The sequence below is a fragment of the Rhipicephalus sanguineus genome, chromosome 8 (assembly GCF_013339695.2).
Source record: "Rhipicephalus sanguineus isolate Rsan-2018 chromosome 8, BIME_Rsan_1.4, whole genome shotgun sequence".
In the NCBI taxonomy this organism is placed as follows: Eukaryota; Metazoa; Arthropoda; class Arachnida; order Ixodida; family Ixodidae; genus Rhipicephalus; species Rhipicephalus sanguineus.
Genome location: NC_051183.1, coordinates 51962981 through 52034092, shown reverse-complemented (window position 1 = coordinate 52034092; position 71112 = coordinate 51962981). Strand labels below are relative to the sequence as shown.

Here is a 71112-nt window from a genome sequence, read left to right as displayed (position 1 = left end):
CTGCCTCCGTGATCAGCTTAATTGTTGACCAAGCGAAGATCTCATATGACGACGTCACGTTGTTTGACGTCACGATGATATCACAAAATTTTATGATCTGTGACGTCATATGATGTCATCACGTAATTATTTTTTGCATCACTCGCGTTGACGCCGCCGACGGTCAACTTTCACGTTTGATGAGGCATCTATAAGGCTTTTGCCTTAATACACTATGCGGCTGTCCTTCCATAAAATTTCAGCATTCGCTGGTGTTCAGGATAGGTGGCATGAAGTCATTAGGTGGGATAATTGGTCTCCTAATACACCTTCAAACTACACTAGAATATGCAGCCGTCGTTTAAGACCTGAAGATTTCATAGAATATAAGAAGCGGCGGCTTAAGAAGGATGCAATAGCGTCACTCTTTGCAGACTACCATTCACGTTTGCAGCCCAAGGTAACAACTGAACCAATCATGGCAAGTATCCCTAAACGTGACCGTGTTGTGTCCGAACAGGCAATGAATGCATGTGGTACCAGTAGCAACGCTGCCTCGCGATCGCCGCCATGTGCATGTAGCGCTGACGTTAAGTCCCGAAGCTGAAGAATCGGAACCCATGCACACCACATGCGCTACCGGCGAAACAACCGACAACCATTATGTACAGTGTCACAATAAATGAGTACACGAGGCTGAGCAGGCTGCTCCATGCGACAAAAGCGTCCAGGTCGACAGCCATTCGGCCTCTACTTTGCTCACTACCGAACGGGCCAAATGGAAGAGAAAAGAAAGAGAGCTGAGGAGCCTGATACTGAGGCTACAACAATCCGTCGACAAATACAAAGACAAGCTCAACCAAGTGACAACAGGCCGCGTCATTTATCACGCCTCGCACATTGGCTCAAGTTGAGAGTCGGCGCTACGACTTTATACTTGAACGACAGCGTCTGTTCACACACATCGGTCAGTGTTGCAGGAAGCGCGAGGCATATGTAGCTGTTTTTGTTTGTTTTTCGCACCACCAAGATTTAACTGGTTTAAACTCGGAAATGGTGGAATCACTTGGCATAGTTCTTTTTCTGGCACCAGCTGTTGCTTTCTCCCGGTGGCAACAAACGTAATTCGCAAAAGTTTTACGAAGGGAACAGTCAATCATCTATATCCCAGGAAGCAGTCTAGTGACATTGCAAGCTATTTAGCGCATCAACTCCAGGTTTGAGAGTATTACTCCAGCCTAAGCTTTCACCTCCAGCCCAAGCTTTCAGTAGTAGCTCTTGGAAGATGTTGATTTCGAAAATCGACTTTCAGGCAGTCAAAAACGAACTCTCAGTCAAGTCAACGTAACGGTGACAAAACAATTTTCCGCGCATCACTGGCATGCGCTCTCTGGTGTCGGGTTGCAGACGACGCGGGAGCGTCTCAATCAAATAGCCGCGAAAGTCACGTGCCTTAGAAATTAGCTGGTTGCCCAGAACGACAAGTGTTTCATGATTCCAGTTTACAAGTTTTCATTATACTTTAAACAACGCGAATACAGCCGAAAATTAAACCATACAGCAGCTTCGAATGCAGTCACGGCATTCATTTCCGCGAGCGACGACGCGACGGCGGGTCTACTACGGTGGCGGCGCCCGACGGCTAAAAGCCACACTAACGCCGACGGTCGGTTGCCATTGCGCTCCGCTCCTTCGCCCATGCACAGAAAAATAGAGGAGGCGTTGGTCGAGCAAGTGCTGGTGCGCGGTATATGTCGCAGCTCGCTGCATAAGGAGGTGCGCCCCGTTTCGCCACCACGAACGGCTAACATTTACCCTCCTATCGTAGGGCGTGTAAAAAAATTCACTGACAATTACGATACTGCCTAATGCAAATTCTGAGTGCAGCTACATGTCGGGGCAGCGCCAACTGTGTTTAAAGTTTAAGCTGTCGTCAGTTGTAGCAATGTAACATTCGTTACATATTGCCTCTTAAACTGCCAGCGCTCGAGTACTATCCACACCACTCTGCGCACTGCACACGTCGCGAAACAAGCTAAACGCCGACAGCCCCATTACGGCAAGTGAATGCAGATGCAGTGAACGTCGCAGCCCCGCAGGCGCACGAGTTCCAACTGAGGGGCCAGCGTTCGCTCTCTTTCGTTCTCATTCGCTACATCGATTACGCCGACGACAATGGCGACGTCACTCAACGCAGGAACGGGCGCCTATGAGCTGCGTGTGTCGCCACGCCTTCCACTGATGTGCACACGGCGTTGAACCAACGGCAGCGGCCAGTATGGCATCAAGGGGCAATTCATGACATTGCTAAGAAAACTGATTTGTCGAGAACGGAAATTTTAAATATCATTCTGAACAAAACTTATTTTTAGAAGTTGGAATTTAAACATTTTAAATTAAATGACGGGAGCAATGACTCTTGCGGCAGCCATTGAAAATAAAGTAGAGACAAATATCTCTGCCCTAATTCTGCCCGACTATCAACAGGCCTGTAGAATATTTGTAGATTGTACACTATCAGAAATGATCTTCCAAAATTTTCGGTGACAAGCTCATACACAGCCACGTCTGAGTTTGGTGTGGAGGCTACGCGGATATCTCAGGCAGGGAGCGGGCACACAGTTGCGCCATGTATGCCTTAGCGAAATGAAATAATGGGTTATGCAGCAAAGCGCACAGGAAAGATTTGCTCCTCGCGGTAGAGCGCAACCAACCATAGGGCTGCGCTCTGCGCCCAAGCGCCTACTATTACCTATTTCGCCGATGTTCCCCGTTGCAATGCTGATCGACTTTCTTGGCGATGCTCGCGCGATAGTATTGAGAAATTCAAAGGGCGTATAATATAAAAGCGCTTGTTCGAGGCATCTTTGTCGCACACAGCAATAATCGTCAATAATAATGCGTGTTGCGTTTCATTTCTCCCCGCGCCCACGGTACTTCCTTGTTACAAGTAGTGTGCGTGATATTAGAGTGCATTTGTGAAAAGGAAGTGCCAGCGCAGAGTTTTGTGGAAAGCACACGTGAGCAACCAGATGATGATTGTCAGTGTATGACAGAGAGACGCCGAAAATGCCCCATTTTTTACAGGTTATGTCTCACGAACACCCAAACGCCTCTCCTCTCTACAGGAAAATGTGCGCTAACTCCTGAGCCCTGTGGGAGTTAGCGATTTCCCTGCGGCGTTGCCTGCGCCTGCTGTTTGGAAGTCATAGATGAAGTGCGCAGTACCAGCGTGATAAAGCATCCTTAAGAGAGAACAAGTGCTAAGGTTTAAAGAGCGTAAACGAACGTAAACCGCATCACCACCTTTATTCTGGGAGGAAAATTGCTCCTATAGGGTATAGAGTAGAGTTCTATTTTTTTTTAAAGTTAGATTCAAATATACATTAAGGGGCGTCGTATCGTACTGTTGTTTTCAGTGCCACAAAATCAAATATACTTCAATATCTTCGCTGTGCAGCTGTTATTTCTTTGATGACAGCGTGTAATCGAACCTATGTGGACGAATTATCCCTGAGAAAATGATGACCGAATAGGTCCAGCTTTGCAAATTTGAAGTTTCTTTTAAATAATTTTAAGTGCCTTTCAATAACCTTCATGCTGGTATAGAATGCTTCGTCTAATTATTTTAGAGATACTTTCATTGCCTAAAGGAAGAGCTGGCAGATATAGCGATTATTTTCATCAGTGTACAAACACATTTATTATGCTTAACGGTGAGCACCGTACCGCAATGCACATACGCCTGCTGTCGGTGATGTCAACTATAATGTGGACAACCTCCCTAGAGTAAAACACCACACAAACCACGTGATATCTTCAGGAAAGCAGTAGCGGCAACAAAGTCGCATGCAAACGGGCTAATGTTCCTCGTTTTCAGGACGAGGTATATCATAGTTTAATTCGTGTTGTTGGAAATACTTCACCCTTAGGTTTCTAGGAAGTGATTAGTACAAAGCTAAGAGAACCATAATATGGTCACGGGGTCGTGACTCGACGAAGGCATACGCTATATGTCGTTTTGCCTGCGTTTATATGACCATCAAGGCGCGCGAAGAACAAGAGGAAGAAGGCTTCTCTTTCGCGTGAGCGTGCGCTGAGTCAGGCTAGCAGGAACAATGAGAACTAGCTGCTACTACGGCGATGGACAAGCCTTGAGCATAAGAAGCAAGCTCCTAAAAAGAGAAAGACGGAGAAACAAACACACATAGAGAGATATAGATGGAAAGACACAGACAAAAAGGAAGAACAGAAGCAGAGCGAGTCTAGCAATTTATAGCATACTACAGCAAGAGCTGGGAAACACAAGTGGGAGGGTAAAAGATTAGCCAAGACAGGACCGGCTAGGTGCTCACAAGCTCTCCTGTATCCTAGCCTTGCGCGACAAAGTGCAAGAGGTGCTATTAACACGATAGCGTTAAGGAGCTCGTTGCACAGAAATTCCGGCGTCGGTGTTGGCGTCGTTGATTGTGAGCGAAAAATCATCTTGTCCGTGACCGAAAAATCAGAAAAGATGCAAATATAATAAATAAAAATCTTTGGAACGAGTGAACATCGAACCCAGGCAGCCTGCACGGCAAGCAGGTGTTCTACCACAGAGCACGCTATTGTTTGAAACTGCTTCCGAAAAAAAACAATATATGAATGTCATGTGGTGCAAGGAGTCTCCATCACGCATGTAATGTTGCGTGGCAGAAGCGTAGAATCGCGCCAGGTGTCAAAACATGTCACTTGCGCAACGAGTGGGTGTTTTAAAGGCCCAGCCATTACGAAGCACTAAGACATATTTAGTCATCAAGTGCAAATGGATCAACAACGTGAGCAGCTGCATAGGTTCGCGTGTTGACTTACGGACGCGTGCTGAGACCTTCGCTGATACGCAAAAGGAAGAATTTTGGCGTAGTGGGTACTTAAAAATATTACTTGCAGTATGTATTCTAGGTTAATTTGAAACGGCGAATGTTACTCGCACAGTCATTCGTTTCCTTACGGCATGGTTAAGGCATGTACCGAGAACCGAAGCTAGGCTAGCAGTTGAGAAGGTGACGCGCACGGGGGCCAATCACACCGATGTAAGTTCAGCTGCCGTGGAGAGTACTTTCGCGTTCTACTTTTGAAGCCTATGCACAAGCCTCTGTCATGTTTTTTATGATAGCAATAGAGGAAGACTTTCCCCACTTTCGAAAATTCGGTACTCAGCAAATGTTTTGCTGATCCTAAAAGATGTGCACTCTAGCCTGATATTTCAAAACATTAGTGCTGGCACGGAATCAATCCAAGAATTTGTCGAAGATGTTTCCGAGAGTGAACTTTTGAGGAGATGTATATGCCTTTAATAGAATCATAATTAAATGGAAATAAAATGTGACTTATATGTTGGGATATTAGTGTTCGATTTGCACACATTCAAGGGGAATACACATTGTTCTATAGTATCATCAGCTGAAAGCTCTAAATATTCCAGTTTTCAAAAAAAAGGCATCCACCATAGTTCATTTAGGGGCTATGTTACGGAGCTGCTTAGCTGAACAGCATGTGTTGCAATACTCTCCACGGCAGCTGCATTTACATTGCATGTATTCATCAAGTCGTTCATGTTCATCAATTTAACATGAAGAGAAAAAGCCCGTGGTTCAGTTGATAGCCGTCCTCTACCACGGCATACTTCATGATCATACGCTAGTTTTCGAAGATTCGATCGAGCCACACTCATCGTGCGTATGAGTGCTGCATCGTACATTGGTTTTTATATTTTTGAAAAACATGATTTAAGATTTCCACATTGATGCTCAAGAAAGTGCAACAACGCCCTCGACGCCATTGACAAACTTGTCTTCAATGTGACGTTCGAATTTTCAGGGCACGCTGTTCTATTCACAATATATATATATATATATATATATATATATAGTGATGACGAAGAACGCACCGGGCATTGGGCACTCGGGGAGCTAGGGCTAAGAAGCAAGAAAATAAGAGAACGAAGTCAGGTTAGAACAGCTTGCCCGATGGAAGGGCATCGTCTCTGTCTGATACACTACAATGGCGCACTCTACGACAACTGAACTTTAAGGCTGAAGCCACCTGTACGTGTTCATAGGCCGTCGGCCTTACGGGTATCTCCATCTAAGGAACGCCGCCTACGCTTGCTCGATCATGGACAGCAGGACCCTGCTACTGACGGAAGCACCTGTGCCACCATTCTAGGACGGCTTTCAAGCCTCCTCAGTAGACCAAGGGCAGCCATACCCCGACCTCGCCACGACGGTGCACAACGGTTGCCCGGGAACGCCTTTAACGTTTCCCGTTGCGACATCCTCCCGCCCAGGACTCACTCAACATCTGAGCCTCCAAGGGATGCCGTCTAGGCTTCCTTGGCAGTGGATCTCGCCGACGTGAGTGCTGCTATCACCGCATACTCCCCGGACATGAATCCTGGCTATGCTTGTGCCTCACCGGACCTTGTCATAGAGCTCATGCGTACCATCACGTAGATGCAACAACTCGACCGCTTGGCGTCGTTGAGCTCTTGTATCCGGCCTGCCGCCCTACCACCTCTGGCTCTTTCGGAACTTCCAGAATTCTCTGGTTTGCAGGATGATGCCGAAGTTTGGGTACAGACGCTCGGCTCTCGTCACGCCTGGCCTGACGATCATAAACGGCTTCTTGCCATAGACCGTCTCCGAGGTCCAGCCAAGGCATGGCAGAGCTACGACGGCCTCAAGCCACAGTCATGGCCGGAATCATAGGCGTGAGCAGGGTGCCCCTTCAGGGGAGGCGAAAGTTCATCACGGAACCCCCTCCCTATTATATCAAAGTATGGGGCAGACTTTGCGTCCCCCTCTTCTTAGTTCACTAGGGGGGCGGCCGCCCCCCTGAACCCCGTCTGCGCACGCCTATGGACTTACCTACAGATATCAGGAATGAGAGGCTTCGTGAGCCGTTGATGCAGCATCCTCGGTTTTCAGCGCAGGCCGGGGAGGCACAAGGAGGCGGCCATTCTATGCTGAGCGAACTCTCTGTAAATGAACCCCAAATAAAAGAACACATTATTCTCACAAACGTGCTTCCCATACCGCATGCGTTTCTTCCCTACGACATCGCTTCCGACTCCAGAAGGGTGCTTAGTGAGGTCAACGAAGCCATGACGACGAGCATAGCTGAAGTCGTTGTTAGCCGAGAAATGGCCACGCAGACCAAGTATCTTTCATCTGACACCGCTTCTGACCCCTGTTGGCATGAAATCCTCCGCTTGAATGCACGGATAATCTACTCAGCACCCACTGCTTGCCGAAATCCGTGGCGCACTGGCACGGTGGCAGCGGAGCTGCCAGAAAACAAGTCCCGTGGCGCGCCGGCACTGGCTGTGGGTCTCGGTTAGCTGATAAGCAGCATACTACCACACCAGCACACTGTGACCAATCGTGATCCGCACGACCGATTTGTTTTCGTACGTCGTCTACAGTCACCTGCCTTGCTCCTACGTGCATTCTACGTGCTACAGTCGTCAGCGAGACCTACGACTAGGATGGCATAGACAATGACGCCCGCCAGAGTCCCCATCGGCAGCTTTCTATGCCGGATGGCAGAGTGCCCGATAACTACGACCACAACGACAAGGTTGATTTGGCCCGCCAGAGTACGCTGAGACTTCTCAAGCCAAGTCGCAACGTGACCAGGATCGACCACCACGATGCAGCCTACATGCTTTCGTTCCTAGGAATAGCCTCTCGTTCCTGATATATATATATATATATATATATATATATATATATATATATATATATATATATATATATATATATATATGTGGATAACGAGAACTTCTGGCTACCGTAATAAAAAATTGTGAAAGACTTCGTACTATAATATAGGAAACAAATATTTATTTTACCCTGACAGTTTCGGCTGGAGGACCAGCCTTCTTCAAAGGATGTAAGTGAAATGAAACGGCCATTGCCGAACCCGCTGCACAAGAGCCGCCCACCCAGTTTGGGGGCCAGACAATACTTTCAAAAAAAGAGAGAGAGAGAGGAAATAGAAAAAGGAAGCGAGAACTCACGAAGGAAGCAACAGTGACAAAACGAAGGAGGGAAAGAACAGCGGCAAAAGTGGCGGTGGGCTATGCCCGTCTTATCTTCGTACGGTAGATAAGAAGCGGCGAGAGCAAGGGGAAAAGACACATGTCGCTTCTACACATCACACACGCGGCGTACAAGTTCAGATGGCTCGGCGGTTAGCTCGCGGCGCCGGGCCGTGTACACACATAAGACCCGCTCCAGCTGTGGGAAGACTCTGGCCACAATACAAGACTAAATGTGCGCCCCCCCCTTCCTTTTCGAAAAAATACATGTGGTTAGATTTAGGTGCACGTTAAAGAACCCCAGGTGGTCGAAATTTCCGGAGCCCTCCACTACGGCGTCTCTCATAATCATATCGTGGTTTTGGGACGTTAAACCCCAGATATTATTATGATACATGTGGTGCCGTCTGGGTCTGTTTTCACGCGCTCGATCGTTTCCTTAGCGTCCCGCGCGTCTGGACTAACGTGTGTGTAAATAAATACATTAATTAAATCATTCTCTTTCTGAGCGCTACGATTGGTCACGGAGGCACGTCAATCGCCCAGGGTTCTCGTTGATTCTGTGGGAGAGTGCTGTGGGAGAGATTCTGTGGGAGTGTCGGAGGCGAACAGGGCGTCGTCCGTCGATCAACTGACAAGCACTCAAGCGCGTCGGCTTTTATACAGGCGCTATCAAACTTTCCAGCGATATCGCTGGTGGCGGCGTTATCTCTCGACAAAGCTGGAACATTCTCGTGCGGCGCGCAATCTTAACAGACTGTTCCAAAACAATCGCGAAGCTTCCTACACATCACGGCGAGGCCTGCGCAGCGCGTTGCCCACAGTCTTTGTGGGTGAAGCTTACACTCATGAAATATAAGACTTGCGGCAATATATATATATATATGTGTGTATATATGTTTCCTTTCCCTCGACGCCCCAAATACATTAGGAATTATCTTGTTCGTTCGGCAACTGATAAGCCACCAATAATTGGATGTCAGCCATGCGGCAAGGCTCGCTGCAAGGTGTGCAAACACATACGGGAAATCAACGTTGCTGAAAGCACGCATTCCAATTTCAAATACTCTCTTCACTCAAACCTTAACTCTGACAGCTCTGATGTAGTATACCTTCTCGAGTGCGGAGTATGCAGTATTCAATACATAGGTCAGACAGACACGGCCTTCCGCACCCGCTTTAATAACCATCGTTCCCATGTTAATTCGCTTCCGCATCTTCCTCTGTCTCAGCACGTAAACTCCGACAACCATCCATTTGATTTAATCAATGTTACACTCTTATAAAGCGTGTTTCTCCGGTACAAGGGAGCGTGAACAGCGCGAAGTAGATATGATTTATAAATTTAATACATTGAAGGCTGGACTAAATATCAATCCAGGCATACTGTCTTCAATTCGCGGTCTAGAAGATTCCCGCCGAAAATCTGAAGGGTATTTTCCATTTTTTTTTCGGAAGTATTGGATTGAGCCACAGGCCGGAGATCGTGCCTGCCTGTTTTTCATTGAATGTGCCATCCATCTACACTTTTCCTGGACTTGTGCTAACTCTTTGAGTTGACCTTTTTTAAAACGCTTATCACTTCTGGTGAAGCTTAATCCCCTCACCAGGCTTCACGAGCAGCTGTGGATGAGCGGAACCGAAAACGTGAGGCGTTCACTTATTTTGTCCAAGCTTCAGGAACAGGTGAGGAGGGGAGAGTCGGAGAAGTGGAGCTCGACAGTGGACGACAGGAATCCGACAGGATTCCTGTCGACAGGATACTTCATGTATCCACCGGTACGATCTATGTACATCTACATATTTGTCTTTTGTTGTCCTTTTTATTTTTTATTTTATTATTATTTTCTTCTTTTTTTTCTTTTCTCTCTCTCGGCTCGGAGGACGACGATATAAAAAGCGCATCAAAGCCTCCGTCTTGAGGAAGATCGGTCTCCGATCGAAACGTCGATAAATAAACATTTTTTTAGAAGACTGAACCCTCTTCCTATATATATATATATATTGTAGCGAAGCGTTCGAACTTCGTAATGGGTCGTCCTCTCGAGCACCTTCTAGTGGGTCGCCCTCTTCGGCTCGAAGAGAACGCAGCTCGCGCTGAGAGTCGGCCCCGCCTTGACTGTCGCTGTATCGTCGAGTATCGTCGCCGCTAATAAACCTCTTTATAATTTATAGGCGTAGGTGACGTTATAGGCGTAGGTGACGAAGGGAAGAATGGCATCCCAATTGGTGTGATCGGCGGCGACGTACATTGACAGCATGTCGCCGAGCGTGCGGTTAAAGCGTTCGGTTAGGCCATTCGTCTGCGGGTGGTAAGCAGTAGTTTTGCGGTGAACAGCATGGCACTCTTTGAGAATGGCTTCCACGACTTCCGACAAGAAGACACGGCCTCGATCGCTGAGAAGCTCTTGGGGTGGTCCGTGACGCAGTATGAATCGGTGTAGTAGGAAGGAGGCAACATCGCGCGCTGTAGCCGCTGGGAGGGCGGCGGTTTCGGCGTATCGCGTTAGATGGTCAACAGCGACGATGGCCCAGCGGTTACCAGCCGAAGTCAGAGGAAGTGGTCCGTACAAATCGATGCCCACGCGCCCAAACGGACGGTTAGGGCACGGTAATGGTTGTAGACCTGGTGGCGACACGTGCGTTGCAGGTTTTCGGCGTTGGCAATCGAGGCAGGAGCGAACGAACTTCTGCACGTAGCGGTACATCCCTCGCCAGAAGTATCGTTGTCGAATGCGGTGGTAAGTTTTGGATACCCCAGAGTGCGCGCATTGCGGGTCAGAGTGGAAGGCCTCGCATATTTCAGAACGCAGAGTGCGGGGTATCACTAGTAGCCACTGGCGGCCGTCGGCGTCGTAATTGCGTCGGTGCAGCAGGTCGCCGCGCACGGCGAAATGGTGGGCTTGACGACGCAACGCGCGAGTGGATGGTGTTGCGGACGGATCAGTGAGCAAGTCGATCAGCGAGGTGATCCATTTATCCTTGCGCTGTTCGGTAGCGATGGTGTGAACGTCGATTGAAGCAACAGCTATGTGAGATACTGAGCAAGGGGCATTGTCGTCAGGCAAGGGAGAGCGCGAGAGGGCGTCGGCGTCAGCATGCTGGCGTCCGTTGCGGTACAGCACTCGGATGTCGTAGTCTTGCAGGCGAAGTGCCCAGCGGGCGAGACGGCCTGAGGGATCCTTCAGTGACGACAGCCAGCATAGTGCATGATAGTCGGTGACGACATCAAATGGGTGGCCATACAAGTAAGGTCGAAACTTTGTAAGGGCCCAGATGATCGCCAGGCACTCTTTTTCCGTGACCGTGTAATTGGCCTCGGCTCTGGTAAGCGTACGGCTTGCGTATGCCACGACATATTCGGGGAACCCTGGCTTGCGCTGCGCAAGCACAGCGCCGAGGCCTACACCGCTGGCATCCGTGTGTACCTCCGTCGGGGCCATAGGATCGTAGTGGCGTAGTATGGGAGGAGACGTCAACAAACGACGGAGCTTTGCGAACGTGTCGTCACACTCGGACGACCACGACTTTAGGGGTCCGTTACCTCCAAGGAGCTTCGTCAGCGGTGATATGATGGTGGCAAAGTTTCGTAGGAATATATATATATATATATATATATATATATATATATATATATATATACGCGATAAGGCTCGCATGCTCGATCCCGCATATATAAATGCCAACACGTCTTACTGCTGAGCAGTATATCGACGGCCGACGCTGTGTTCGCCGCTATCAGTGTGCAGTGCTTATTGCTGTAGTTTGACTTTCTTTTTCCCAACGACAAGTTCGGCCAAATAAACAGTTTCATCTTGACCACGCCGACTGCGGCCTTCGTCGACGTCACGACCACGTGACTTCTGGTGAAGGTGCTGTTCCTTCATGTTCCGGACGTCCCCGTCAAGCCGTGAACCCAGCCCAATTCGTGCGAAGACACCGACACCATCACGGAAAGTCCAGCCAGCCGCAGACTATAAGGACTAGCCCCCCAGTATGGACTCCTACCGGACAAGCCAAGATCCATGGCAATGAAGACAACGGGCACGATGACAGCCGCAGTGTCCCCTGCAGCTGTCGTGATGCAGCCGCCCAGAGAGACGCCGATATTCCATGCACCACCAAGTCAAGAACCCGAAACCTGGCTCGAGACGTTGGAAAGGGTCTCAACATTCAACAACTAAGACTCCGAGGACAAGCTGCGCCACGTCTACATTTACCTGGAAGACGCAGCAATGACCTCGTTCGAAAATTGGGGGTCCACTCTTCGAACATGGGACGTCTTTCGCAGCGCTTTCCTGGAGACGTTCGCAAGCGTCGTCCGAAAGGAAAGGGCCGCGGCCTTGCTGGAGACACGGGTCCAACTCCCAAATGAAAGCGTGGCCATCTTTTCAGAGGAAATGACCTGACTATTTCGCCACGCTGACCCTGCCATGCCCGAGGACAAGAAAGTCCGCTACATCATGCGAGGAGTAAAGCAAGAGCTCTTCGCTGGGCTCATGCGGGACCCACCCTCGACAGTCCAAGAATTCGTCTGAGAATCGACGACTATTGAGAAGACGCTGGAAATGCGCACCCGCCAGTGTAATCGCTGATCGATTCAAGACAGCCAAGCTGTTCATGCCTTCGGCTCAAACGACCTGTGCGAAAGGATCCGAACGATCGTGCAGGAGGAAGTGGGCAAGCTCTTACCCTCACTACAGCCTCATGTGGACTCCATTGCAGACGCCGTTCGAGCAGAATTTCGGCAGTCACTTGGGGTTCCTGAACCATCACAGCCTCAGCCGAAAGCCTTGAGCTACGCTGCTGCAGCCCGACACACTGCCCCCGCCCCCCTTCACTCCCACGTCATCATGCCGCGCAGCCTCAATACCGTCGCCAGGCGCCACCACCATCACCGACACTATACCGCCCGCCAGTCGGCCCACGCTACACGCCGAGAAAAAGCAACGTTGGCGCGCCCTAGAAAAAGCGCCCGCTCTGCTACCACTGCTGGGAAGCCAGCCACATCTACCACCGTTGCCAGTACCGACAGATGGGGCTGCGTTGTTTCGCTGTCAACGCGCCGTGTCCACAGCTGGGCGAACGGCCTCACGACATCGCTGACTACCTCTCAGGAGCGCAGTGTACACCCCGAAGACCTTCCCGATTGCCGTCGCCAGCCCATGTCATCTCAGCGCCGCCAAAACACCGGTCCTACTCGGGGCCGTTCCGCTAGCCCAAATTGGAAAACTAAGGGCAGCAACTGATGGAGGTGCGGTCGCTGTACGACGAAATACCGAAGATACTCCGCCGCTGCCGACGACGCCGCCACAGAACACGCCGCAAGCCGAACGAGGACCTTACGTCGAAACTTCGTGGCCCAAAGAAGACCTGAGGAGGCAATGCGTAAGCAGCGGGACAAACCGTCGTAGCCGTGATCCAACGTCGCGACAAAACCGCAGCGCAAGACGACGAACCAGCGACCTCGACGTTCTTATGGACGGCCACAGTGTTACAGCTGTCGTCGACACCGAAGCCGACTATTCTGTCATCAGTGGACCGTTCGCTACGAAGATGAAGAAAGTTAGGACAGCCTGGGAAGGCCCCGAAATTCGGACTGCTGGAGGACACGTAGTGATGCCGGCGCGAACGCACACAGCGAGAGTCACCATTAGCAACGAGATTTATCCTGTAAGCTTCGTAGTGATACAGATTTGTTCGAGAGAATTCATCCTTGGTGTGGATTTCGTAAGCTTAATGGTGAAATCAGTGACCTGAAACCCGAGTCGATACCACTATCCACAGAAAAAGCATTACCACCACACACGCTCCAGAAAAGCACGCCTTGAATGTGCTGGGAGACTATGTCCCCCTCCCCTCTCGCACCAGCGTCACCGTCGGCACTCCAAACCAGGAAACATGGAGGGCGTCGTTGAAGGAGACCAGCACTTGTTGATCAACCGCGAGATTTGCATCGCAAGTGGAATAGCCGTGTGAGGAGCACGCACAAGCACTGTGACAGCAATGGTGATTCCGAGCACTTCATCAACACACAAAAACACGTTTTTGTTGCTTTAAAGGCGACTGCACAGGCAAAACAATTGGACGTTTCGACGAGCGCAGCAGCGCTGTTTCTGCGCCATGCGGCAAACGTCGAAAGCTTGCACCGAGTCGTGTAGGACGGCCACCAGTCCATTCTGGTTAAGCTCCATTAAGTCGTTCAATGCGGAACAGAGATAAACGGAGTTCGGTGGTGGCCGTGTGACAGGGGTATTAAAGAGTGTCTTGAAATTAGTTTGACGCGGACGTTGACAATTCTAGGCCCTTACTCAAATCAAGCATTAAACTATCGCGCACTATCAAATGCGAAGCATTTCTTAGCGATCCTAAATCACCTTGAGCGTTTCTATCTATCTATCTATCTATCTATCTATCTATCTATCTATCTATCTATCTATCTATCTATCTATCTATCTATCTATCTATCTATCTATCTATCTATCTATCTATCTATCTATCTATCTATCTATCTATCTATCTATCTATCTATCTATCCGCCAACGTCTGGGTGCTCTCGTGATCGCTTCCTTAACTTCGTGTAAACAAAAATTGGCATTGGAGGGTAAGATGATTTCACGCATATTACTGTCTGGACATGGCATGAATAACGTGAAACTAATGTCGCGTACGTCGTCAAACAATTTCCTCTAGACACGTGGGGCGCATACCCGTTTACCACGGACCACGGTATGTGCGTATGCGCTACAGGTGATTGGCAGTTTGTATCTGCCCAGCAACGGCGAGAAAAGACATTGGCAATTTAAGTGCGAGATCGTTAAGGAAAGCCGCCATGGTCAGCGCTGACTTGGCGAATGCAAAGAATAATAATTCGGCAGATCCCACGTACCGTGGGAGTCGATGTTATGCGAAGCCTGCGGCGGATTGGTGACTGTGGCGTAACCTTTTTTTACTCAGCGACAGGATACAAAATGACGCTAAAGATTTGTATAAATTATATACGCACACTTATATATGTCGAAGAGCAGCATATGTGTTATATAACCAGTTGTTCACGGTTGGGTAACGCTGCCAATGGCAATGTGGGTATTACCAACAGCAGAAGCGGTAAGCTAATATGTAGTGCTTATACGTGTCCCGAGAACGCACGCACGTTTCACGAACCCGTGTGCATGTGTGCAAGAAGTTCTTGACAGTTCTTGAACAAGGGCATCATCACCGTGATCAGAGAGCACCGGCAGCTGGTCACGATTTTTTATAGGATCCGGTCGTGATCGTGGTGACGAGGGGTCCATGTATAGTGAAGTATGTGGTATGGTGGAGCTGTTGGAATTCGTGGATGCCTCGGTCATTTCGCCGACAAATTGTCTGCCGACAGAGCCGGCGACATGTCGGAACCTGAAGCCACCCTTCGCATTGGTGACGTATAGGCCGTCGAGGCTGGTAGGTCTGGATAGTGCTACGTAGACCAATATCAGTGGATGGTGTTTGTCGTATTTGTAGACTACCTGGGCGTATGTGGCATATGTAGCCTAGTCTACAAAGCGGCAGTCAATCAATATGGCATCATCGTCGGTCAGCATGAGGCCATCGCCCAGCCTCGTAAGAAATGAAGAGGAACTACGTCGTTCTGGTGGACGAAGTGCACTTTACGGTGAGGTGATGTGGATATCATATGTAACATTCGTTAATGTATTCCTCCGGGGTCGAGCAATGCTTCAATATAGCTTGCTGAATCATAGGAATGCAGAGCCACACCAGTTCTCTAAACTGATTATAGAAAACAACCTATGGAAGCGTAATGCCGGTGCAACGTCACTTGTGGTTGTGGTGCTGGCTATCTAACTTTTAACAAAGCAATAAGCACTACATATGTACTCCTGCAATACAAGCGTCGTGCCAGGTTGGCGTCTTTGGTTCCAGTGTTCGCTCCTCTTTTATAGCAGTCTAATAAACGTAACATTTGTATCGTTATGATTCAGCTAGCTATATTCAAGTGGTGGCCGGCCCCGGAGGAATCCGCTAACGATAGATGCGTACGATATTGACGTCATCGCATCGTAAAATACACTTAATGCAATAATGAGGATTTGTGTGCTCTAACGTGAGTGCTGACGTTACGTGAGACCATAAATTACATTTGAAACAACAGTGTTGTCGACGTGTCTGGTAAGCACACGATCTGCACACAAATACTGGACTTGCAAAATCACGTCGATCCACATCGTAACGCTTAGCTCAAAGACAAGAAGTGCAGCGTATATCTACTCGCTGCCTCCTTCGCAAAAAATCGATCCCCACAAGGTGTGGGATCTGACGAATTTTTTACAGAGTGATTAATATGAAGTCTTTTGTTTTGTGAAAAGTACGAGCAAGGAAAATGTTTTTCAGTGCACTTATAACTCCCAACTTTATAGTATTTATTATTATGCTGCTAACGAGCAAAATATTTCTCCTTTCCGACAAATGGATAAAGTTAACATGACTAGTGCTCTTTTTGGAACGATATTTACGATAGCATAAATAAAACGTGACTTTGGAGTAATTATGAGAACCATAAGTTCCCTCGGAATTATAAGTTGGCATAGTACGCTGGCTGTCACTTCCCTTCAATCAATATCTCAACGAAGAAACAGACCTACAAAAATATAAGTATTTTCAGAATGCAACTGTTTTGATGTGCTTAATAACAAAGTCGAAAAAATTGCGAATTTTTGTATCCCAGCGAGAAAGATAAACAGGGCCTGCTTTCCGCCCGACCTCCGCGAATCCCGCCACCATACCCAAACATGAGATATCTATAGTTGGCGCCACCATACCCGCCTACATGTTATAAGGGTTTGCCTTAATAAACGTATTGCAGACCACGCACCTTAGAATTCAGTGCATCGGTGAAAATAGTTCACTTAAATTGAGAGTTTTGAAACCGCACTTGTGTTCCAAGCATGGATTTTATTGATGAATCAATTGAAGAATAGTAATTTTAAATTGTCTGCTGCCTATGCTTTTTGCAAATTCTGAAAGCGCAATTTTCCTACGGCGTTAATACAAAGAGAGACATCTGTTGCTGCTTCGAACAAGGGAATCCAGTGTTGTTGAACCTAGTAGTGGCATTATTGCATTTGACAAGACTGGTAAGTAAACTATAAACTGGACATGTAAACTTGTCCTCAGCAACGTGTGAATGATAGGCTTGCTGAAGTGCTCTGAAAAGGGCACTATATTGGCGATGGCCATGCAAACGAAAGAAATATTTATAAATTCATGTTAGTGGAGGGCCAAAAGCACGTTTTATGTAATAAGTGGCAGAATAGGTTCAGATATGCGCTGACATTTGCAGATAGCGCTCGCAAAAAGGCTAGCAAATCCCGTGAGCATTCCGGAAGCAATAAACGGAAGTAGCCTCTAATAGGGGCTCCTAAGGTATGTGGCCAGAAGGAACGAGGGTCCCGAATGAATGAGTGTGGGGGATGCGAGCGCCCCGCTGCTACCTACCCTTCCCCCGGTATTAAAGTATCTGCTGACAATAGTGGTCGTGAAATCTGTTTTTATTTTATGAAGTACGTACGTGAAATTGTAGAATGGCTGCAAATCGTCGCGTAATCAAGCTCCAACCGATATATTCGTGCAGACTCATTGTAGCACGAAGGCTTACTACAGGTGTTTTTCGTCGGTAAAAATTGACGCAGAGTGATATGATGGCAACTTTCGCAAAAAGTTGACCAAAGGAATGCGCATTAACTACGTCTTTTTTATCCGCAATATAAATTGTATTGAAAACAATGAATTTACGTAATCTCCGCAGAAATATCTTTCAAGGAAACCAAGAGCGATGAACGGCGTCGTGTATAGGTTAATGTAAGGATAACGTACGCAGCATTTAAATAAAGTTATTAATAGCAACGCATCTTAACACCAACTGTTATAGCGCAAAAGGCCAGAACTCTTGCACGTTATAGCTGGCTATCAGTCCAGACTCATGCTTCATAATCTCACTTCATAATGTCACAGCATACCAAGAAAGTGAACAGGGCAACAACCCTCTTTGTGACGTCACTGAGCAGACATTGTTCACGTGCGAAGCACTATGATCCAAACTACGTTTACACATACCTTATAAATCTTAGCAGTTCTACAAGTACTCCTGTAGGAATGAAGGATTTTATATTATTTTTGTTGCTCGCTTCCATATATTCCTTCTTTCATTCAAAACTGCTTTATTAGTCGTTTGATATTCTTGGTGCTAACCATGAATGTATGTTCAAGACTTCGAGCTATTAGATTGCGTCAACTTCATCCGCACTCAGAATGAGCAATCACGGTCGCTAACAATCGAATCAAAAGCACATTTCAAGTGACCGAAATTGGTTCCGCCTTGTGAAATGATGTGCTCATCTCTAGAAATATCATTAAAAGTTGTTATCTCTCTCTCAATTCCTTCGGATACATTTATTCGTTTACACGGTCTTACAAAATATAACTCATTAACTGGCATTTATCGTCCATAAATATGCATATACCGACGTCGAAAATGAATCGGGTAGTCACGTGCCAGGAACGCTGAAAAATAATGTATTTATCTCTAATATCAGCAATTCCTAGCTGGATGGAGTCATGAAATCTTTGAAATGATCTTTTTCCTTCATCCTAGACTATCTCTAGTCAGGATTTCATCGACAATCGTCGTCAATTTTTCCGTATTTTGTTACTGATTGTATAAAATTAAGTCGGGTATAGCCATGTACATAAGGTTTTCATGCTCCTTTCACGCAATGCATTTTTGAGTATGTAAGGTACTTTACATGAATTAAAAAACCGTGTTTTATTTTTTCGCCACCATACTAAGGGGTACCTCTTTATATGTTGCCTTGTAGTTCTGTAAATGCGGCCTATGCATTTCACAGACAGCTAGAATATATAATGAACATTTGGAAATCCGAGAAGAAATAAGAAATTGCGCCATTTTTTCACTCCTTCTGTATTTTTGTATTTATAGCTGTTTAGCAATCACAAACACTTCCGCGGAAAAGATAGATAGATAGATAGATAGATAGATAGATAGATAGATAGATAGATAGATAGATAGATAGATAGATAGATAGATAGATAGATAGATAGATAGATAGATAGATAGATAGATAGATAGATAGATAGAAACGGTTAAAGTGCCTTCGGTTCGCTTCGCATTAATAACGCGATTTCACTCTCATGTACATCATGCAATCCTTTCGAACAGTCACGTACGTCACATACGCGCATACGCGACCCATGGTGTGCGGGTATGCGTCATACGTGATTCACATTTTATATCAACCCACATTTTGGAAGTCTTAGCCTGGCAGTGGGAAGAAGCCCGTGTCACATATTATGCTGGCCGGGGTTGGCGGTGCTCTCGATGTCATAAATATGCCAATAGAAGCAAACAATTGGGCAGATCCCACGCCTTGTGGCAGTCGGTTTTATGCGAAGCAGTCAGCGAGTAGTTGTCTATGCTGCATGTTTGGCAGTTAGCCAGACGTTACGAGGTGGATTCATCTGTGTTTTTAAGCTCAGCAGTTGGGTGCACGTCGTGGCATTACCGGGAACGTCGCCTACACTGGCGTTTCAAGGATACGTTATGGTGTGATTATGGTCAAGGATATCTTATGGTGTGTAACGTCAGCACTCATTTTAGAGCACACGCGTGCGTATTCTCGAAACGAAGTGCACTTTACGTTGCGGCGATGTGAATATCGTAGTTACTATCATAGTAGCGTATTTTCCGCTGCCAAGCAACGCTTGTATATAGCTTACTGAATGATAGGAACAAACGTGTAATGTTGGTTAGAATTCGCGATGCCTATTTTTAGAGACAACGAAGTCTTACGCTAATAAGGTTTCGCTATTCTTCTTCTTCTTCTTCTACGAAAGCGCAGCCAACACAGGAACCACAATTGACGTTAACCCGGCATGACGCCTTTATCATACCTTTATCATTGGTGTACATATGTTATGTTTATTGCTTTGTTATACAATTAGATAGCCAGCACTGCAACAACAATTGACGCTGGACAGATATTACGCCAGCACAGGGTCTTTTTCTAAAGCAGTATCAGGAAGTCATATGGATCTGTGGTAGAATACCTGATTGCGACGCACAATGCTTGGGTTCAATACATGTTGGGATCCTGACATTCATTCTTTCTATTACTCGGGTCAACGCTGCCAATGTCAGTTTTTCTTTACCCTGTCAGATGTAAATTACCAATGCCTGTCCTCGCCGTTCCTGGCAAGATATAAACTGTCAGTCTCCTGTGGCGCGCACCCGCTTACCGTATACGGGTATGTGCATATGTGTCTGGAAGAATGGGTTTGATGACCTACGCGGAAGGATTTTCCCGTTATTCATGTCAAGACCATACAGTCATATTCGTCAAATCCTCTTTTCCTCCAATGCCAATTTTCGTCTGCACCAAGTTAAGGCGGCGATCATGAGAGCACGATGATGTAGGTGGATAGATCGATAGATAATAATAATAATATCTGGGTTTAACGTCCCAAAACGACCATATGATTCTGAGAGATGCCGTAGTGGAGGGCTCCGGAAATTTCGACCCCCTGGGGTTCTTTAACGTGCACCTAAATATAAGTACACGGGCCTCAAACATTTTCACCTCCATCGAAACTGCAGCCGCCGCTGCCGGGATTCGATCCCGCGACCTTCGGGTCAGCAGTCGAGCGCCATAACCACTAGACCACCGTGGCGGGGTAGGTAGATAGATAGATAGATAGATAGATAGATAGATAGATAGATAGATAGATAGATAGATAGATAGATAGATAGATAGATAGATAGATAGATAGATAGATAGATAGATAGATAGATAGATAGATAGATAGATAGACACGCTCAAAGTGTCAGAGGTTCGCTAAGGAAAGCTTCGCATTTAATAATAGAACTCATGCTCCAGCCTGAAGCGAACCCAAGCATTCCGCATGGCAGTCAAGTATTCTACCTGAGAGCCACGCCAGTTATTTGAATAAGTTCAGAAAAGACCCCATGCAAGCGTCTTTTCAGGACAACATCAATTTGGGTGGCAGTGCCGACTATCCGTATTTATGTCAATTCAGTAACATTGCATATCTATGACTCCTCAAGCTTTAGTCAAACATACCGCAAAGACGCATATGTCCGCTAGGCAAAATATGCACATCATCGCCCCGTAGCGTAATGAAGTAAGCTAGCGTAATAATTTAGCGTATTGGAGTAATGTCGATCTCCCCTAGAACTCGATACTACAGTAATATGGGCAGTGTGGTCGCAAACGTCTAGGCAACTTTAGTATTAACGCTTTTTGCACGCTGCTATACGTCTCGTCGTTCCATGTCAGCCGATGCGACAATGCTTCAGGGTGAAAAACCCCAATCATGCTTGGGACATTTGCGGTAGGTTAACAAGGCCAAAGGTTACATACCTCTGATTGCTACACGAAGTACGAAAACAAGTGAAGGATTCCTCTGAACCACATCAGCTTTCTCAATCTTCTGTCTTGAGCGTTTAGGGCACGAACAATGACATTTTTGCACGTAACAGCCTTTCTTCAGCTACTTCATCACCTATGGGAGGCACCAAATGACACCGGGGAATGAGGAAGAAAACACGAAGGAGAGGTAATCAGCAAGTACGTCATCTGCTGTAGGAATAGCAACAGATAAATGCTTGAAAAAGTCGCTGTAAGAAATCGATACGTATAATAAACACCCTTTTCTGAAACAAAAAAGAAATAATACTCAGTCAACAATTAGAATGTCTGCGGTAGAAGCAAAAAAGTTCAATAGAATTCAATCTCGGCGCAGACAAAGGCTTGGTACAGGGCAAAGAACTGGAAAGGTACAGTGTCATGATCACTGGTTAGCGAGGCGAGAATTGCTGTCAGCGAGAATAGAAAGAGAACAAAGTTATTCAGTATATAGAAAGCTAACGTATCTGTAGTCAAGGTAAAAAAAAACAATATTTTAGGATTGCGTTTGAGAATAAATACGGCGCTTTAGAACCAGAAGGAAATTACGTTAAAAGGGTGAACGATGTCTTAAATAGAGTGATTTCTGAAGCGGCAACTGACCTCAGAAAAAAAAAAGATCATTGAATGAAGTTGCCGTTAAGCACAAAATATCTTATTCGAGAAATCAAAATAGATTAAATTGTCTGCTTTAAATTATGAAACATATTTTCAGAGCTATTAGCGATTATTATGCAGTAAATAGATCAATACAGCTAAAAACGAAATCAGTATCAGAAGGTAACATAAAGAGGTAAGCAAAGGAATTTATTGTAGCGTTAACTACACTGGCCTAGCCGAGCCAGTTTCGCGTGGCTCCTCAAGAGCCGTGCTGCACAAGCGCGAGGATCAGTGATGCGACACAGCTGGCGCATCGGAGCCGGCACAACCCGCGCACTCCGCCGCTGCCGCGCGCTAGTCGCTACCGCCAGTTTGCGATTTCCAGAGGAGTGATGTCGTAGCCGAGGAGTGACGTCATAGCCACGCCGGCGCACTGGCGCCGGCGCGCGCGCAGCTTTTCGCCTTCACTGTGCAGTCGCGTTCTGACACTGCCATGCAGCCGCTTGATAGCGCCTGTGACTGGCGTTTGCCAGTGTGGTTTTAGCCATGGCGAAGGAGAGCGCAAATGCTGCTCAACCGCGCAGAAGAGCGGAGAAGCTTAACTCATCGGATCCCGAAGTAGTTGCATGGCAAAACAAGTATACATTTGCCACGTAATATGCATACCATGTCTGTGTCATTGGAGCAGCAGTAATCATCATAATCAAGCTAATCCTTGACAATCAGGAAAGCTAAGAACAATGAGCGGAACCTTCTTTAACGCTACGCTATCCTGGAATAGCCGAGCTAATCCAATGCAACATTTTTATCAAATAGCAAAATCAACAGCACAGTTTTTTCATTCATAAATGGCTGCTCTAACGCAAGAGGGAAGGTGCGAATAATGCAGTAAAAGCGTATGCTAATGAATAACGGATGGTGCGGAGGACGTTGATAACAAGTTCTAAAGGTATGGTCTACCCAAAGTAATATATATTTGAAGGCAAAAGCCTTAGATGTCTGATCTAACTCGAAAATTGTCCGTCAGCGGCAGCGTCCAGCGTCGGCGGCGTCAACGCGAGTGATGCAAAAGATTATCGTCACTTGATGGTGTCGCCAAATGAGGTCATTATGACGCACATCTCGCCGAAATTTTATGACGTCACATAAATGTCGAATCTCATGATGACGTCACCACATGGCGTCGTTTGGTCAAAAATGGACCGATCACGGAGGCAGTGCAAAACCAAGTGACGTGCAGGAAGCTTGCAATGCCTGCGATGCTGGAGGCAGTGAACGACAAAGTCCACGGAGAACGCTCTCGAAGAGGCGCGGGGGAGGAGGAATACGTCGACTCAGAAGAAAAAGACGATGGCTTTCGCCTTCGAGTCATCCTAGGCTAAGTAGGAACCATGTCAGTATTTTTATATGCTTGTTCACTGCGGAGAATTTGAGCGGGGCTGTAAAACGCTTGCGAAATAGTCGAGGCTGGACGGGATACCTCGGCGCGTCCAGAGGTGCAAAACTGCAAACCTATTCAAAAAGCTTAAAAACACAGTGATAACCGCTACCGAATGCGTGTAGCTGTACTACATCTTGCATAAATAATTGTTAGCATGATGCATTTCTTAAAGGGCCCCTCACCAGGTTTGACAATTTTGAGCTAACGAGCGCAATGCATACACTGAGCGTTCACGATCACGTGTGCCAAAATTTGCAACGCTACGCGCCGCGGAAATGGGCCAAATTTCAAGGTGAACGCTGCCTGCCCTTCCTCTCGCGGGCGCGCGTTTTAGAGAATGAGGAGATGACGTACATGAGAAAATGGCCCTACGTAGATGGTAGTGCTGTGACGCCGCTCCCCTACGTAGACGACTGTGCTCTGACGTCGCCAACAGTAGCACGTGACACTGCGATAATTATTTGACACGACCTGTGTAGTTTCTGTAATTTGTTGCTTGAATATATTAATAAAACTTGAGAGAAATAATGAGACACACAAAGGGAATTTGTGCGTCTTTTTCATTTTCTTTTTCGTGAATTGCAGCGATTGCAGCGAGATGCGGGGCTAATGTGCCTCTCTTTCCCATGCGTTCGTGCACCCGCGGTTAGCGCATCGAGCAGACGCCAGCCCTGGAAACGAAAGTAATGTTCTGGCGCGTTCGAGCACTCATTATGCTCATTTATTCTACCGCGTCTAAGTAAACGTTAATGCGGCACTGGCTCATGATACCACCACTCTCGTGCCCGTACAAATGTCTCAACTTTCATGCTCGTCCCGCAGAAACAGGCAGTGCACCACAGAGAACGCCGACAAAACGCCCACGGCCGCTACATAAAAACAAGGGTAGCGGCTGTGCAACGCCGCTCGCGTGCTCGGGCTGGCTCGGGCACGTCATGCGCACGTGACCATGCATGCGCATGACGTGTTCATGCGTATGTGTCAAGTGAAGAGGGCAGGGAAGGGATTTGGCTTGCGAAGGCTACACGGGGCGAGTGGCAAGGTTTTGAAACTCGCCTCCTCGCATCATGGTTTCGCGCCGCTACAAATTATTGTTTTTCTCAGCTCGTAATGAACCGATTTGAAAAAATTCTTGCGGCATACTGCTCTTCATTCGGCACACAACAACTTCCAGCATCTAACTAAAAATTGCTATGTGGCCTGGTGAGGGGCCCTTTAAAGGCGCATAAAAATTGGAAAGGTTATCCTTCATATATGGTACAAGAGAATAAATTTCAAGTAACTTTTGATTGATGGGCGCACAAAAATGCGAAAACGTGCTTGCTTGTTACAGCTTACCGCGATTACAATGCATCTTGGAAGCGGCTTGACTGGACCTCACTTGACGCGGATGATGTGACAATTCAGCTGACTCATGCCCTGTTCCTACTTTGACATGGTGTTTCACCTGAAGATCAGGTTCAAAGTCGCCTGAGGTCGCTGAGTGAACAACATGTTTTTCTGTAAAGGTATAACTTCAAGCTTTAAAATTGCTGGTAATTTTTTACTAGCTGGAAGAAGATCTGCCCATACTCAAACCTCTATGAGGTCTATACGCTTAAAGGGCTTTTTCTTACTACGTTTTCCAAGAATTATCTACTAGTAAACATTATGTTAGATAATGAGGAGTACAAGTCTCTTCGGAATGAACATTTTGTGCAGAACACTAGATTTAACTATTATTTATTTATTATTGAAAAGAGCAAATACTTCCGAAAACAAATAATGCCGTTCTTAGGTTAGGCACACATTAGTGTTTTAAATGGACACTAAAAAACTATTTCCCTCGTATTAGATATCACAATTTCCCAACACCAAAACGACCACTCTAACCACTTGGTAAGCTATAAAACGCGCAAAAAGACTATACACGTGCCGACCTCACCTAGAAGACGCCGCACCACCTCGCCACAGCGTCATAGATTTCGACGGCGTATGCGATGGCCACCGTAATCCCTTCTGGGAGAAAATTCCTTGCATTTCATTTCAGAACATAGCAAGTGTCAAAAAATCTCATTCAACAGATGTGACCAAATTGCGCGAAAATACATTGAAATTCGTCACAACACGCTGATGTTCACGTGCTGAAGTTTCAGCGGCAAATTCAAACATGATACTGGGAGCTTCATTTGCTATTCTAGTAATAACAAATGATGATGAAATAATGATAACCGAATTCTGAAAGTATTTGTCTGACTAAACTGAGTAGGTTTCACTTTAGTACTCCTTTAGATGATGAAGCATTCTAATGGCTTAGCTGAGACCTAGTTATCGAAGCTTCTATCTGTCATACCCCTGTAGAGGCTATATGAATGGCTCCAGAGAAATGAAACTCTGCGCGGAATGGTTTGTATGTGGTGCGTAAGCCCAGAACTTTCTTATACAAAGCTTTATTATGCAAAACATTTTGCTGCCTTCCCTACACTGTAGTTGTTGGGTGGTATCGGTACAGCGTCTTGCGTCTTCATTTTGGTGTTATCATAAACACACTCGAGATCTGAGCTTGGAACTACAGGACACAGGCCCAGTACCACCAAGATACTTGATTTTTTACCAGCGAAGCTGTTTAATATCGCCGTGATGTGTCCGACCCTATCTCGAAATGAATGCGTACGAAAAAAGTCACAGTTTTGCCTGAAGGGCGAAGCAATGAATGCTATAGGAAGAAATTGGATTGTCACAGGAAGGACGGCAAGCAGTTAGAAGCAGCTAGAGCGCTAACTGTGACAGTTGTTGCATCAACTAACCTGTAATTTGGCTCTTGTAGCTAGCAGATCACTCCTTTCGCAAACGTGGCCACTGCAGCGAGCAAAGCGACCTTCCTGTGGTCTATATAGCTTGAACGCAAAGTTTGCGGTGAAAGCACAAGACGTACGAAACTCCCCTTGTAAAGATAATCGTGCCAGCACGGTCGACCACGCCGTGTATGTCAAAGTACAAGTCGAAGGCGCACATCCGAACTCCTGCGAAACACTAGGCAGTTTTAGAATTGGGGACCCAAGAAATTTGCGAGCCTCCAGGACGAATGCGCTGTACGCAAGCCACTCTCGGTCTGTTGCCCTGGCGTTGTCCCAAGGCCCTGCAGCGCCTCTCTTTGGGCGGCAAACAAAACCGCAGAGCGCGCGACCACAAGATAACAAAATGAAGTAGCTTGGCAGTGGCACGTGAAGCCACGGCTCAGGTTCCCTACGGGTGTCGATTCTAATCACTAAGATAAAACTTCATTTGTTTTACTGGTTCATAGTCCTGAGGCTAAAATTACAGCGCAAACGCTTTCTTGTTTCCTTTCTTGTTTACTTATTTGTCCCTGCACCTATCTGAATATGGTTTCACGTCTTCCCGGATCTAATGCCCTATCACCCTTCTAACACGTTTAGGATTAGAGCTATTGTTGTGTGCGTATGTGCGGTAAGTTCGCCTTGGGTTATGTATGCGTAGGCGTATAAAAGAACGAAGCAGTTCTTAGTCAGCCCTTGCGTCGTACGTTTCTTCGTGGGTTTCTTGTGCGTTTGCGCTGTAATTTTAGCCTCAGGATTGTAGTCACGTTGTAACATATATACTGTATTTCTGATCCAACCGTCTCGCTTATTCACTCCTGTGGCACAAGTCTACAAGAGCCAAAGCGTTTCCACTGGCTCGCGCCACGACGAGCCACGGGGCGCCCTTCTTTTAGATGTGAAGCATCTTATAGCGGAGTTCAATCCGGTGGTGGTGGTGTGCGGCATGACCACCCATACTGCGCATGCGCATTCCCCTCTCGCTCTCCCTTTCCTCTTCCCCTCTCCCCTTCCCCCTCTCCGTGCCCTTTTCCCCCTCACCACTCCCCCTCTGAAACGCGGGCTCTACATGCCGAAACACTGCTTCGCATCGCCTCATGGTCCGCTTTAGCGGGAGATGGTGTAATTTTCCCTGGCCGACTGGCCAATAGCGGCGTGGTGCTACTACCCCAATATGGAAAATTAGCGTGTGTCGCCAGCGATACGACGCAGACGCAGCGCGGGCAACGATGCAGCGTGGCCCGCGTCTTTCATAATTTTAATTTCGCCACGTGTGGAGTTCCGTGCGTTTAACCAAACGCTGCGTGCGTTTATTATGCCGTTAGTATCCTGAAGAACGAATGAGGCGTGGCGCAATGAGGCATGGCGAGGATGTTATCGCATGCACCCTCCGAACGACTGAAATGGCCGGCTCGTTTGATCTCTGCTTCGGCCGCGTTCGTTACCACCGCTCGCGCGGTTTTACCCGCGGCAAAACATAAAATGCGCGAGGGGATCTTACTAGTTTGGGCTTCACACCGGAAAGACATGACGGCGACGGCGACGGCAACGCGACGGCAGAAACCCGTCGAGACTGTCCATAAAAGTTTCGCTGCCGGCAATCGAACCTACCTCTCGATCCACGACCATAAGCTCTCGGCGCACTACCGACTAAGCCACCAAGGCACATGCTCGACACTTCAAAAAGGCGCCTTACATTTCTCACACATTCTCTCTCGCACGGCACTCTCTGTTGCCGGGTGCTATAGGCGGGCCGGGGTGGTACCGCCGCCTTTGAGCGGTGACCTGCAGTAATGCGTCAGGACACTTAAAGGGAACGATTCCGCGACAACGCAGGTAAAGGAAGGCCTCCAGGATAGCGCGCTACTCGGAGGCTACAGTTAGGAGGCAACAATTAGCCCATCACTAGGGAACGGGAAAGGCAACGGCGGCTTCGAGAAGTCCCCGAAGCGATGGAAGGCCTATGCCAACACGCCATGCCCGTTGATCTACGAGAGGTGCGAAAGCTTGGTTTCAGCGTGAGTTTCTCTCTGGTTGGACATCTATGTCATGTATGAAACCTGCGAACGCTTGGTTTTAGCGCGAGATTATGTCGTTGGAGTTTGGACGTCCGTGCCAGGTCCGTAACGGTGTGTGGTTTAACTCGAACCTCTATGCGCTGAGAATGAACGTACAAATAACATAGCATCAACTAGGTAAGGCCTAGGAACAACTTAGAAGCAATTATATTAGTCTTCAAAATTGTCCAGTTTCGCCGTTTTAAGGCTTGCGCGGCTCAGTGCATAGTGGAAACTTCACCAATTTTATTATACATTTCTTTTTTTCGTTCTCAACTGACAGGAGAATGGATGGAGAGACAGTTTTCTGTAGAATGCGCACAATATTGAAGAGAGAGAGAAGAAATAGTAGAGAAGGAAAGGCAGGGAGGTTAACCAGTATAGGACAACCGGTTTGCTACCCTACACATGGGGACAGGGTGGGGGAGATTTAAAGATGAAGAGGAAAGAGAGAGAGAGAGAAAGATAAAAAGATAGCACGACACAGCACACATAGAATCAGTCGGTCACTCTTGCGTGGTAGCATAGCACACATAGAAACAGTCGGTCACTCTTGCGTGGTAGTTGGTCACTCCTGCGTGGTACGCGACATTTCTGTCACAGGCGCTTGGCCAAGTTCGTCGCTCTCAAAAACCTCAGCAGTGCCTTCGTCGCCTTCAGTTGTGATGTCTTCTGTTGACAACATGCAAGTATTGTTTGAACAGACATTGGTCTACTATCAAGGCACGCTAGAACGGACGCCAATGACTGTCTCTGAGCATTATATACCGGACAGTCGCACAGGACGTGGTGTAGCGTCTCCTCGCAACGACAGGCATCGCAGAGAGCGTTGTCGGCCATTCCAATTCGAAAGGAATAGGATTTCGTAAATGCCACCCCTAGCCACAAGCGATAAAGCAGTGTGGCCTCTCTTCGGCGGAGTCCAGTTGGCATACAGATGTGCATCAAAGAGGACAGGTGGCGTTGACGATTAGTCCGGTTGGTTTGGCTGCTTTGCACAGGAGATCACGCTCGCTCTATGGTGCCCACCACGCACAATATTGAATGTGAAAACTTGAGGTATAGAGATATATTTACGACCGTATGTCACCAAATAGAACAGCTTGAAATTCGTTCCTAGCAAGAAAATGTAGCTGTGCTTGCTTTCCACCTGAACACAATGAAACGCAATGTCACTATGTGTGATATCAAAAAGTGAGAATGAGGGCGAAAAAAAATTCGTGTGCACTCCTAGTTGCGGAAAAAAGTTTTGCAGCGGAGCTGTTATGGCCGAAGTCCGCCATGTGTTGTAGATAGAAATGATCATCATCATGAACTGCCATGCGCCGTCTACGTCCTCTTCTTCATCGCAGCGTGCTCCGATATTTCCGGCGAATGATACAATAACTTCATGACCGACAAAGAAAGAAAGGGGTAAAAATAGAGAGAGAGAAACAGAAAGAACATCCCAACCCGCTTACCCACGGTCCCAAGGTGAGCGCTGTAACCAAGCGGCTATCCAGACACTCTGGCAGAGCACAGCTGATGAGGGAATAGCTTTCTATAGTATAAAACAGAACGAAAGTGGGAAAACGAAGTAAGGGGAGAGATGTGAGGGTTACGAGCAGGGAACAAAAATGTAAGAACAAGTAGAGAAATAAATAGAAACAGAGAAGCAGACAAAAAAGAAAGGAAATGCAAATAGATAAAGGTAAAACAAGGGAGAAAGAAAGAGATAGAGAAACAAAGACATTAGAAAGTCAGAGACACATCAAAAAGAGAATTAAATGGAAGAAAGAGAAAAAAAGCGCGAAAGACAGAAAAACAAGTAGACACATAGAGAAAGATATAGAAAGCAACAGACACAAAACAGAAGATAGAAAAAAAATAGAAAGCATAGCCAAACTTGATTTACAGTATAGCAAGTACAGTTGCCATGTCACATAAAGAAACTATCATCTTCATGAACAGCTACACGCTCTCTTAGTTATTTTCCTGAAATTCGTCCTATTATTCCCCTTCTGCTTCGCTCCCAGAAAGCGTGAGCCCATATGTTCATCGTGGGATGCAACAACAGCAATGTGCGAGGCATGCTAGTCGTCAGCAACCTCTGAATCCCGGCGTGCCAGCGTCATGCCATGCCATTCTCGTCGCTACCGCTACGCCGTCCCCATGGCAAGACCGAGGAGAGTCAATACTTCCGAAGAAGAAGCTGCCTAAGCAGGAATAGTCGAACACGTGGTTCGCTTGTTTGGCTTGCCCTGCCTTTCTAAAAAATGGGACTGCACGCCAACGACGGTCTAAATGCGCTGCACATATGCACCATGCGTCCTCCAGCTCTGCTGAGACCCAGCCTTGTGCGACTTAGTGGAAGCTGGGCTAATTTTTCTATACGCATTTTCATTGTGGATCAAGCAGGCCAAAGTTCAGTTCGTTCATAAAGAAAGATGAACGTAAGTTGAGTTTTAGACACAAGCAATTTCAAGAGGTTTAGATGGGTGAAACTCTTATAATGTAGTAGCTAAGAAGAATTGAATTGAAGACGGTTGATTTATAATTTTTGGAAATTTGCTTTTCGCACATGCTCAAAGTGTGATCACGCTAAGGTGCCACTACAAAGACAGAAATGTGTTGCTCTCCGAACAGTTAAATTTCGCGCTGATGAATCTAGTCGAGGAAAAATTACATATAAAGCAAAATACGTTCTAGATATCTTGCATATCAAGATAACCGATATGTTTTGCTTTAAAGCACAGTTATTAGAAATGAGCAATTGTGAAAAATAAAGCAAACAAATAAAAAATTTAGGATACAAGAGAGCCGAAAGCAAATTATTATCGTATGATTAGGTGGTCGAATTGGTTGAACTGATTACGACTCATATTTACGGATGTGGTTGACTGTTGACTGCACATTCATCTACTTTCATAAGCAAATTGAACAGATAACGGCTTATATTTACAGATTCTGCTTACTAAAGGTCTAGTAAATATGATAGAGTACTGTTTGCACGTACTTATGCTTTCATAAACATTTTAGTATTTGTTCGCTCCAAGACAGCGACCGGCAAAGGGCGATCAATTTGACAGGGAAGGTACGAGCTGTACATGGTTGCGGTCGGCGGGCTAACGCAAGAACAGCGTTACAAAGAAAAAGAAAAAGAAAAAAAAAACACAAAGGTGGTTTCTTGGTCCGCGCTCGCTACAACTTGCCCCGTCACGCGCGCCATCTGGCTGGCAACGAGCCAAGAAACCACCGCCTACTTATTGGCCTACCGCTGCAACGGAGCCGGCGAGTCGCGCCCGCAGCTGATTTCCTTCGCTCAAACCACGGCTGAGGGCAGCATTCTCGCGGTGCGTGTGTGCGCTAGTCACGTGGTTCTTTTTGTATTTCGCGGGCTTTCTTTGCAGCTTGGAAAAATGGTATACGTGAGACATTCTTTATCGCAAATAATGCAATTGGGGTTTCTGAAGACGCTCCCAAACTTTGCAAGCGGCATTTCTTGCCTAAAGTCAATATTTAGCACTTAAATCGTCCTAATTAACAAATTAGTTAATTACAAAACAAAAAGCTGTCTGTAGTGCGCAAGGTGGCTGTCAGCAATTGGCAACTGATTTCACTCGCCTGCCTCTAACATTGTATATTTTAACCTTTGGCTAAAGATAGCTGGGACACCAGGTATATTGCAATGTTGCATGTAATCAAGATTAGTTGAAGGACAGCGTGGTTCCGTGTTTCTTTTTCTCGTTCTTGTCTGCCTTTTCTCTAGTAATTATGGCCTATTATTCTCGATACCAACAAGCCCAGCTCTCCGCCTTGACATCTCGACGACATCTTTGGAGCTCAAAGGACTCGCAGTTTTGACGGCCACGGTGAGTTTGAGTCGTGGGCACAGGTTCACTCTTGATTGTTTTGACGTCAGTCGAGTAGGTGGCGTGTGTGCTCACAAGCTACTGATGCCTGCGCATGCGCCAAGAGATAGCATGTGTATACATACAGGCAGCAGTATCGTGTGGGCGTATATTCTGCGTTGTACTTCTTGTGTTGAGGCTGCCAGTGTGCGCCTCGAGAATAAACACGTTCTACTATGTGCCCGATGCCATGCTACAACAACTGGCGACGAGGGTGGGACAGTGTTTTCTATCATAGACCTCTCGAAAGCATACTTGCAGCTTGAACTAAACAAACAAGCGCAAAAATTACTGACCATTAACACACTTAGGGCTGTTTACATTCCACCGCTTGCCGTATGGCGTAGCGTGCGCACCGGCCATTTTCCAGGCAGTCATGGACCAGATACTGCGCAATCTGCCGGGAACCGCCTGCTACATTGATGATGTAATAATTGCGGGTGAGAACTACGAGCAGTGTGTAGAAAGAGTGCAACAAGTGCTGCAACGCCTAAGTAAACATGGCGTAAAAGTGAACGCTAAGAAATGCAGCTTCTTCCAGCAACGCGTCACATACTTGGGACACGAAATTGACAAATATGGCTTACACTCGACCGCAGAAAAAGTGGAAGCAATCAGAAGAGCTCCAAAGCCCTCTAACGTGACTCAGCTGAAGGCCTTTTTAGGTTTGATTAATTACTATGGAAAGTTTTTGCCAAATTTAGCCTCAATCTTGGAACCACTGCACCACTTGCTGCGAAAAGAAACAACATGGCACTGGTCACGCGAATGTAATCAGGCATTCGAAAGATGCAAGGAACTGTTGACTGACAAGAGTGTGTTGCAGTTGTATGATGTAAAGAAAGAAATGAGGATCACATGTGATGCCTCTGATTACGGATTAGGGGCTGTGCTATCGCACATGGTGAACGGTGAGGAAAAACCGGTTTCTTTTGCTTCGCGGTCATTATCAGCCGCCGAACGTAACTATGGACAAATAGAAAAGGAAGCACTTAGTATAGTGTTTGCTGTAAAACAATTTCACAAGTACCTCTACGGACGATCCTTCGACATAATAACCGATCATCAACCTTTGACCATTTTGTTTGATCCAAAAAGGCACGGCAGTGCGGTAGCCACGGCAAGAGTGCATCGTTGGCTGGCGTTTTTGGCCGACTACACATACAGAATCAAACACAAACCAGGATCAGCTATCCAACATGCAGACGCACTGTCCCGCCTACCGTTACCCGAAACGGGCTGCAAGTGCGAAGACATTTTTTACTTTTCAACCTTAAAACTCTTACCTTTAACGTCAAATGATGTAAGCCGTGAAACGGGACGCGATGACGTGCTGAGAGCTGTGCGCGACATGATCTGGCATGGATGGCCGAAAGCCGTGTCTGAGGAGCTGAAACCATTCTGGGTACGCAGGCTCGACCTCAGTGTCGACAATGGGTGCGTTATATGGACAAACAGAGTAGTAATACCAGAATCGTTGCAAAATGAAGATTTGCAATTGCTGCACGAGCAGCACTTGGGAATAACCCGAATGAAAGCATTAGCTAGGTCAATAGTATGGTGGCCGGCAATGGACAAGGCCCTCGAAAACAAAGTGCGCAAATGTGGAATATGCCAGACTCTTCTCCCTGCAGCAGAACCTGTACCTTTAGCGTCGTGGCAAGTATGTCAGAATCCGTGGGAGCGCGTACATTTAGATTTCGCCGAGGAAAAAGGAAGGACGTTTCTTCTCGCTGTCAACACGTATTCTAAATGGCTGGAAAATAAGATAATGGGGGTAACAACCGCGGCGAAGATTGTTGAAGTAGTGCGTTCTGATTCACAGCGCATGGCCTTCCGCTAGAAGTAGTGATGGAACACGGGCCGCAGTTTCGGGCAGCTGAGTTCAAAGAATTCCTTCAATCTAATGGTGTGAGGCACACACTAACGCCGCCGTACCACCCACAGTCTAACGGTGCGGCGGAGCGTGCAGTTCAGACAACAAAAAAGGCACTGCTTAAGCAAGTGCTAGAAGACACTGAAAAGGGTACCAATATAACCCTGCAACACAGGATCGATAATTTTGTGTTCTGTTATCGAACTACACCTCTCACATTTACAGGTAGAACACCTGCTGAATTATTTGTGAGAAGGAAGCTGCGGACCCGATTTTCGTTGCTGCGCCCAGATGTATCAAATGCAATGAGCGTTAAGGCGGCAGAAATAAAAAAAATCTGCTGACATGCGGCGAGGTCCGCCGCGAGTGTTTGCTGTTGGTGATCGTGTACTGGTGCGTTCTGTGCGTGGAGAAGTGGTGAACTGGTGGCCGGGAGAGGTGACGTGTGTAAAATCGTCTTCAACGTATTTGGTGTATGTGCGAAACACTGTGCGGTTTGTGCACGCCGACCACCCGCGACCATCGGACATCGAACCAACGTCACTAAGTGACTCACCACCGGAATCGAAGCTCCCACATGCATCTGACATCCCCAATGCTACGCCAACGACCACCCACAGCCCGGAGCCGTCGTCACCATCGGCCCTGCCACGTTCCGACAATCGTGTGCAACCGGTTCCTTTGCGACGGAGCACAAGGGAACGGCGCCAACCTGATCGCCTTACTTATTATAGTTTCTAAAATTGTGTGTGAAGGAAGTGTTGTGACGTCAGTCGAGTAGCTGGCGTGTGTGCTCACAAGCTACTGATGCCTGCGCATGCGCCAAGAGATAGCGTGTGTATACATACAAGCAGCAGTATCGTGTGGGCGTGTATTCTGAGTTGTACTTCTTGTGTTGAGGCTGCCAGTGTGCGCCTCGAGAATAAACACGTTCTACTATGTGCCCGATGTCATGCTTCAACATTGATAAATGCGTTTTTTATCAGCATATGCGCATCTGCCTCGCTACAATGTTTAAATCAGTACGACTACTACGTCCACTACCGAAAAATCAATAAGTTGTCACATATGCTAATAATTGTTGTTTGTCGTAAACTACGTTGAAGTTCCCTGTCGATTGAATTTTTGACCCCCCTCCATGAATTTCCAGCACTTTATTTTGTATTGCACTTCCTGCGAGGTTGCCCCACCATCGACCAAGAGACGATGCCATATGAGGACATCATCATGCAACCTCATACTATATGACCTCATGAAAACGAATGAGAAGGCCACAGGTCACATCCGACGTAATTTTTCGTCACCTGGGATCAGGTGGTACTGTTTGGGTCATTCATGTTGACACATTAGCACCGACGGTCACTTTTTATGAGGCAGCCAATGCTTTTTCATTGATATATTGTCCAGCATACTTCATGGCATCCAATCTAACGGGATGCATAGTTTCGCTTTGAACACCTCTGTAACATTATATAAGTTAGTCGACAATTAACTTAAATAAATGAGATATTAGATGCCTGAATAGCAATCACACACGTGCACCTCCACGCGTGCAGCATTTACAAGTGACGCCCTATGCACGTGTATGCGCAGACAGGTTTACGTGTCTAGTTAATGGTAGGACTTTGTTCTCAACCTATTGTATGTCAAAAGAATGCTTGCATAAAAACAAGAAAACATATCTTCGTGAAGATTCGGAACGCAGGCAATCTGAGAAAAAGCAAAATAGCAACCCGCATGCGTAGAGCACAGTATAATTTTATTCAACAATTTGAACTTTTGTAGCAATCTGGACGTAGTCTCGTTAACCTCCCTGCCTCGCTTGTATACCCTTTCTCTCGCTCGCTTGACCTCTTGAATACATCTAGAAATACATTCCCTTAAGCGGGAGGTTTTCACGTGTTAGCCCATTGTTTATCCTGCAGAGAGGACCATATAAATTGTGAAGCTTCAGCACGCCAAGCATCCTATCTGCTGGCGGGACATCGAAAACTCAACATGAAAGTTCTCGTCCTTTCCTCTCTCTTCGGAATGGCTCTTTGCCAACAGTCATCAGAAGGCCAGTGTCCAGATTGGGCTAATGAAACAGAGTTCGGCGTCTACCAAAAGGCAAACAAGGTAGAGGCTATGCCGTCGCTCTCGATGTGTTGCGTTTATGTGCAAGCCTTTTAAACCGACCACGTGTTGCAAATAGTTTCGTGTATCCATATATTACAGTTATTCGTTTTCTTATAGTGCACTGGTCATGAACTTTGCCCACTCTTCTTGAATAATTATGTCTCTTGCCAACAAACGCTCAATAATTTTATTTCAAGACTACTGCTTTGTGAGACTGAATAGGTTCAGTACATTATTGTGATATTTTATTACCTAAAAGGAAAAAGCACGCGTACTTTCTTACAATTTTCCACAACGCCTTCTAGATAATATCACGCCATCCCCCATGCATGGTTGCGCTGAATCGTTTTTGAATTAGCAGCTAAAACATCTGTCTATTGATCGTACAACTCTGTGCTGTACACTTCTGATGCTTCCGTTCACCTACTATTACCTATCAAAGCTCCCACTGCTAGCTGTTCTTGGCGGTGGTGGGTTAACCACGTGTCGGCGCTAATGCTTCATAAAGCCCTTTATAGTGTTATTCTGTTTAGGCTGTTCGTATTCGCCGCATATGCTATCTCCTAGAAAACCACTAAAACGCTCCTAGGAGACAAAAGCGCGCACAGTGAGTCCTCAGTTTACAGCACACGAAACAGCAACGTATCCATTACCACCAATAGCAGAACGCCTTGTGGTAATGCAGTTGTAACGCAAAACAAGCTTATGTTCACACCACGTTGTTGCTTGTTCGAGTGCACATGATGTGGATGTGTTCGTTCGAATAAACTGAAACGGTCGCGCTTTACTCACACCGTCCGCAAGTCATTTACCTAGTTAATCATTGTCTCCCTTTATTAAACAGGCATAATTTGATTTTCAGAGTATCTATAATGTCTTCAGTGGAAGAAATCACAAGACGCAAATAGCATAAAGTGACAAAATGCGGTTGCAAAAATGTCAGTTTCGCTTGAAAGGTAGAGAACCGATATTCGTATATGCACAAAGAAGCTGTCGAAAGTTCGCAGATTTATCTACCGTTTGCGCAGCGCTACACGCCAGTGTAATAAATAACGATAATCATGGTGTTTCATGCATAAAAAACACGAACACTTTTTATTCGGCCACAACAAACACTCGCTTTCATAACTGTGGCGTGACGAACAGTGCCACTATAAGTAAAAAAAACACGTTTAGTTATTTCTCACTCCTTTGAAAAAGATTACATGCGTTTTTAGGCGCGCAGAAATCCGCGAATACTGACGGAGACAACCCCGTGAAGCGACTAGCTCGCTCAACCTTTGAAACCACTGATTGCTTAACAGCCGCTGCAATCGCGTAAGCAAACCAAGGCGGGCTGACTAAGGCTACTTTACAGATGGGTTTTGTAGACGCCACATCGTGCTGTTAACATTGGTGTTTTGTATATTAACCAACTAAACGAGCGGCGCTATGGTGGACGCGTGCGTCTGAAAACGGTTGGGTTGGTGTATTGGGTGTTTCATGACCTTAACAATTTACATCGCGGCATAGAAAAATAAGAAAACATTCATTTAACAGACCAAGCTGGTGGCGCCCATAAGTCTTACGTAAAATTGTCTGTAGAGGTGAACGCTTTTTCTTCAACACACCTCCCACGTTTGACGCGCTTACCTGGCGCCTGCGTGCCAGCGGGCACTTAACGCGGCACATCAGCCCATTGCGCAGGAACGTGGTGTGCAGAGGCACATTGTCTTCTAAATTGCCTCTCGCAGGTTGCTGTAGGCTCATAATAATGTGGCAACGTGCGCGGACCGCCACTCCACTGATGTCACCGCCCGCAATTTTTCGCTTAGAGAGTGAATGCAATGGCCATCGCCATAAAGGAACTAGCACATCACGTGTGTGCATTGTGCATGTTGCATTGCTGAATATATATACGGTGTGCCCCAGCTAACTCTCGGCAGAGCTTCGGCAAGCGATGGTGACGGATGGCCCTCCGCGACAGCCACTCCTGTCGCTCATCGCTGTCGCTCGTCGCTCGAAAATCGCGTGCATTTGGTTGGGCCTTTATTCGGCTGTACAGACGGCCAATGGGCATGGTCGTTTACTGGCAGTAAAGAAGTAATTACTTGAAGCAGTGGCTCGATTTAGAAAAAAAAATAGGGCCCAGTTTTAAATACATTGATTACCATTTGCCCTTTGCCCGGTTATTACTTCTAGAAACAGACTTTGGAATCATCAATACATTAACTCAAAGAAACCTGTTTAGATCATGAAAATTGCAGGAAATGCGATTGCTGGTGCAATGCGTGAAATTGCCGTATTGAATAATATATAGTTTTTCCGAAAGCATAATAATAAGTAAGCTGTAATGACTTCGCAAACCAAATGACCAATGTATTATCCCCTTGGAATCAAAATGATACATCTCTATAGATTCCAGGACTGCATCTCTGACGCTTTCCCCATGCTATATTACATTCCAACCAGCATTGCTCCTGTGCCACGAACCTTTGACGGAAGTCGGTTTTCAGATTTTTAAGGGAGGTAAACATATCGCAAGTTACCAGTGAAATAGAATTGTAGCGTAGGGCAATGTATCCAGAGAGGCTCATGTTACGATGGCACTATTTTGTATATGACATGTATCGAGGTCCTTCTGCAGGGGCTACTGACGCTATAAATATTACGCTGAAGCTGCATACGATTCGTTGGTGGATTTTTTTCATGCCCGGAAACTGGAAATCAGCAATATACTGAATAAAACAATACATTTACCTAGCGCACATGTATTAAAACCCTCGCATCTATGCTCCGAAGATGAATGTCTTAACCACTAGGTTACACTCCGATGCTTTCAGAAAGTGAATATATCTGCACTATTTTGAAGAAGTACTCCCAGAGAAAAACAACTGGGCCATCATAAATTTGCTGAGACAACCGCTGAACTCTGGGGCAAATGCTGTGGTGATTCTTGGTGCAGACAGTGCATGAGCGAACAAATACTGTGCACATACTTCTAGACAGAAATAAGCGACACACACATTCGACGCAAGGAGTTAGCGGTGCACTTGATCAGACTACCTGTGTGTCCTGACGAGATTGCGCTGCAGCCAGCCTTTATTAAAATTTTGCAATTTCTTCTTCATGATATGTTCCGGTCTGATGTTAGTCGAATTTCGTGCGCGCGAGCGGCCTCAGTTTCAATATCGCCATAAAAATTGCATGATGAATATTCCATACTCGTCTACATTTTAGGGGCGAAGCTCCTTAAGGCGGCACCCGTTCGTCCCTCGTAGTCGTAGTCGTAGTGCGTAACCAGTCTTACGCTTTGACCTCCAAGGTGGTGCCGGCGGGAGATTTTTCCTGCGCGTTGTTGAACAATAAAAAAATTCGCAGCGGTAGCTAAAAGCCGACTTCTTCTGTCTCTCATTCCCATTAGCAGCCATTCTTTACCTCCAAGGTAGTGCCTGGTGAGATTTCTCCCGTGCGTGATTAAACAATAAAAATTTTGTTCAAAACGCCGTTGATTGATGAAATAAACCAACGAAAGACGCCAGATGTTTTGTAAAAGCAAAACGGAAGAACGCCAGATGTTTCTAAAGAAAAACGAAAAGACGCCAGCTGCTTAACGAAAGACGCCAGATGTTTTCTAAAGTAATGGTTTTCTAAACAATGAAAATTCACAGCGTACATGTAAAATTAAAGTGAGCTGCAAGTCGTCATAACTCATCGAACCTTTAGTATAAACGCGCCCGATCTCACGTCGGTGATGATGTACTGGGCAGAATTCACGGAAGATTCACGGTTTACCGATGAACCTCCTCAGCTTCGCCCACTCATCATCATTCACTCCGTGGATATGCTGTGATTTTTTTTTACTCTTAAATATGGAATGCCAGCAAGTGTGACATGTATAACGCTACCATATAGACAACCTTTCTGCTGTTGATGATAAAAAGCTGATGAAGTTTTTCTAGCCTCTTGAAAGTAACCTAAGATGCGGCTGGTATTTCCGCCTCGAGGTAGAGCTCCAGTGCAAAGACGACAGGTGCTTTATTCTCCTAGCATTGTCCTAAAAGAGATACGTATATATTGAAAAAGAAAGACCCTGCATGTATTGAGAGCCACAAAACAATAAGCTGAGCGAGATAATGTTTTTTAATTGTTAGCAATGATCAGGTTATGATTGTGTGCACACATGGTACACCATGTCATTGCCTAAGCTTTCTTTTGATGCTGATTGAATACTACAGTACACAATACCTGAATCATAAAATGCACACACTAGATGTACAGAATGCGTGCAACGGGTGAGAAAATAGTTAATGGGCCAGGAAAGAATCTTTGCTCGTCGTGTCTTTCAACTCCGCAGTTCCTTTGGTATACATCAGCAGAATACAAGTTTCCTATTGCGTTTGAAAAACAAGGTCAGCGAATAATGTAGTATGTTGGATGATGGCCGCGGCGGCCACATTTAGATTCAATAAATTCAGGGCCTACATTGAAACGCCAGCTCGAGTAGACTGCGTTCCGCTCTTTCCCTAGTAGCACGCAATGTTGCCACAACGTTGAAGCAACTTTCTCAATGTGGCGGCAACGTTGTGTCAGCATTCGGTCTACTAGGGATGTTGGGCTCCAGTTGGAAAATAATTAACTTGCCATTGAAAAAAAAGTAGCTGACTATCCCGTAATAGACAGTAGAGATAAGCATGAAATGTCTACCGGTAAGGCAGATTGGTTGGTGATTATACTAGCGCAATTCTTGTGCATGCTCGCAAGGGCACATCCTCAATTTCAGTGCACTCCTCTATATAGACGTCATTGTTTGCTGTCGCTGTGCGAGCTCAATCTAGGACTTTGCCTAGCGTATGCGGCCGGTGTGGCCACGCCGGAACAGCAGCCCTGTGCGCTCCTCGCACCGTGCCTCATCTCTCGCTGCAAGTCGAGAGTACCACGATATTTTCTTGCCCATCGCTGCTGTTAAAAAGAGCTCGGGCTTGGTGCGGGCGTCTAGAAGAGCAGGTGTATGGTGTCCTATCTGCTTTTGGTACGTCACTACTGTAAATGGTAAATAAGCGCGTACAAGAAGTCAAAGCTTCACTGTTATTGTTCACTGTTCAGTGTTCACTTGTTCACTGTTCACTATTATTATTGCACACCTGCTCCTGACATAGGAGCAGGTGTGCGTAGACAAACGAAATGGTTGATAATGGCATCACTTCTGCGGTATGATAACCACTGCAGTTATCTAAAGGGTCTTTATCATAATCACCCTATTATACACTCGCTGCTGCACGAAGTCCACTTTCAGTAATTTCCAATTTACCATGTCTTTCGCGAGCTGCTTATATTTTATTCCTACGAATTTCTTGATATGAGTTTGCGACCCAACCCACTGCTCTCCCATGTTGCGTTTCCTCCTGGCTCTTGATATAATCGGATTAAATTTTTCTTTCAGAGTTTTAAAGCCAGTAAAACGAAACGGTTCCATCTGGTAAAACTGTCTACTAATGGTAGCCTATGGAGCAAAGAAACAACTTGCGTGAAGGTTACCGCAGTAGAGACATCTGTAGATGTTTTCAACATCACAGTGAGCTATAAAAACTCTAGTGTTGTGTAAGTACTGTTACTTTTATAAGGAGGGACTGCACAGAAGGACTGCATCTGCACCTAAGCGCATTGCACTCATGCTTACAACTCACTGTAGTTTCGTCATATAGAAGTAGTATTTATAAATTGCGGATATAATCATTAACTAAAATGACGTATTTCGACGATCATTACGAATATTGTTACATGACCCAAAATATTCATGGGAATGTAACTTTCGGGTGAGCACCGTGTGCGAGCACATTTGATTTGTGGGCATTTCAGAGTGTTGTGCAAGTGCTTCTACGCTTTCAAAGTTTCACCAGCCCATCTGGCGTATTCCGACAGCGACGGCCTTCCTGTGTGTTCGCGCGTGCGTTTTTTATGCAGCGTAAGCCGTTATGTGCTCACGATAGCCAGTTTTGGCGAAGTAGTTCTCCGCCGCCGCCGACTGTCACCATCGCAACTACGGCGTACATTTAAAGAAAAAAAATACAGGGTTCCAGGCGGATTCAAACCCAGGCCTTCTTTTTGGCAATCAGGTTTTCTAACACAGTAGCGCCAGTGCTCAAAGTTTTCTCGGAAAAAGAAGCTATACAAGCGTCATGTATCAAGAATAAATGCTTTGCCAATGTAATCTTGCGAATAAAGAAGGAGAGGTGCAAAATAAAACACGGACGTAAAGAACAGACTGACAACACAGGCGCACACTCCCAACTAGGAGTTTATTGAAGAGGCAACACATAAAAAACATACAAGTTGGGATGTCAACCAGCCCAAATGGCGGTTTTGCTACAATACTCCAATGTAATGTCTCGTGGCAGTATAATCGCACCATGCGTCACATCCTGTGAATGGTTTGATGCTTCCCACCCAGCAGAACGGGATCAGCAGTAATTTTTCAACATCGTCATCATCATCTTCCAGAGTAACCACAAACGGTGCAACTATATGAGAAGGCGCGCATATTGCCATAGTAGCGCGCAGTCGGTACATCGCTACTTTGTAAAATGCGGTGAATTAATGCGTAGTGGACACCTCGCAACTGTACTTGGAGGCGCCCTGAGAGACATGTAGATAGATAGATAGATAGATAGATAGATAGATAGATAGATAGATAGATAGATAGATAGATAGATAGATAGATAGATAGATAGATAGATAGATAGATAGATAGATAGATAGATAGATAGATAGATAGATAGATAGATAGATAGATAGATAGATAGATAGAAAAGTGAAACACGAAAGTGAAACGTGTCTTCACAGAAGTAGTTGATTGTTTATAGTGCATCGGTATATGACAGCTTGTACAACGTCTACTGTTGTTTGGCAGATATAGCACCGCTTGATGTGGACGCAATCACGTTGACGCCTAGTGGCAATATCCGTACCGACGACTAACACTCATGATCATAATTTAACATACGTGGACACCGCATACTGTGAACCTCGCGCAAATATGGCATCAACAAGCACGTAATAAACACTGATACCCGATCTGCGCTCCTTCAAAGCGCCGTGAAACGCGAAGAGCAACGCCACGCGCGTGGTGTCTTCCCTCATGCCTGGCCTTCATTTCTCACACGGCGAGCGGGGAACATGCATAGCATTCTATAGGAAGGCGGTACAAAAGTGAAAGTGAGGATGAGGAGGGGGCAAAATAGGAGGGAGACGGTAAAGCATAGTATAGCCCCGTATAGTATAGTTGAACATTGGAGAACATGGGAAAGGCGGAACATGGGAGAGGCCTTTGTCCTGCAGTGGGCGTAGACAGGCTGATGAAGAAGAAGAAGAAGATGATGATGATGAGTATAGGTGAACAAGGAGGTGGGAAGAGGAAGTCAGGGTGAGGAGGACTGATATTAGGGTGAGGTAGGGCGATAGTAGGATGTGAGAGGGTAAACCATGGCATAACCATGTACATAACCATAACCGTAGCACAACGTGTCTTCCACAAACTGTAGAAGCCCACATGCATAATGATGTTTAGCGCATGCCTGCAAAACCGAAAACGTAGCTTACTGAAGTAGAGAAAATTTACACCATCTGCCGCTAAAGGAAACCATGTACGGATGCGAAGCAGCGGGGAGATGGTTTGCTTGAGCGGGAGCTGGTGTAATTTTCTTTTCTTGCGTTCTCGAGCCTGTGCTTTCCTCTGGCGTAGACTCAGCAGTGTCTTCCAGTCTCCATTCTGCGTTGAACTGCCGGCGTCCGAAGTATTCGACTCCCGCAAAATCGCAAGATCATGTGCGTCTGCCTCTGCAGTCCATGTCATTGTTGCCGTCATGGGATTTTTCAGCGGGGGAAGGAGAGCCGAGCGCCCCGCGTCTAGAGCCACAGAAGCAGAGGCGGCCATCGGCCGTTGGTGCCACGTCAAGACGCTGGAGGCGTCGCTGCTGCCTACTCGTCGCAGGAGAGAATGAGGCGCGCGAGAGGGGGAGCGGACAGAGGGAGAGGGCAGAGGAGGAGAAGAGAGGGGAGAGGTGGAGGAGGAGTGGAGAGGAGGTGTGTGGAGAGGGTTTGCGAATGCGCAGTAAGGGTTGTCACGCCTCACACCACCACCACCGGATTGAACTCCGCCATATGCTGCTTCGCATCTAAAAGACGCGTAGCCACCAAGAAGGACTTCATAGAGCACAAAATATTGGGTTCACATCTTTTAGGCGAGGCTTTTGTAACTCAGAGATTTCGGTGGCGGCGTCGTACGCGAAAGACACAGCGCCGCCAAGTGTACAGATATCCGTCCTTCAGCTGTGCGCTGGTCAGATACTTGTTAGTATGCGCCGTCTTCCTATAAATTATGCTTTCTTCATTGCTGGCTTGTCGGCGATCAGCCGTTTTTCATATGACAGTGTGATCTCTTAGAGAGGTGACCATGTTGTATTGCTTATGCTTACTCTTCAAAAACGGTCACTACTTCTTAAAAGCTCTGGCTTTCAGATGTCTGGCGTGAACATCATGTGCAACTTTCTTTTATTTGTTTGTCGAAAGAACTGCCGCTTTGAAGTCTTATAATAGCATGGGGAGCATTCGCCCATCGGCGTTTATGTTAGATACTAAATACTCACACAGAACGAACGCTGTGGATGTTACTTCTTAGTCTCTGTCTTTTAGCGCTGCATCGAGAACTAAATACTCTAGTTGTGGGTGACATGTGCCAGTAATAATATCCACAAAATATGATATATATGTAAGCAGCGCTCAGATCTCGATGAGAGGAGCACATTGTTTTTCTGGCTTGTTTACCCTTAAGTACACAAAAGTCAATGTAGCGAGTTCAAGTTCTCATGGAGCTTATATGTTAACCACTGTAGGATGATAATGATCGCACCGTATCTTCTATACTCATTTTACGCAAAATAACCAGTATCATGAGAGCAGGTCTTGATGTTGTCTGAAATCTTTTTATTGATTTCACTCATTTGTAGTTGGTAGCGCGCTATTCAATGTGGTTCTTGTGATGGTTCCTCCAGCATAAAATCGGTGATGATGAGAACACCGCTACAGTGAAATGGGCTGCATCCGGATGGGAAAGGAATGAAAACAGGCGCACGCAGCAGACTAGAAAACACTGCGGGGTGTAGCTCATTCGTGTTTTTATTTTCATGTAAGGGTATTGTCCGCAAGGCACAATATAGCTGGTTGCTGCTCAGCTTTTTGACGAATCCCCTGATTTCTATTGGTTTATTCTGCACTTGATCTGCATGTTACCCCCAAAAGTTTGAGGATTATGCTCTGCGATGGAACTAAAGCAAGTTTAATGCAAATGCATACATCCACTCCATGAAAATATCACAAAAACGTTAAGCTGCCTGTTAGGGTGGAAATAAGAGTGATGAAATATGAAAGTGATGCAGAAACAAATGGGTGTGACACTAGACATAGATTCGATGAATAATCATTGAATGGGGGTGTCGCTGGAGTCAACGTTTCTATGAATGGATTTACAACATTTTGACAAAAGCACTTGTCTTCGTCAAGGCAGCAACTGAGTTCATGAAGACAATTCCTTTTGGTGGAAACGTTCGTTGAAACGACACCCCCTATTCAAGAGTTTTTCATTTAATCAAGCTTGCGCCTCTTTCGCTCCTTTTGCGCTGTTTAGGAATACATGTGCGATACTACCGCAACGCATCACGGGTTATTCTAGACAACTATACTGACGTGGTATTTTCAATTTGCGAAAGGAGTAACCAGCCTAAACTGTCATCGTTGACGTGCGGAAGTAGCAGTTCAGGTATATTCAGCGCTTGCTTTTGAGAGAACCTAGTAGAGGATACATATTTAGTACTCATTGGGATCGGAATATTTGCAGACATAAGTGATTTGCTTGCTTCTTGTTAATTAGTGCAGTGTGCTGTCTTACCGATACACCCTTAATTTCCAGGCAAACCGCTTTTTCAACCGCGACTCTATTGAATGTGTACAACTACACTGGCAAGAAGAATGGCTTCAGGAATGAACCACATGGTATGCGCCTGTTCGTAAAGTGCTTGGCATCCTTTCAAATCGAGCATCATTTTTTAGGAGCTGGCTCGCCAGGTTCTTGGGCTTGGGCGAAGTCCCGCGCCGTAACCTTAGTTCCAGAGGCGACCGTTACAGGCGCAGCTTGCGCGAAAGAGAAGTCTTCTTCCTCTTGTTCTTCGAGCGCCTTGATGACGATAATAACGCAGGCAAAACCACATCTAGCATAGTCAACTGTATCATGCGCCACTCACTCCTCTCTAGCAGTGCGCATCGATACTAATAACATGAACGAAGAAGACAAGGCGGTGTAGCGGAGGGCTCTCAAGGCAGCACTGTGGGCTCGCCGCCAAGACCCTGCGGTGAGAGCTCGCGAGGCCGCAGAGAGATGTCAGCGTCGTGCGGGCCTCGAGATACAATCCCGCGAAGCCGAAGCAGCGCGGAATCGGCGGCAAGTGAACCTCGAAGAGGTACGGGCGCGGGATGCAGCGGCCAAGCGCCGACAGCGGTCGCTACCTGAAGTTGGTGACGTGGACGCGCGCTTCAAGCTTGATTTCCTTGACCACACGCTCGGCCACAGCTGCAAGGTCTGCGACCGCTTGTGGTTCGACAACAACCTCACCACAATAGATACTATAACAACGTGTCACGTCTTTATATGACAGTAGATGCATTGTACGGAGCATTCACGGTTTACCGCGATGATCTCCGAGCCAGCTCCTCGACCATCATTCACTTCGTGGATATGGCACGATTGTTTGTGGAATTCCAAACCTGAATGCTTCTGTTTTCGTTGAAATACACCTTATTCGTTTCTTTTCACAATTTTACTTGATGTATACTCGCTGTACTTCTTGTATCTTCTTGTACAAACTATGCAAGTACAATCAGACTGTTTGTCCGTTGCTCTAGATTGAACACTATTCTCTTCTAAAGTGAAGCCACATAATTTCGCAAGCCGCTGAATCACTATCACAATTTTCTCGTCCAACGTCAAGCTATCGTTCTGCGCATAGATGTAAAAGATGAAGTGGGCAGCCAAAACTATGCAAGCTTCCTTGCGGCAGGGCTCTGAAGGCTCAAAGAGTGTTACTTACAAAGAAGCACTCAGAACATTTATTATAGCACAATAACGATCTGTAGCACTGAGCATAAAGTTCACGCCCCGTTTGAAGGCATTGTACAATACTCGAACAAGAGATATGTTAGGCATCCGAATTTGTACTGTAAAAAGTCGCTTAACTTGGTTGTAAATGTAGGTGATCAGGCGAAGTTAAAGCAAGAGGTGTGCACTCACCGCTACACTAATCTCTTTGCTGTAGAACTGTAAATACTCAACTTGTGCTGCTTACTAAGAAATCCTCAAAATACGTATTCATAGGAAGGAAGTAGGTGTAGCATTGTTCATACACGCGCTACTGTTGCCAACTACATACCACGCCTTGCATAAATACGTTTGATATTCGACTTCGTGCAGTAAAAATTGTCTAACTGCAAAGTATTGACAGTTTTACCCTCTGATATTGATGATTTATCAGACGACAGGGACAGGAGTTCCGTTGTGATGTTGCTGATCATATTAGCGCAACGGCCGAAAATACACCTAAGGCAGGAAGAAAATAACATATACCGTTGTTCAAACGCCATGCTTAATTTCAGGATTCATGTGGCAGCTCACGGGTTATACATTTGGAAATAGTTCATTCGAATAAGCAAGCGTTTATTCAACGATGGTCCACCGAATAAGCACGCGTACTGAAAACGCTGTGTGAGTAATATGAATGAACACTAAGTAGGAAATATTTTCCATAAATCTTCTACAGCATCTCTCTTTCATATCTTGGGGGTTTCAAATACGATGCACACAAGCCCTTTTACCTCTTCATTCCAGTATGTTCTGGTGATTGGCCAGACATAGACAGTTATTTATTTCCCATTGTCAGGTATAAGGCATCGCTACTCTACTTTGACTGTAGCTAAAAAACGAGAATTGTTCATTTTATGTTACTTCGCACAAACCTTAGACTTAAAAGCGAGTGAATGGGAGCCAGTTGGTGAGAATCCCTGGTTAAAAACAGCGCGAAGAAGACGCGGACAAGAAAGAACAGGACTAGCGCTAGTCCTGTGTTCTTTCTTGTCCGCGTCTTCTTCGCGCTGTTTTTAACCATGGAAGCTTAGACTGTACCTCCTTGACAACAGTGTGTAAGCTTATACCCCTGCGTCATTTCAACAGCATGTGAAATAATGTTTAAATTATTCGCAGCAACTGATCACACTGCATGATGGTAGCGCCTCAGTTGTTCTTGCAAGGAAGAAAGGCGGAAATCGTTAATGCGCGCTGTTAGCCTGGCTATCTCTCACTCGGCTAAAATGTTCTCACCATAGCAAACACTTTGCGACGTGTTTTGAAGGACTTCTGAGATAACGCTTTGCAAAGTGCAACACCATGTCGGTAATAAAAAACATGACTTTGTTTTTGCGTCACATATGTTTAGGTGGGTCCGGGAATTCTACATACGCTCTCACTTTCTCTAACTACGGAGGCTGCAGTGTATACTATGGTACAAAAGGCAACGTTGCACCTGCCAAGGGAGAGGGAAGTATGTATCGATAGCGTTATTAGATGTGACAATATTGTGCAATCTTTTAAAGAGAGGCGTTTTACCGCGTGCATGAGTGTGCCCTAAGCATTAATTCTGGCATATTGATATGTAATAGCATAAAGTGCCACTTTCCTATATGGGGCGACTTGCGAAGCATCACTGATCTTTGTTTGAATATTCCCGAATGGCTTTATTGGAATTGCAATGTTCAATAACGTTTCCATAGATGCCAAACACAACAATATCAGCATAGCAATATAATCATGTCTGTTTTTTATATTACCAAAAAACACCAAACCAATTCCTAACTACTGGCTAGCCGAAGCCATAAATTATCTGGTAGGGTCATAATAATGAGTAGTAACCAACAATAATGCCTTGTGCTTCTGCAACGACTGCTATGTTTCAATGATATGCAGAAAGGAACTGCTAAAGTGGCATCTTACATGATTTCGCAAGTGGAGAGCGCATAAAAACACTCATATCAATTTATTTGTGGCATGAGTAAAGGCCCATACCATGGCAATTATTTACAAAGAGCTCTAACATAATGCTGAGGGGTACAGTTTAAAAGATATCAGTCCTTCAGTCGTTATTCCAGAAATATTTTTGAACAATCGAGCAGAAAGTGAAAACCGATTTCTATGATAATTCTGATTACTGCTTAAAAAGTGGATCTATGGTTTAATATTTCAAATGTGCACAATTTGTTGCATTTTCCAAAATGGCTAAGAAGTCAAATAAGCATCAAGTGGCAGCACACGCTAGAAGCAAATATACTCGCCACTACCTAATTCATAGGATGAAATAAAAACTTTTCAGCCATAGTAATCTTTCACGAGTCAGTCCGCCAGATTTTTTCCGTCGTACATCCGTGTGAAGCAAGGACAACACAAGGTCAACTAACGATCATCTACCACTCCTTGCTTTCCCTTCCCTGTGTCAAGTGCCCAGCTCAATCACCATGGCAAAGAAGCATTCCTTTTCCAATATAAGAAAGGAATTATCCCCGCGTGTAATGCACCGGTCTTCCCGCTGTCTGGGTCATCGGGACTACGACGGCAATTTGAGATGCCGTTATCCCAGCAGTAAACACACATATTTTCAGTTTCTTAACAAATAAATAAACGTCAGTGCACTCTGTCCTCTCAAGTCGACAACCCCTATTCTTCACCAGCAATATTTTCCAGAAAGTGTGATAGCCACCTCAGTGTTACGACAAACCTCCGAAACTGAACGATTCCATCCAAGCTAAAGCATTTGAACAGCGTCCATATGGTTGCACGCATGGCCACCGACACCAGCCTAAAACTTCCTTTGGTCAGTCGTCGAGTAGTTGATGTGAACTAGGCAGTAGACGTTGACCACCCATGCGCGTCGGGCAAAGACATCCTCAATAACTAGCATTCTAGATCGCGGAAAGTCGCGTGTAGCACCTATCAATATTTTAAAGGCAAATTCCGGCGCGCTCTTCCTGCCTCTCCCAAGGACTAATGGTCGTGATCAGGTGTCATCACAGGGGGGCGTGACGCCCTGTGATCACATAAGCCTAAGCACAAGCCACAAAGTATGGCTGTTTCTTGCGCGAGGAAATAACGAGGGAAGGGATCCAGGGGAGCTGAGCTCCCCTGGACCCCTTCCTTCGTTATTCCTCGCGCAAGAAACTGCCATACTTTGTGGCTTGTACTTAGACATGAACCGACTAGCCCAGCAACGTGTACTTCTAGATCACATAAGCGGCGCGGAGGATTCCTACGGCAAACTACGACATGATCTTTCGGGAAATATAGCCGCAATTAGACAACCTATCTTCTTGTGTGCCAGGTGTCGTTATTTTAAGCGTTTGCCTGTCAGTCTGGTGGACTTGTAAGGCATATATTTTTGTCGCTTTCAGCTGCGAGCACCACGTGTTCTGGGCGCCCCATTCTAATTTTGTGCGCACTAAGGCGCAACTTTCCAGTCTAAAACCAAAAAAAAAGCTTGTGATGAAAAATTCGTAAACGGGGGTATCCTGGCATCTTCGTTTCGACAAGCGGACTTTTCTCCAGGGCTGCAGCTAGTTTCCTCAGCGCGAGTGTGTATATGCTTCGTTCCCTCTTAACCCAAACAAAGGAGGAAGAAAGCGACCTTGCGAAAGTGGGGCTGAGGATGGGTGCGAAGGAAAGGCCGGCGTGTCGAATTGGGTGAATAAAAAGGAAAAAGGAGTAGTCCGTGTCAAAGAAATAACGCGGGGGACCTGGAAGGGGTGGGGCGCAGATGCTTCAATGAATTATGGTTATCAAGGAAGCACCAAATGACAATTATAATTTCACGAGGATAAGCACGGTTAAAAATTCCTTTAAGAGTGTTCCTTCTAGAAAGAATTCAAGTCCCCTTGTCGAAACATCGGCTCCAGAACATTCCCTACTCACGAATTTTCCACAAGCTCCGAGTCTGTCTTTCACGGCCTCCGGAAACTAAGATTTAGGAAAAAATGTTCCACGAAGAGAAACCTTATGCTGCATTGAAGAATATAGTGGCGAACGAAGTCGATGCGTAGTGGGGCGCATTCACCGCCGCAACTGGGACAAAAGTGGCTGCGAGCCATGAACGCGTGATGGCGGGACCTTCACAGCCGCCGCCGTCATGCACTTGTTACAGTGCTAGGCTGCTGACACGCAAGGCGGGGGATTGATTCCGGCTGCGGCTGTCACATTTGGAGGGAGGCGAAGTGCTCGAGGGCCGTGTTAGAGTGGAAAGTTGAGCAAGTTGATACGGATTCACGATGATAGACATCGCATAAGACAGTGGACGGGTGGAGAAAAAAACAGGAGTGGCGCTGTCCTGTCCTGTCTTCTTTTCTACTCATTGCTTGTCTTATGAGCTCTTTATCAACATGAGGAGGTGAATGAATCTCAGGTAGTCGAAATATATCGAGGTCTCTAATATGACATGTCTCATAATCATATCCCGGTTTAAGCCCGTAAAAACCAGAAATTAGTTTTTTTTTCACATTGCAGCAGCACTATAGCTTCGCAGTGAAACCATTTCGCTTGACCCAACAATGCTGAGCTCGCAGGCGCCATCTCGTGAATATTGACCAGACTTAGCCGCGAAATGGGTCACTTAACAGATATGGCTTGATGTGTCGTCGCCGCTCCACATTATCATAATAGCATTCGAAGAAGGTTATGCATCGACCTCCACTGACTAAATGTACCTGAAAGCAAAGCTCTTCTGCCCCGCATGTTTCACACATGATTCAGCTCTATGCACTTCTTTTAATTCTTGCGAATGGCCTGAAGATTGGCTGTTGCCAATCTCGTACACTGCTCGTTCGCAGAAAATAAGAATTTCGGTTTAATTCGTTATGCGAAATGCTTTGGACTCGTCAGAAGACGTATGCTGCAAGTACTGTAAAATATAAATACAGTAAATCTAGTTAGCCTACGACTCCAAATGTATACATGGCTAGAATATGATTTACATGATTTCAAATTCCATAACCATAAAATAATTTGAATCTGGAACTAATGGTTAATTCATGTTTCAGGTTACGAACTGTGGGTGGTCGAGGGAAAACAAGGCCACGTTCCAGCCTGTTGCGATTTTCTGTACAAATATCTGACATTGGGCATGAAAACACGTGCACTGTACAGCAAAGACTGTGAAATTCAAGTCTCGAACGGAACAGGAGCAATAGAAACGAAATGCTGACACATAAAGTGTAATGTAGAGAGCTACAAATGTAGTTTGCTAGTTTAGCTAATAAAAATTGCTCACAAACCTGCGAAGTGCAAATATCAGTTTTGGGTTTGTAATAACTATGCAGGTATTCTTCTTTTAACTCTACGGAATGGAAGAAAAACAATAACTGTATTTTAATACTCTCTTTGACAAATGAGAGATTCGATCACTTATTAAAGTGCCGCCCATATGCAAGACAAAAAACCAGCCATGCTGTGGTGTGTATCTCATAAAAATACATCAAAGATGCTTTGCACAAATATCAGTCGCTTTAATTTCCAGCTTTGGCAAACGTGCCATTCAAAGCTTGATTCTGTTACTGGTCACTGCAAGACATTCAAATTATTGGAGTTTTTGGATCATACGAGAGCGGAAACGTTTTGAAGCCGCCAAGGTCGATAGCATATTATTGACCATCAGTTTATTTGTCCCCCTATCAGAGCAGCAGCACTGTCGTGCAAAAACCAACCTGATATACCATCTCCATAACCGCAAAAGCGCTGACCAAGACTGTGGCTGTGTATAGTGTCACGCGGGCTCCTTTGGCTGCTGCATCACAAGCGCGGGCGGTGGTGCTGTGGCTGTCATCGTTGCCGTATTCATTGCTTTGGTCCTATTGGGCAGACACCCGTTATCTGGTGGTAGACCTTGTTGCCTGCAGCTAGCTCGCTGGTGGTGGTTTGCGTCGATGGCTTCTTCGCGAGTTCGTTTGGCTTCACGGCTTAACGGGGGCATCTGGAACATAACCGAACAGCACCTCCACTAGATGTCTCGTGGTCGGGACGTCGATGGAGGCAGTATTCGGCGTTTGTAAGATGAAACTCTTTCTTTGGGCGAACTTGTTTTCGCAAAAAAGAAGGACAGTGAAAGTGCAACGACAGCCGCGCTAGACAATCGTCGGGCGTCGAATAATATGCCTAGTGGTAAGGCGCTTGGGTATTTTTACATGTGCTATCAAATCTTCCAGCGTTATCGCTGAAGGCGGCGTAAATACCAGACTAATCTTCAATGTTCACGTTGTGCGGTTAATGTTACCGGAAAGTTCTGAATAATCTGCAAGGTCTCCAGTCATTCGGGCGCGCTTGTGCAAGGCAGTAGTCACACATGTAACGGGCTGCTTAGATAAAACGTAGAAAAAAAGGAACCCACGTGGCATTACTCAAAGTACAACAATTATTGGCGCAGACAGGCGTCGGGCGTCCAATAATCTGCCAAGCGCTAAGGCGCGTCGGCCTTTATACATGTTCCCTCGAATAGTGTTTCTGCTTGCCCCGAAGCCTGAGAGTGTAGTTCCCAGGTGGCAACCTTAGTCCAAGGCATCCTTCCTCACTGGTTATCCAATGCGCACCTGGGAGTTGGCTTTTACAGCGAAAGCTGTTATGAGATCATTTCACCGGCCGTTTTTGGCGCCGTAGTTGTCCGCCGCCGCCGCCGCCGGTGTCCGTAACCAGTATCGCTCGAAATAAGAAAAAGTCACAGTTTCGCCGCAACGGCGAAGCAATGATTGCGATAGCAATAAATTGTAATGTAACGCGAAGAACGGAAAGCAGCTCGAAATTGCCAGCGCGTCGCTCGAGCCCAAAGGACGCACGAAAAGAACGCACACAGGACGAGCGCGAACTAATGCGTGACAGCTCGACACTTGAAGCGCACTGCTCAAACATAAAGCAGGACGCACGAAACGAACGAAGAGGTACACACAAGACGAGCGCGAACTAATTGTCACAGTTGTTACTTATTTCTGTTTGAACAGCGCGCTCCTTTCGCAAACGCGGCCGCTGCAGCGAGCGAAGCGAAGCACCCCACCGGCCGCCCCTTTCCTTGAGATATGCGCACGAAAGTGACGACGCCCTGTAGAGCGAAGAGGAACGGCGTTCGCAGGGGCGGGGCGACGATCTTTAAAGCGCGCCACACGCGCGCACGTCGCGCCATCTATGTGGCCAATAAGAAAGCATGCTGAATTACATGGTGCATATAAATAGGTTGCCGTTAGCAGGCTGAGAGACGGTGCTGTCGTGGCCTAACGTCTAACGCGGCGGGCTGCAAAGCGTGAGGTCGCCCGTTCGATTCCGCGCGTCGGAAAGAATTTCTTAATTATTTTTCTTTGTGCCCTTTCTATATATATATACATACTTATACGGTGAATGACGGCGACGGGGACGGATATTTTCCAGCCGAGACTGTCCGTATAATTGCTATCGCAATAAAAAAAACGAAGTAAAAAAATTCCAGGATGGAACGAGGTTCGAACCTGGGCCCTCTGCGTGGGAGCCCAGTATTCAACCTCTGAGCCATGCCGGTGCTTGAAACTGCTTTGCAAAAAGGTCCTATGCAGGCTTCATGTCGGGAAGGAACCACATTAGCATATGCAATATAGCGTGGTAGAAGAGTAAAATAAGCACCAAGCGTCGCACAACACGAATTCTGTAACCAGGCGTCACACAATGCGAATTGCGCGACAAGTAGGTTGTTGAATGCTTCCAACCCATTACAAAGGGCTCTGCCATAATTCTTCATCGTCATCAGGCACAGCATCAACAAAGTGCGCATAATGCCTTACATGCGTTTAGCAGGTACCAACGCTCTCCGTAGAATGACGAAAAATGGCACAGTGGCTGCTGCGCTACTTCTAAAAAATTACAATGATTTATAGCGTAGTGGGTTACTCGCAAGTGCACTTGCATTGGTTGCCAAGGAAGCCCATAAGCGCATGATCCATTTCCTCGGGGTCTCAGTAAAGTTCTTCGCCCCTCCCCCCCGTCTCTCTCCCACGTCAACGTATGTTATACAGCATGACGGGAGAGGGAAGTAGCGACTGGGCGTCACCCAATGCAAATTACATAACTGGTGGGCCGTTTAAAGATTCCAACCCTTTACAAAGGGCTGAGCCATAATTCTTCATCGTCATCAGTCGTCGTGTCAACAAAGTACACATAATGCCTTACATACGTGTAGCTGATGCCTCGCTTCTCCGCAGAATGACGAATAATGGCTTAGTAGGTGCTTCCCAACTTCACAAAAATTGTGATTTATGGCGTAGTGGGTACCTTTCTAGTGTACTTGTATTGTAGCCCCAAGAGAGCTTACAACGGGCTCTAGAAACGCCGCTCTTCCAGCTTTCGCTGTGACTGTGCTGCGGTTTCAACGCAGGCCTGGCCTTTTTTGTTCTCGTAGCCGACGAACCATTCCAAAATTTGACATTGGGCACGTGTTGGTCACTTATACATTTCCGTCGATGCATTCCGTAACTAAATACCAAATGCACTGCATTCCGTATTCAAATTACGCTTGCTTTGGTAAGCCACACGCGCAAATCTCGAAGGGGAAATTAAGCAAAATCTACGCATTATACCACGGGCGCTTATAATGAGAAAGATGCATTGGTTGGTGAACATCCACTTCATTGTGAAGTTTGACTCATCAATGCGTCTTATTCTTCTTCTTCAATGACTACCCGCCATGGCTGTCAAGCGAAATAAAAAAGCACGATTTTTCTGACCACGAGCTGATTCATGACTGAGAGCAGTCCCTATACCTCCCTTCTACTTTGTTGACCTTGTTAAGGCGTTTATTGACGGCGATGATGCACAACGACGGAGCGCAGACTCGCAGACTCTCACGAGCACGAGCACGACGGACGTGCTCTCCGTGAGGAGGGGAACAGGGCGACTCACTAGAAGGCGCTCGAGAGCACGACCCATTACAGCGTCTTAATGCTTCTCTATAGCCTGAACAAAACCCATGTACGAGCCGAATACCTTTCCCCCACGCTTCTTTTCTTTATTTTATTATACCTCCCCTTCGTTCTCTCCTATTGGACACGCCAACCTATTTCAATAACCGCTAATTTTCCTTCATTTCTATTCCCCTCCTATTCGTACTAGCTCTTTTTGCCTAATTCATTATTATGTTCGGGGGAGAGTGAGAGAGCGTACATGTAAGCGCTGAAGAAAAAGGCAGCTGCTTCTTTCATGACGACGGGCGAACTTCTCGAAACGCTGTCTCCTTTGTCACACATTGTTCAAGTAGTAAGTGGTTGCTTTCTTGAGGAAATATACAGATATATACACAAACAAATGAGGGAAGGAAGAGGAAAATCAGTAATAATGACTACGCTGTAACTGCCTAGCTCGAACCACTGACACCTGAATAGCGGATAAAAGTGCATGAGGGAGGAGTAAATGATACGGAGAAGACAGAAGTTACAATTTAAATATCAACACAACAAGGGTATTAGATATATAAACAGAAAGACTTAGTGCCCCACTGGTCACTTGTGAAGTGATCGTAGAACAGGCATCTGGATCATGGGTCATCTTCACCGACTCAACAGCGGTGCTGCATCCCCGAAGTCTTCACGCACGCAGGACCAACTCATCATGGACAACAAACGCCTATGTAAAAAAGCCTACGGCCTCCATCACCGAATTTATCTGCAGTGGATACCTGCCCACTGCGGAATACAAGAAAACGTCCAGGCTAATGACGCTACCAGCTGGACATGACCCCTCGACAGAAATCATCGATATACCTTTCTCGAGAAAAGATGCGTCGACACTCGTATCGGCACACGCTTGGCGCCTCCAGTGATCCCTCTGGACAGATGCTATTCACCAGTATGGGCCTCTTTACAAGATCGATCCATCGTGTGACTTCGATTGCCGCGAGACCTAAACAGACAAGAGGAAACATGCACTCACCGCATCAGGCTGAACGCCGCACACATTAACTACTTTAGGTGCAAGAATAACTGTAGGACTCACCATTGTGCGTCCAATATAACGCCCCAGAAGATCTGAATCATGTTTTTTTGTGAAGGCAAGCGATACGTATCAGAGAGACTGTCTCTGAAGGTGGCCTTTCATCTTCAACGGCGCTCATACTTAGAGTTGCGCCATATTCTGGGCCCATGGCAAAACAGCCCATGTGCGCTACGCGCCACGAAACCTGTTGACTTTCTTGTGGGCCACAAGCTTGAACGAAACTGTGTAAGCAGTGTAGTCTACCTGTGTGTGGCTGTATGTGTGTTATGTGTATCAGTGTATGTATCATATTCGTCACCTAGCACATGGAGGAGCATGGCGACACACAAGGACGAGTAACCGACGAGGACTAGCACTGCCGACTGAAATTTATGAACGCGAACATAGAAAACGAGTACGAGATCACCACTCATTCAATTGCGCATGACGGCAGAGATGAAGAGGGAACCCAGAGACACAAAGAATCAATACAGGAAAAACCACAAGAAACCGCAAAAAGACACCAGGAAAAGCAACCGGAGTTTCTCCAGGCTATGTGACCGGATGATCTAAGGTAATCTATTTCTTTGTCAGTAAGAGCGATTGAAGGTCTGCTGATGCAATTGCCTTTAGCGATAGCTGCAGCTTCAATGATGATGTGCGTGCTATGCTGACGATGCCTAGCAAAAATCTGTATGTTATCAAATGCTGGAGCACACCCGCATTGTGAACAGAGAATTGCAAGAAAACCTTCTCTCCCCCTGCGTACCTACTCGTTATGCTCCTGCAGCCGTAAAACCGCAGCATGTCAGGCTAATAGCCAGACAAAGGTCTCCAGCTCTTGATTAAAATTTTTCTCTCTCTCTCTGAGTTCCTCGAAAGAGTTTGTCTCTCTGGCGCGCTCACCAACAATCACGTCACGTAGAGAGCCGATACGTGAGGCCCGACTACTAGAGCAGTCCGCATAGGGTTCTATGAGCACCCTCCCGTGCGTGCCCGCGGCCGCGAAACCATGAGAGCGTCTCGTTACTCTAGGCGCGTCAGGAGCAACTGTTCTTGTGCACACACTTCACCACAGTGTTGACACCTGTCCGCAAAGTCGACTCCGAGGCTTTGGCTGCGATCCTGCGTCCGCACGTTCTAGATACACAACCGCAGCAGTCACGCCCGTCGTTAGTGTGATATAAAACCCACGGTGATAGTGGGCAGCCTCTCCTCACGCGCAGCACGTGGGTAAGGATGCAGCTGTTGTATGTGCGGTCGTACAGTAAGACGCGTGTATTCGGTGTTCATGCGTAAGTAAAAGTGTGACAGTAGATGCGTACTTTTGACACTAGCTCGTTGCCTATTACGTTAGCAAGCGCAACACATTCGCTCGGGACGTACTGCAATCGTACTGCGACACCTCTCCTGGCTAGGGCGGCGAACTTACTGCGTATGCCGTGAGCAAGCGGGGAGCCGTATTCCTTGTCGTGGATGCGACTAAACGCGGCGCGTGATTTGCAAAGCAGTGCACCGTTAGGTGGAGGCGGGGACACCTCCAGAAGGCTCAGTCGAATGCTTAGGGCACAGAGCTCGGCTGCCGTCGATGACCCCTAATGCGTCAGTGGTTACTGTTAATAACGCTGAAACGTTGACATTACCGCCGCACTAAGTCAATGGCCATCTGGCAACACTGAGTCTTCGGTGTACGCTTGAAAATGTTCATTCACCCTTTTATTCCTACCTAAAGGTACTGGAAGATATTACATGAGGGTCGGGCAAGAAAGAAGAGAAACGGCGGTTTTATCGTTAATATAAATGTTGGGTTTTTACGGTCAATTTGAATTCAGTGAAATTAGTCGACATGACGACATGGCCGAAGTTCTGTAGTTATCTGTAGATGACTGCTCGTGTGAGCTGCTCCAGAACATATTCTGGTATGCTACGTTTCGTGCCGATGCCCGGAGAGAGCGAAGAACGAGTTGGCGGGGTAAAAAAAAGAAATATGATACACTAGGGGCAACGTCTCATCTCTGATTCCCGTTCCATTGTGACCCACGCTTTCTTATTCAAGCACGAGATCATCTTAAATGCTATAATAGACCAAAAAGTTGGCCAACAAACGTATAAAAAGATGGTTGGTTGATCCCTCCGTCATAGGAATCGGTATAACACGAAAGTGAAACGTGTCGTCATAGAAGTGGTTAATTGTTTATAGCGCATTGGTAAATGAGAGCTTGTACAATGTTTACTGTTGTTTGGTAGATATAGCACCGCTTGATATGTACGCATCGCAATCACGTTGCCGCCTAGTGGCACGTCTCCGTACCGACGACAAACGCCTATCATCGTGATTTAACCCTTGCAGTAGCTGAAGTTCTTAATACAACAAGCACATAATAAGCAATAATGTTCGATATGCACTCCTTCAAAGCGTCTTGAAATGCGAAGAGAAACGCTACGCGAGTCGTGTCTTCCGTCTAGCTTGGCCGTTACTTATCACAGGGCGAGCAGGGAACGCGGTGCGACCGCCAGGCGAGCGTCGGAGAGCTATTTATCGATATGGATGGATGCTATGAGCGAGGCTTGCGCTAAAACCGCCACCTCATGGTGTGTTAAATCGTTCACGAAATTAAACTTGTATTGGAAACGCGCCGAATGGGACGGTCGTTGCAACGGCGCGTTTTTTTTTTGTGTTTTTTTCTTGCCTGGTGACACAGATGTCACCGCCCCGTTATAAAGCTGCCGCTCATAGCATCCATCTATACAAGATCACTGCGAGAGGCAAGTGTGAAAGATAAAAGGGGCGTTCACGTCGCCTCCGTAATGTGCTTGGCGGTAACTCAGTGGGCTAAACACCCGCCAGCCATCGTCGCGGTCCGAAAGGTAATGGGTTCGATTACCGTCAACGGAACTTCTTCTTCTTCTTAGATTTTTTCTTTGCCATCTGATGGCATTCATTTTGCTGACGTACTTCCGTGACGGAAATATGTCATGAAAGTCTTGGTGGACCCCGGCATAAAACACTTTCGTGTTATAATGTAGGCGCTTTCCTGCAAAACACAACGGGCGCCTTGTGGCTAGACAACCTTCGTATACGCCGGTACAGACTAGCGAATGCAGGTAAGCTGCAGGACTCGTGCTGTCCCCTTTCCTTTTCAAACCAGTACTTGTTCCATTTACGCGGAAGCTGCAGCAAATACCCATCTTTACTATACCTTGTACGCAGATGATATTGCTATGCGTACTACATTTGGATACGACGCCCAAATTGAAGAAACCTATCAAACCACTGCAATGGTAATAGGGGACGAGCTAACCAAGGCAAACTACATCTTTTCACCAGAAAAACCAGAACTTTTCTTGATATCTCCAAAAGGTAAGACAAACTGCCATCAGAATTTTGTACAGGGTAGGGTGATCGGACAGGTCCCCACCATTCGCATCTTGTGACTATAGCTATATGAAGATGAGAAAGATATCCAAACAATGAAACACTTAAACAGCACACTCGGAGCGAGAAAGCAGCCAATACGCAGTCGCACGTGTACACCACGGCGTGCTGAAAGCAAATACTCTGCCAGTAGCACATGCTTGCACCATGACCCTCTAGAGTATATAATCTATAGCGTTCCGCAACCTATATCAGACCTAAATCCAGACAATAAATTCTATAATCAGATAAACTACGGAAGCCGAGCTCCCCCTGGCCAAAAACACCAATACCGAGTGTCTGGTGGAGTTACATTGAGATAATGTCATGCAAAAACTAGAATCTGCAGGCACACAATCTCCGACAAGCGAGCACTTGCACTGGAAAACATATAGTTTCAAAATTCAAAATTCGCGTCCCCGATAAACACGATTCCCTAAAATCAATTCCCAAGGAAATTCGCACAACGTTGGGCATTGGACCACTCTCCGTAACATGCTCCCTGAATGAAACCACGAGCGACAAGAAGCGCATACCTTGCCCCCTTCGATCCTACTGCCGACCCATCCCGCCTGCAGTTAGAAAGTAATGTTGAAGCAACGCTTAAATATATGTTTTGCAAGAAATAAAAGAAGGTAACACAAGTAATCACAAGCAGCAATAATTGTGTATATTTCAGAATTGAAGTTGTCAATGAAATAAAAGCGTCAAATGCGAGCGTGTAGCTTGTGCGCTGTTTATTAAGCAACAAAGCCACTCGCTGTCCTTAGAACCAGACGATGGCTGCCAAAGGTCTAGAAACGTTGATCTGTGACTCAGCGGCAGCGAGAAACAGGTGAAGGGTGTGAGGCGGACAATGTATGGCGTCAAATGACCACGTGACCACGGAAAGCAAAACGCAGAAGGGCGCCCCGCACGCGGATGCGTCCGCGAAGAGAAAACGAACGCGGTACTTTTCCCGTTCCAGTGATTTGCAAAGGTGGCCGCGCCATCTAGGAGCGCTGCAGAGATGTACAACGGCGAAGCGTTGCAGCGTCTTGGCGCGGCGCGGCTTTAGAGGATTTAAAAAAATCTCGAGTGGAAGCTTTCGTACGCACTACCAGTGCAGTGAACTAGACACTGTACTACCGGCAAGGTGAAACGACGGTTTGCCCCTGGTTTGACTTGCAAACATGCTCTTTACGAGTGGTTCCCACTTATGGTAAAGTGGCTTTGTTGTTTTATTCTCAACATCATGCTAACTATAAAATAGGATATTGTTGTTCCCGACAATAGCAACCTATCGAGATGAGTATTGACTTGATTTCCAATAAAGATTGATTGGCGCTGCTCTAAAACCATGAAAAATAAAGGGACACGTTCAGCGCTATCTGACCCAAAAAATAATCCATATTAAAATGGTAGGCCATGCGAAGAAAACGCTGCTTTTCTTCTATGCAAGCTAGCATATTATCCCGCCGTACGTGAGTGGGCGGATTATTGCCTTCACTTTGGAGACATAACTTCCTCTTCAGCAATTTTAGTTTTACTCTTTCGCGACCGTGAACAAATTAGCCAAATATTGTACGCTTGAGTAATTTTTTCATTATGAATAATGGGATACATACAGTATAATATTATATAGCAATAAAATTCCAAGTGATTCCACTTTTTACTGGTATTATTTTAAAACTTATAGTTAGGATGTAATATGCAACAATATTTATGAAAAACAAGATTTATTGAACATCACATAGAACGTTTTATTGTTGTGCTTCCAACATAGAAGAAAAAAAATAATCTGAAATATACAAATTGTTTGTTCAACAGTTTTCCATGTTAGAGGAAAGTTCGAATGATCTAGACTAAAAAAAGCGCATTCGTTACATTTTTTTTCTGCCCAATGAAAACTGCGTTGTTCCTTCAGGTTGCACGGTTATGTTTGTTCTCTCTACAAATTTTCCAGACAAAGTAATATAATAAATATAATTACAGAAAAGGATAACATTTTCAATTGATACGCATGTACTTAGCAAATTAGGCTTAATAGAAGCACATAAAAAATTCAGAAACCAAAAGATGGACTTAACGCGGCACCAAAACATCCTAACGTATTGCTTCACCGCACACTATAAAAATATTCTAAGCTTGTGACCTTCAAAAAAGTACATACATTTCATAGTCTGACACTATCAAAATAGGTGGAACCGTTACTGACAGCTCTGAGATGTGAAAATAGTTTTTCTAAGGTCGGTGTGCCACTAGGCAAAACGTGCCTTACAATTGACATTTGTCTGGTCGTCGAGTTTCTTGATCTCGTAGCACTTTTTGTACTTTTCCGCTTCTTCAATCTGTAGGACTTGCTGTGACTGTACTTGTTTTGGGGACGTGTAGTCGTGGAAGCTCGACAATCCGCACGTAGAGCTGCAGGAAAATGAAATTCACCCTCTGGGGGCCGTGTCTATTTCCCAAGAACCGTCATCCTCGTATAAGACTGCTTCTACAGAATTTGCGTCCCCTCATAGTAATTTTTCTTAACACAAATCCTGTTTATTACTTTCGCTTTGAAATAGATTCTCCAAAGGCCGATTTTTCTTGTGACACATATTGCTTCGCTGCGCAGCACTACTTTGACGACACGGCCGGGTACACTTCTTGGGCTGAACATTACTCTTTACAGGCTGATGATGATGTCCCCAAATCTTTATCATATACTATTGAGCCACTACAAATAGAATATGTAATAGTGCCAACATCCTCACGACATTTCAATCGGATTAAAAGATCGATTTGTGAGAAAGCGTGACGCACTGTTCCGGCGCTCTGTCCGCACTTACACAACTTATTTAGGCGAACTGCCCGGCACATATAACGAAATGACACCATTATCACCACGTTGTGAGCTCCAAGCAGCAACCACATACTCGTGACGATTGCTTTTGCGAGAGCTTTAGTACAAACATGCTCACATTCCGCTTGGACATCGCCTTCATCTCCATCCACACGAATGAATACAATTAGAGCCAGCGAGCGTGCTGACTGACCGGCGATATGCGTGGTATATTTGAGCGATGCGCGAAAAACATGTCGTGTTGCAAGTTCCCGCGGCCGATATGACGGTACACGCTACCAAACGTTGCAAGTACGAACCGCCTTGGTAACTTCAAATGTGGCACTATCACAAGCTTCAGCCGGTTCGAATGAGGACTGTCGGTAATGGCGGTGAGGTACGTGCGGAAAGTCAATAGAGCAACCATATTTTGGAAGAAACAAGCGTCATGGGGGGAATCTATTCAGAGCTCTCGTGCTGCGTTGCCCTGTATCTTGTGGCACAGAGTGAAGCCGTGTTGAATTTTATTGCGATATCAATTATGAGGACATTCCCGGCGCATTTTCCCCGCTACCGCCATCACCCCGAAATCTACGCCCTATCCCCACCGTGGAGGTGGTCCTACAGTGAAGACATGCATGTGTGATGATCACCCTTGTTTCATTCCTTTTAGTGACACTTTCTGCCGTCCGTAGAAGCGGCTGCACTCACTAGTAGCGGCAACTCATCATTGCCATGTTCTATTGGATTCACGAGTTCGCATTTTGTAGTATTCGGCTCTCCGCTGGAGAACTTACTCAGCTTCGCGAGTTCGCAGCTCGGAGTCAATCACTGTGCGCTGGCGCTTGGCCTCTGCTTGGCGAGCTCCCAATCATGCGCATTCAACACGGCGACGTCTATAGGTGCGAGTATACAGGGTGTCCTAAATAATACCCACCCTGATTTAAAAAAAAAATAGAACGCCGTTACGCCAAGCGCCTCTAGTGCATATCGTTGCGAGTATAATGTAGTAGCCGCTATAGTTTTTTTCTTTAATGACGCTTAGTTAATTAGGCCTAATCGTGTGTGTAACTCTACATGCACTCGCCTAATCAATAAAATGTCAGTGAGGCATATGTAGGCATGCTCAAATATCGTCTAACTGCGCTATTTTAGAACCGTACTAATTACGTGCTCACTTTTTCCCGGCTATACAGAAACGCTGCGAAATAGAAAAATAACACATGACTGCATTCCCACCCGCAAAAGGTGGGAGCGTATTCTTGACTTGCTACCTTACAGTGGTCTTGTTTGAGGGCGCTCCTTCCTCCGATCACCGACCAGCCGTTGGTGATCGAAAGCTTTGGGGCGATGCCAGGTGAGGAGCGATCCATGATGGATTTAGAGGTATCAGAAAAGGATTGGAAATGCTGACAATGAACCTGGGGCCTGGAAGAAACGAAGCGTCGGCCCGAGTGCACCGAACGTCCACCACAGTCACCCTCTCTTTTTCTAGCGTTAGCTACACTTGCCTAGCCGGAGCAGGTTTCTCGTGGGTCATCATGAGCCGTGCTGCGCATGCGCGAGGATGAGTGCGGAGCCGGCATCTCACGCGCTCTCCGTCATCGCCACGCGCGGCTCGCCACGGCTGGTGGCGGAGAGCGTGAGGAGTGGCGTCGTATCCGGGCAGACAGATTGGCGCCGGCTCGCGCGACTTGCCGCTGCTGCTCTGCGCATTCGAGAGGGGTGATGTCGTAGCCATGGCGCGCGCAGCTATTCGCCTTCGCTGTGCAGTCGCCGTCTGACAATGCGCTGGCGCCGCTTGATAGCGCCTCGGACTGGCGTTTGCAGGCGGGTAACGCCATGGAGAAGGAGAGCGCAAATGCTGCTCAACGGCACAGAAGAGCCGAGAAGCTTATATCATCGGATCCCGAACTAGTTGCCTGGCAATTAGCGGTTCAGCATACGTAGAATGAACAGAGGAAGGCTAAACGTGCTGCGGAGACACTGGAGGAAAGGGAGGAACGTCTAGCAAAGCGGCGTCGCCCGGATGCTGAGCGACGTGCCCGACCATCTCTGCAGCAGCAACAACAAGACGCCGTCGATGACGTCAAGGCTCGCCGATCGACTGCCTATACTGTGAAACTTAGCGAAAGCGCCAGTGCGACTCGGACTTTCGAGACGGACTTCGTAAACAATCCGTTGGATACGTGTGCGACGTGTGTGAAAGACTATGGCACACGAAGGACTTGACGCCGCTAAGTAGTGCCATGCGTGTAACGTTGAGTTTAGTGGCGGCGCCTGAGTGGGGTGAAACCATGGCGCGGGTTTGTACAACGTGCAAGAACTTTCTCGTTAAGCAGAACATTCCGCTCTTTAGCGTTACCAATGGGTATCGTTACTCGGCCATGCCGCCAGGTCTACCGGTTCTGAACGATGTGGCCGAATGTGTTATTGGAGCAGCAGTAAGCATGACAATCAAGCTAATCCTAGACAATCTGGAAAGCTCAGAATAATCAGCTGAACCTTTGCTAACGCTACGTATATCCTGGCATAGCCGAGCTAGGCCACTGCAATTTTTCTTCTCCTAGACACGCGACTCTTCTTTTTCCTCCTCTCTTCTTGGACGTTTGTCACGCTCGCGACCTTTCGCACACACAGTCGTCGTCGTCGTCGTCGTCGTTTTTCTCTTCTGGCGTCTCACACAGAGGCACTACGAATCTTCTGCGCGCTCATCACCGTGGACCTAAATATAAGTACGCAGTCCCCCAACATTTAGCCTTCGCCACAGGTATCAAAAACGTATCGTACAGACGCCCCACTTTGCATACACACATACTGCACACACGCACTCCATTTGTCCAGTGGTGAGCAACCCAGCTGTTGTAGATGTGGCGAGCCACTTCTATCTCATATTAAATGGGAAGCATTTTTGTGTACCTCAGGCATCTATCTATCTATCTATCTATCTATCTATCTATCTATCTATCTATCTATCTATCTATCTATCTATCTATCTATCTATCTATCTATCTATCTATCTATCTATCTATCTATCTATCTATCTATGTCAGGGCGCTCTATATCTTGTAACATACCAAAATTCGCATAGCAGGGGATCAGTGTATGACGAACACGATTCACTGGTCAGGATATAAATAACGCAAAACTTCTGTCGCGTACGTCATGAAACAGTAAATGAAACGATTTCCCTTAGTCACGTGTAGCACATACCCGCATGCCACAGCTCATTTTATGCGGGTATGTGCAACAAATGATTCACAGTCTCAATCAGCACAGTAACCGCGCACGCACTCATTGAAACGCAAGGCAAGAGATGGAGCTGAAGACAGACTCTTCACTCGTCCACTTGGTTGCGCCAGAATGACGCAGCCTTCTCTTCATTTCTTACAAGGCTGGGCGATGGCCTCATGCTGACTCATGATGACATGAGATTGATTGAGAGCCGCTTTGTGACACGTGAAGAGGCTGCCGCTAAGTGCCCTGATGGCGTACAGCTATACTACAGTAATGCGGACGTCGATCGCTATAACGCAAGTTGCCTCGACGCTGCGGACAACGTGTTACGTCATCCCGCATGCAGTAACATAACTGGCGATAAGAACGAGCAGCTACAGCGGGATGCCCTGGCCAAGGTGGCCAAGATGAGTGCACGCGACATCGGTGACCAGCTGGCGCCATTTTACCTGAGCATTGGGAAGCCGTACATGATCACGGCCGACATCGACGTAAGCGACGGCCTCATTAATGGAAACATAGGCAAGTTGTGGTACATGGAGCGTGACGAGGACGGCAACCTCATGCGACTGTGGCTTGAATTTTCAATGTGCACGGTAGGCATTGTCGTCCTGGCCAGGACCAAGCACATAACTACCGAACACCCCTCAATAAAATCGAAACGGGTGTTCGTGGGACTGTGAACCACCGAAACCTCGATATAGGCCACAGTTTCCCCTTGTGTAAGCAAACACCATACCTATATATGACTGACAAAGAGCCCCATACGCCTAGGTAGCCTGCGGATACCATAACCGCCCAGCACTGAACATCTCAGTAGAATTTAGCTCAAGAAACACTGAAGTTGGTCTGCTTAGCACTTTGCCGAGCTTCCCACCTTGACGGCCTATAGCTCACCAACAAAAGGTGACTTCAGGTTCCGACATGTCAGCGGCTCCATCAATATACAGTCTGTCGTACTCATGACGTGGCTCGCAAACAGGCCTCTACTCATTGTCTTGAACCGGGATACCACCTTCGTTTGGCGCAGAACCATAAGCACCTCACGCTCGCAGCTCTCAACGTACAGTCTAAGCACACGTACGTTCACGACCTCGAAAAAGATGCTCTGCTGATAGTAACTGGCATGTTAGCAATTTCTTAAACCTGAAGCGATGAGCTCACTGTAGTCACGGGGTTTCAATGTGTCATCCACAGCAAGCAGCTCCATCGCAGGTGCGGCGGCGTCAGCACATATAAGAACACGGCGATGCGGAATTTTCCACGTAGGCGACATCCCACTTTGCCTTTTGCCAGACACCGAACGAGCAGAGACAAGCAGAGGAATCTGCGAGGTCTTCGCTGCGCACATCAATCACAATAACAGAGACATCGCGTTCGCCACCATCTATCTGAGAACTCTCAAGAACGCCTTTCAAACAGGCACGTGGGTCTGTGAAACGTGCGGGCGTTCTCCAACATAATTGACCAGTATATGCACTACATACCAGCTTACCGCGTCTGGTGTTCGTAACACGATGTTGCTGTTGGCATTGTTACAAAACTGTAAACTTGTTATTAGCACGTGTGCGACTCGGGAACATATGTGTGCGCATATATTATTTGTGCATTTCTTTAGCGTCATTTCGTAAGATTTCGGTCAATGTAATAAACTGCGCCACGGTCACATTCCCGCGGTATGCTTCGCATAACATCGATCCACGGGGTACATGCAATCTGCCGGGTTTTTGTGCTCCTGTTAACCGCACAGCAGGCAAAAATAGACTGCGTAGATACAGATGTAGCGATGTAAGCGAGACATCTGCTAAGTAACAACATGACCATTTTATTCAAAACATCCGTCTGCAATAACTTGTGGTTACCACAATAATTTTCTTCGTAGAGAAGAGCAGCTTATTATTGTTATTGAAGTCAGATGCCCTTAAGAAGAGTCATAGTATAGGCTAGTTGGTTGTACATAGTTGACACGTGCGACGCCTTGTTCGAACAGAACAAAAGACGTGTAAAAGAAAGAGGCGTACACAATGAAAGACGCGCATGTGTACTTGGTGTCTTTTTTGTGCGTCTTTCTTTGTTTTCGAACAGCACATCGCAGGTGTACACAAGCTCCTAAAAGTTAAATGCACTATCCAGACACATCGAATATTGCACACAGAACAATGGGCTCTAAAAATATCAGGAGTCATTCCCCTATCGGGGAAATCGGGCCAAGCGAATCATGGCGTGGGCGTGCCTGATGTACTGCTTTTCTTTCTTTCTTTCTTTCTTTCTTTCTTTCTTTCTTTCTTTCTCCTTTCTTCTTTCTTTCTTTCTTTCTTTCTTTCTTTCTTTCTTTCTTTCTTTCTTTCTTTCTTTCTTTCCTTTTTTCTTTCCTTCTTTATTTTCCTTCTTTCTTTCATTCTTTATTTTCCTTCTTTCTTTCTTCTTTCCTTCTTTCTTTCCTTCCTTCTTTCTTTCCTTCTTCCTTTCCTTCTTTCTTTCTTTCTTTCTTTCCTTCTTTCTTTCCTTCTTCCTTTCCTTCTTTTTTTCCTTCTTTCTTTCCTTCTTTCTTTCTTTCTGCGTAGGTAGCGGCCGTCCCCGGAAAGCTGATTTCGTGCGGAATCGCCGTTGCGTCTTTCATGTTCTTTCCAGCCTTTGTCAGACTGTAGAAAAGGGCAACGAAAGACCCCTTACGTGATTATGGAAACGCAGTTTAGAAATTCAATCTTCTCGATATCGGAATTTTTCTACGACGTGCAATTCCTGATATCGACCTTATGCATTGTCCAGTGGATCGCTTTTAGTCCGCCAACATGAAATATTGCGACGAAGCACCCACAACGGGTGTACCGCTTCCCAGATGCTTTTTGCATCGCCGGTAAAACGCGTCCATATGCTTCAGTTCTGTTCATAGAAGTCAAGCGTGGCCACGTTTTCAAGCATTTAGCGCCTGCGCTTTCGGACCGGGGGGACTTGAAATCGAACCGAGTCCCGAAAAGGAAATTTATTTTGTTGTATTCTTTATTTCTTTAGTGCGTGTGCGCAAACTGCTGATGAGAAGGGTTTTTTCTACGTGAGGAGTTTTTTTTTGGAACACAACGAGCTGCACGTCGTAATAGAAGCTTCGCATGAAAAGCATTTACATCGACATTACCGCGGTGTAGCTCTCGGTGTCATCATTAACGCGTTTATTCACATGTTCAACGTTTCGAACATTGCCATAACCGTTACGATTCAAGGCGCTCTTACTTGCCCGCAGCTCTGTTTCGACGCGTTCATTACCATCATCATCGCAGCTCATATTCCTTATATCAATGTGCTCATTGTTATCTCCAATTTCAACGCTTTCATCGCCATCAGCAACATCGTTCAAGAGGCCTCCACTTGTAGATGGCTCTGCTTGAACGTGCTTATCATCAGAACTCTGCAACTCAGAACAATCGCTTGCGATGTGCGACTGGTATATACGGCATGTCTGTATCTCATAGTCCACATCTCGAATAAAACAAATAATTCTAAACTCCTAAAAGGCATATTTAGCCAGTTCGCGGATAAATGTTTGTGCAATGATGAACCGCAGTCAAGCGTGTTCTAATACCGTACGGCGTGCTACCAATTTCTCACAAGAACTCAGTATACCTGGCACCCTCAAACCTGGACGTGACAGCGACAAAGCAACTAAAAAAACAATTTTCGTCGCTCACAGTGCAACAAAGAATGCATAAAAACACGGTAAATCATTCCTTTTCCCGAGAAAAGCGAAATATTCCAAAATCGCCCAGGCATTCAAGGTGATGGCATCAAAAAAACTGTAGGCATACACCTCACGAAGAAAGGTGAGATGAGGGTCGTATCTCGACTAATTGAGTTACCGAACAAGATGGAGAGCCTCTGGTTTGTGAAAAGTACTAAGCCGAGCTCTGCGGCGTTGAAGGCCAAGTTTGTCCCTTTGGCGTTTTTATATCCGTACCCCCAATCCATATTGGGGGCATTAAAGTCACCCGCAACAACGAGAGGCGTTTTTCTCGCAGCCCTAGCCGCGGTGTCTAGTGATGTATTGAAGTCTCCATTCCTATCTGATGGTGAGCTGTAGACGTTAAGGAATTAAAAGCCTATTTTTGCACGTTTTGCTGGGTATGATCTGCCCTAGCTGGGCCTGGACACCCACCTAGTACGCGGGGACCACCAGCTCAACAAAGAAACTGTTCTTCTAATAAGGATA

The 71112-nt window shown here is 46.3% G+C and overlaps 1 protein-coding gene across 1 annotated transcript; it reads left to right on the top strand.

Moving 5' to 3' along the window:
• Positions 1-36197: 36197 nt before the first annotated feature.
• LOC119401882 (male-specific histamine-binding salivary protein-like) lies at positions 36198-52736 on the top strand. The gene is made up of 4 exons (XM_037668891.2): positions 36198-36359; positions 41782-41939; positions 46303-46385; positions 52515-52736. Exons 1-4 carry the CDS (start codon positions 36240-36242, stop codon positions 52676-52678), a joined length of 525 nt encoding a protein of 174 aa, XP_037524819.1. The 5' UTR covers positions 36198-36239; the 3' UTR covers positions 52679-52736.
• The last annotated feature ends 18376 nt before the right edge of the window (positions 52737-71112 follow it).

Excerpts from the sequence above, each read along its gene's own strand:
- LOC119401882 (XM_037668891.2), top strand. The coding sequence starts at position 36,240 with ATGAAAGTTCTCGTCCTTTCCTCTCTCTTCGGAATGGCTCTTTGCCAA. Across the intron at positions 36,360-41,781 it reads TCTACCAAAAGGCAAACAAG|AGTTTTAAAGCCAGTAAAAC; the intron begins GTAGAGGCTATG and ends TTTTTCTTTCAG. Across the intron at positions 41,940-46,302 it reads TATAAAAACTCTAGTGTTGT|GCAAACCGCTTTTTCAACCG; the intron begins GTAAGTACTGTT and ends CTTAATTTCCAG.